The following is a 59,468-nucleotide window of genomic DNA, read 5'->3' on the forward strand; positions in this document are numbered from 1 at the left end:
TGTTTTTTCATTAAAAGGAGTTAGTATATATAGATTTCAGAATCTTTTTGTTTGCCTGCTGTTTTCTTTTTTTTTTCTATGCAGTTCACTTCTGATTTTATCAGGGCTATTTGTTATTACTGAAAATATAAAATTAGCTATCATAAACATAAAAGCAATTGACTTCTATCATTTTATCTAGTTTTGAAGAATACCCTAATGAAGCTGCTTAAAGCAAACTATGTGTCATTCAAAGTGGCATGTAAAAGTAGAGATCTTTTTCACCACTACTTTTTTTTTTTTTTAATATCACTACATCATAGAATTACGCTTTCATTAATATGTATTGTAGGAAAAAGTGGAGAAATTGAAATGCTTTAAATCTATTTTATACAAGCTTCCCATCTGTCATATTGTTTACACTACAGCCTGTATATAGAATCACAGAATCGTAGAATTAAGGTTGGAAAAGACCTCCAAGACCACCTGGTCCAGCTGTCCCACAACCACCAATATTAACCACTAAACCATGTCCCTAAGTAGCACATCCAGCCTTTCCTTAAACACCCTCAGAGACGGTGACTCCACCACCTCCCTGGGCAACCCATTCCAATGGTAAGAAGGAACACTTTTTTCTTTTTTTTAAATTCTAAGTTCCAAAATTCTAAAGCTAATAGAATATTCTATTTTCTACAATGCATCAAAAGCATAAGCGCTTCAATTGTAAAAACAGTTCTGTCTCTTATCGATTTCCTAGAAGTTGGAAAATGGATAGATAGATGATAGATAGATAGATAGATAGATAGATAGATAGATAGATAGATAGATGATAGTATGATTAGGATGATTTATTTTATGTAAAATAATATAAGATCTCAATCCAGAATTGGAATTGAGAGATCTCAAATTCTAAAACACTTTTCCTAACTATATAAACTAACTATAACTATATAAACTAGAGAGAAGCTGCTTATTGTCTTTATCCATCTTACTTTACACAAAAGAAAGGCTAACAAAAAAGTTAGGAGTTAAATGCATATTTACTTCAGATGGGCAGCAAAGGTCCCTAAAAACCTGACAGCAATGTGTTGACTGTACAATGTGTTGAGGCAGTGGGAAGGGTGTCGTAGTTTTGTGTGGTACTATAATGACATTATCTAGCAGATAGTTTGTATTATTTCAATACTTTTATATAATAACTATATATTTTCATGACAAATGCCTTTCACTGGTCTCATGTAATTTCTTTTGATATCCTTGAGTTACTACTGTGAATCCATTAAGTTAAACTGATTTATGTCTATATTACGTCTATAAATCCAAACAGAACCCAGTTTTCTCTTCCCTTGAGATTTAACTAATTCTTCAGTTTTGATTTAGTTGGGGGATGAAGAAGAGGAATATTAAAATGAATCTCACTTTTCTTACAATTCCTTTTTTTTTTTTTTTATCTTAAAGAATTAAATCTTCTTAAATCTATTCTATTTATCTATTTCTATATCTGTAGAATTTTCCCTGTTTGGTGTCTTAGAAATTGTAAGACTTTAATTCATAAAGTTCAGAAAATACTTTTGCACCTTTTGTGTCACAGAAAATGGAAAGTCCTGAAGCAAAATTCTGAGCTGACAAAATCGCAGTGATTTAACAGTTAAGATAGAGGCTTGCATCACATACGCATATGGTATATAGATGTGAGAATCTTGGTGGGAAGGAATGTAAACATAATATGAAAGAACCTGCAAACAAATTGGTAAGATAACGTCACATTTTGAAGCAGATCTGTTTCTTATTGGGTGCATGAAAGACACAGACTTTTCTCATGGCATAGAATAGTGGAGGTTGGAAGGAGCCTTTCGAGATCACCTGGTCCAACCCCCCTCCTCAAGCAGGGCCACCTAGAACAGGTTGCTCAGGCTCATGTTCAGATGTCTTTTGAATATCTCCAAGAGAGAAACTCCACAGCCTCTCTGGGCAACCTGTGCCAGTATATAGTAACCATCACAGTATAGAAGTATTGCTTGTGTTCAGACATCACCTCCTGTGTTCCTCTTATCTGGTTCCTGGGCACCACTGAAAAAAGCCTGTCTCTGTCCTCTTTGCACCCTTGCTTTAAAGATTGTTACAGTTTCAAAGTCCACCACCAGCTTTCTCCAGGCTGAAGTCTCTTTCAGCTTTTCCTTTGGGGAGAGGTGTTCCCTTCCCTTCATCATCTTGGTGGCCCTTTGGTGGGCTCCCCAGTATGCCCATGTGTCTCTCATTTTAGGGAGTGCAGAACTGGACACAGTACTCCAAGTGTGGACTCAACAGTGCTGAGTAGAAGGTACTCTACTCAACCTGCTGGCAACACTTGTGGTGCAGTCCAATGTCTTGGCTTCTAGTTAAAGTTTGAAAGTCATTCCAGTAATAGTGAAGAGTCATACATTTCAAGGTACTTATCCTTAAATGTAGGACACCAGTGGATCTCTGGGCTTTAGTTTGGCACTATTGGTACCTAAATAAGGAGACACACTCACTGAACTTGCCTTTCAACTCCTTCTCACATGAGCCCAGTAAAATACATATGATTTCTCCAGCAATGTGCTCCAATGCGAAGTCAAATAGGTCAGTTTAAAACACAGATAGTTTGCATGTTTAAATGTAGGTGAAAACTCACACTGCCTTCTCTCATCTGAGGCAGGCGCTTGGTATCTTCAATCTGCAAGTCTGCCAGTTAGGTTGCTTCCCTTTCTTTCTACTCTAATCCTGTCCTTTTGTGGTATCAAAAGCAAACCTGGAGCAGAGAATCAGATGAGCTTTCACTGAAGCAGGCACTGACACTGCTAAGCTCAGTGTCAAACAGCCATACTCTGAGTTATACAGCTGGTACCTGTTTCAGACATTGTAGAGCAGCTCCAGTGCCTTTCTTTTCTGACTATGCTGTACAGAGACATAAATTACATCCGCACATCCTCATCTTGATAGGTAGCCTTCCCTCCCCCTCCCTTTATTTATTTTAACTGTACTTTTATTTGATCGATTTGATTAATCACAGAAATATTAAATATTTTCAACAGTGTAGAGAACTTCAAGAACATACTGATACAATTGCAAATTGCAAGAGATACCACCTGCAAGCAATGTTTTCAAACAGTGTTACAAGCTGTTAGCCTTTTGCTCTAGACAGCAGAAGTATAACCTCAAAAATAATAATAACCAAAACTCTAAGTACAGAAACTGTACTGTTCTGGTTTGTGACAGAGAAATTCTGTACCCAGACAGAAGTTGATAAAGTGAGTCAAGCACGTGGTTACTTTGCAGACATCAGTCACCATGGAAAAAAATAAGTTTATAATTTCTTACTAACCAACTAAGCAGACACTCTGCTTTTTTTGCAGAACATTTTGAAACTATGTTTTCTGTGTTTTGACAATGTTTGCAGACTAATCCAAGGTATCTAAAAGTCAGCCAAATAGCAAACAGCAAGCATGTGTGAATTTCTCATGTATTTGTTTAGGACTCCAGGATTCAGCTAAATTGTCTCAGATACTGTTGCCATATCTGAACAACACGTGAGGAAAGATAGGTAAGAAAATGGTGCTATTTAAAATGTTTTCAAGGCCTGTTTTCAATGCTACTATTTAAAATGTTCCAAGGTAAAGGAATGTAGAGGATTCACTGGTGTCAATGATTTTATTATTTTAGAGACGTCTGGATTTTTTTTTTTTTCATGTATTACTTCAAATATTTTCATTCAAAATGCTAAAATCTGAACAATTGTTTTACAGCTGTTTAGATGTGTGTTTAGCTATGCATTTTTTTTTCTAGTAGAATTTTCTAAAGCATTCAAGTACCCAATTTTCCATGGTATCAGTAGGAATTTTGATGAGATGCAGGATCATTTGAAGCTATCAGAGGTTTCCTACATACTTTCACACAGAAAAATATTTTTTTAAAGTTCTAGCAATATTCAGTGGGAAATAGTCTTCTTATCAGGAACTAACTTAATGAAAGAGCAAAAAGTTTCAAATCACCCTGTCCAGAGAACTAGAAGGTAAGATTTTAAAGTTATTTAAGGCCTGCACTCTTTTAAAATTTTAATCCTGGTTGTCTTTGTGCAAGATTCTAGACCTTTCACACATCTACTTTTACTTATAAAATATATTGCTATACATGAAAACAAGGAAATAACCTATAATTATTTGTATTATTTAAATGAAAGATTCTCAATGAATACAACGTAAAATTCTGCAGATTTTTTACCAATAATGATTCAGTTTTTAGTCTGGGGTACAAAAATTTTGCAAGCATCTTTTCAATGGTTAATCTCCAAGAACAGGTCAGTGCTGTAAATAAAAGCAAACTACTATATAACCAGTTATACAGTCATCTGCTTAGATATAACATCAAACACGTATAAGATTTTAATTGCATGGATTAAATGATAGGTAATGATATTGTCATGGTTCAAACTTGAGTGCAGCAATCTGAAAAATGTCTGTGCAACTAGCAGAAAATAAGAGTATTCACAAAGAACTGTATGAATGTAAAGGATGGATTATTTCTGGGCTGGTAAAGGAATAGTTTGTGTTGTAATTTTTATTTATTATAATAGAAGCTTAGTAGTGTGAATGTCAATAATTAATAAGTACTGCATATTGCCATAAAAAGATTGGCTTAGAGATCTCGTAAATGATTTGTTTTAGAGCTTAATCGCGTAAAAATTGCAGACATTATTCAAAAACAAATTGAATCACTATAAAACATTGTTGCAAGGACAAGGGTAGCTACATGACAGAACTAAAGGCTACTCTGAAGCTGCCAACATTACTGTCTGAAGAATCTGCCAAGGAGGCAGGTGCTGCTGACAGAAAATAATGTTCCCCTGCCTGGCATTTCGTTATACCAATGGTCAAACTTAAGACAAACATAAGTGAAACTGTGTTTCCCATGCAATGCTATTTCTCTTCTATGAAAGGTGAGTACAGTTGTGTTTTCCTAGTTCTGTCTTAGAAAATTTCTCAGTATATAGATACCTTTAAAGAATGGCTGCCTGAGAGAGAGCAGTTTTAGCAGAATCTTCTTAACTTTCAAGTCAGCAAGTCAGAACTAATAATTTCATATTTGTATTTTTTATATTCAGAAAGTTATTTTGCAAGAATTGGGTTATGCTGGGTAAACTTTGCTACAGTCAAAACAACTTAGAGCAGAAAGCTCTATTTGCTTTCCCTGTAACACTTCACATCATGGGAAACCTGAGTTGGAAACAAGAGTACAAACCCTAGGCCTATTACACAAAATCCCATTTGAGAATAGACCACGCATCATCTCACTGTACTGGAAGTTTAGGCTGCTTATCAGCCAATGGGCAGCTGGTGCAAATCTTACAACTTTTTGAAGATGGAAAGGGTAAGACTTCAGTGTATGAACCAAGAGACTGCTCTATCTTGAATACACAGGAGGCATGTTGATTAGTGAGAGAAAATTGATTAGACAGAACCCCAGAAGTACAGCTGTAAAGCTATAGTAGGTTGCCTTTCAGTTTGTCTTATAACCGAAGAGTAAAAGCCTGTAAAGAATTTAAGATGAATACAATAGCTTAGGCCTTGTGTAGACAAAAGTCGGTTGTTTATGGTTTTGGTTGAACTATGAGTTTGTTGAGGAATCCAGGGGAAAGGGCAGGGGCAGTAAAATGTCAAATGAAATGCAATGTCTGTTTTTCACATAAGGAAAGTAATCCTAGTTATCCAAAGATTATGATGAGTTCAAACATCTTGGAGGCATTGCAGATTTTTTCTGAAAATATCACCTAAGTGACAATCACTTCTCAAAAAGTCAAACCGGACATAAGGAATTATAAAGAAAAACAAATAACAAAACAGAAAATGCCATTATGGCACTGTGGGAAAAAAAAAAAAAAAGGAAGAAAAAAAAGAAAAAAAACACATTCTTTAGCACTATCTGTGGCTCATGTCTTCCCATCTTAACATTCATGTAACAGAACCAAAAAGAAAGAAAAAAAAAAAAAAGGAAAACAAAGAGAATGATCAAAGATATAAAAAGAAAGATATAAAGAGGCTGCTATAGAAGGACAGATAATATATATATATTAGAAAACAAACAAACAAACAAAAAAAACACTTCCTGGGGAAGACAAGTTAGTTACAGGTTTCTAAAATCACAGATGGCATTACAAAGGTGAACAAGGAGGTGAAATCAAGGAGATGAATCAAGGAGGCTTCAATTATGTTGACCATCATGACACATGAGGTGATTCCTATGGGCAAGTCTTGAGGTGAGACAAGAGTTGACTTGGGAATAGACTATGCTAAGTGGGTTGCTCTGTAAACCCACTAGGGCTCTGCACAGTCATTTTACTATTTATTTGAGTATTAAAATGAGGAGACAGCTGGTGATATCTCAAGACAGCTGTTCTCTTCTCTCTCCCTGCTGCCAGGACAGGTGGTCTCTAGGAATTATCTTGTTTGTTAATAAACATATAATAAAATTGCATCCGCTTGGTTAAATTTGGCAAAAAACTAATACTTCTGTCTGTCTTCATCAAGCCCCTGCCATTCATAACGCTGCAATAAGTGGGGACTGAATTGGCGGGTGACTGGTTTGGTACTTCTTCAAAACAGAACAGGTATAATGGACCAAATCCTGATAATGGCTGAGTCTAATTGAGTTTCTACACTCTGCAAGGAACTGTAGAGATTTGGGGATTAGCTCTTTTTCTGCTTCCTTTTTTGCAGTGTCATGTAGGTGGTAATTTCAAGCCACCTTGTCCAAGCCAATTTAGAATCAGGAAATTGCAGCCATTCCCAGCCAGAAAGAGTTTCTCAGTATCCTAGATTTTCTCTGTTACAAATATAATAACAATTCTCTAGTACTCTTCACAAACATTTGTTCAACTTCTCTTTAGAAAATAAAATGAGGCTACAGAGTCCTATTTATATATGTATTTATTTTAAGTCAAAACCATTGCAATATGCACTTTATTTCTTCCTTCCAAATAACAGTTAAATTGTTTAGCACAGTTCCTTTCATAACCTCTCTCTGATGGCTTCCTTTTATATGCTTATGAAAGTTAAATCTAATTAGAATATCTGTAGAACTGTTTGGCATATGTCTCATAAAATTATTTACCCCCTGCCCTCTTCCATACTTAATACTTCCTAATTAACTCTGAAAAGAAAATGAAAAGGAATTGACAAACATATCAGCTTTCACCCAGACAAACACAGCAGAGGTCTCCACAGAGTATGATTAAAAAACAGTCACAGAGAATGAATCAATTAGTTTATCAAAAAGAGAAAATGTATTTTTTTATGACTTGAATGCAGGTCTTCAGGTTCTAAGATTTTTATTTTATTTTTTTTCCTGCTTATATATAGCCCAGGTAGTAGGTCAGTTTAGTTCAAACCCTCTATACTTTCCATTAAAGATTATGCTTGCACTTTTAAATTATTGTCTTTATATAATCAAGACAGATTGCAGGCAGCTTAAGCAGAACATATTTCTCCTAGTTTACAGGAATTAACATGAACCAGTGAACAAAGGAGTTAAAATGAGATACTGATTACATGAATAACTATTAGCATTTAAGCTTTGCAAATGCTGAAATTTGATAAGTTTATATTTTTAAGCAGCCACATAATTAGCACTTTGCTGCTTATGATCACGGAACTGAGAACATGATCCCTGAAATTCTGGTGTCATTGTTAAAACTGATTTTCCTCTTGCAGATTGCATGATGTTAGTGGCACTGACCACATTTTATATTTGTATAATGGCTTATGGTTCTGGTTAACAATTGAAGTGGTTGTGGTAAATTAGCTTTGTCTAACAGCCAAACTCCCACCCAGCTGCTCACTTACTCTTCTTAACTTAGTGGGACGGGGGAGAAAATAGGAAAAAACAGTAATGAGAAAGCTCATAGGTTGAAGATCAGATCTCACCTTATAAAGATCCCATTAATGCTCATCTATTAAATTTTTCTATTTTGTTTGCTACAGAAGTCTTTGTGATACATGAATTCCTGAAAAAGGAAGGGAAGGCAGGAGGTCAGGAAGACAGCAAGGGAGAAAGGAAGGAAGAGAAAGAGAAAGAACAAGAAGGAAGGAAGGAAAAGGTACTGATGTGTAAACACTGAGTAAATTGAATTCTTCAGCACCTCAAATTCATAGCATTAGGATCTTTGCATATATAACAGGAAAAAAAGAATAGAGTACTGTTTCTTGAAATTTCAAGTGAACAAAACAATTATAAATTAATCTACAGTTCTGGTATGTATTCTGAGGTATTTCTCACCTTTCTCTCTCTCTCTTTTTTTTTTTTTAGCTGTTCTGTAGACAACCCAACTCAAAAATTTGAAACAAAACTCCTAATTTTGGCCTTGTGAAGGTAGAATTCCTTCAATATTTTCCATATAATTCCATACACACTACAAGATAACTATCCTCATGATCTTTTTGAAAGAAGTTCATTTTTATTTTTATTCTTTTCACATTTGTTTTAAAATTACTTTTAAATAGCAATTTTTATGCATTCTTTAGCATGAAGCTAAAATAGCCACTATGTCATATTTGGGAACATTTGTAGCCAGAATGTTTTGCAGTCTACACAGGACAACACTCTTTCCTGAAATTCTTTGAAACCTTGCATTAAGGCAGATGAAGCAGAAACACAATTCTGTAGGATATGTTAATTCTGTGTTAATAATGAAAAATATATTTTCTGATTGTTTTTTGATACCATTCTAAAATTTAGTTCTTTATAATTATAATATCTGCTCTCTTACTGCTACTCGAAAGAGTGTTTCCAGCTACACAAAAAGCCATGCCTATCTAACTGATTATGTAGCGATGAAGTGAAACTGATAGTACATATGCTCTTAAATGCAAGAAGCAGGCTAAAATAAATAAATAAATAAATCATTCAATACATGTAAACTATTTTACACATATTGATATTTCACAGTTTAGTTTTTAATTCAATGGATCCTTTGAGATGTTTCTATTTGGCTCTCCGTCTCATCCTTGTGAACATGATGTTGGTTACAGTTATTGATCGTTATGTAAAAATTGTGTTCCTATCAACTTTATCAATCATTTTCTTTAATGTCAATACCATGATATCCTCTTTATATCAGCAGTGAAACTAGCTCAAATATGACAAAAATAATCTAAAAAATGAAATAATAATAAAAAGCAATGAACTGACACTATTAGAGGATAAGGTAAAACAGATTATTTTTCTAAATCAAACATGTTTGTCTCTTATATTTAACTTCCCCCGTTTCTGCTTAGAAGATTTTTTTTCCTTTTTTTTTTTCTTTTTCTTTTTCTTTTTCTTTGTTTTCCATCTCAAGATTCTGATTATTTGTAATGAAGTTCATATTAAAACTATCATTTGGTAACAAATTCTTAAATATCTAAAAAAACCCTGAGTTTTGAAAAAGGTTCAAACTGATATATATGACTAGGTGTTATATCAAGATAAGTGTCAGGGAATATCAATTCTGTCCTCACAGGCATTGATAATTCTTCCAATTCAATGCTTTTCTAGCTATCCTAAAATTGTTAAATGTGTCCTACTTTCATTATTATCCTGCAGTGATAATGTTTATTATTATCCATGCAATGATAATATTCATGTGAAAAAGAAGTGGTAATGATGAGGGCAGAATGAACAGGAAGAAGGGGATGTCCAGGTCTTCGAATACCTAAACTGCCACTCTAACAGTAGTTGTACACTTCATATTATCACTCTGGATAGGCAAATGTTGGGGACTGGCTCGCTGCGCGTAATCACATTGATATCATGCAGCTGCAAGATAAGGAAATGGCGGATTACCGCACCCAGCTGGTCTAGAGAAACAAGAGCAAAGACACGTACGCAAGGCTTGTCTGGGAACTCTTGTGAGAAATCCCAGGCAATTAGAAACAATGATAGTAGAGGGCAGACTGCCCTGGGAGTTATAGTTAGATTAGAAATGGGAACTAGCGGATAGAAGAATGCGGAACTAACAGATAGGGCAGTAGATGATGCTTACCAATAAGGAGCTTGGCTTTTGCAATATGTATGAGCTAATTATTCTGTACACGATAAAAGACAATTGAGCTATCCATTAAAGCTGAAGCATACTTAACACTCATATTGAGCGTTTGTGTCTTCCCTCCGTCGACAACAAATGGCGCCCGAACAGGCCTTGCTGGACGAGAACCCTGAACGAGTAAGCCGGTATTAGGCGACGGAGTACAAGGGGAAAGCCGGTTCTGACTACGTAACCCGGAATCCGCGGAACATAAGATTGGGGCGAGCAGAAGGCGACTCGGGAAGAGCGCCCGGGACGAACCCATAGCGGGTCCCGCCGGAACGCCGCGCATGGAAGCTTTCTACGGGGGCAACGGCACCGTGAGTAAGCATGGAGAAACAAGCGGCAATTAATTTACTTAAGTGCTTTTTAGAAAAGCGTAAGACACGCTTTGCACGGGGGCAACGGCACCGTGAGTAAGCATGGAGAAACAGGCGGCAACTGATTTACTTAAGTGCTTTTTAGAAAAGCGTAAGACGCCAGATATAGATTGTCATAAAGAATTACAGGGGTTAGTGGCCTATGGGGTGGCGAAGGGCTGCTTTGTTAACCCTGACACATTGTTTGAGGAGGATGAGTGGCGTAAGTTTGGTGATATATTGTTTGAGGAACTGATTAGTGAGAATAAGACGGCTAAGAAGCTGGCAAAACCATGGCGGGCTGTTACGAACGCTTTAACGATATATCGGGTGGAGCAGAAAGTGGCAGCCGCTGCGACACAACGGCTGCGCAAAACGATGCGGGCAGATGAAGAGACCAATCCGTACCCCCTCCCTCCATCAGTCCGGCAATTCACTATGAAAGCCCCCGGGGGAGGGGAGGAGGGAGCACAACCCAGTGCGCCTCCTCTACCCCCGGCCCCCGGGGGAGGGGAGGAGGGAGCACAACCCAGTGCGCCTCCTCTACCCCTGGAAACTCCCGAGGGAGAGGCGGCAGGCGAGGGGAGACATAAGAATCCATTTTTGAAAGATATGCGACTTGAATCAGGGGGGTCGGAGAGAGCAGGACTCTGGGTGAAAATAGCAGGGGAGGCGTTACGTGAAGGTGATGTGGGGGCAGCGACAGAGCTTGTAGGCGCCTTCCCCGTGGTGTATTCTCCACCAAACGCCCAGGGCCAGATAACTGTTACTATGACAAATCTGGACTGGAAAATACTGACCCAATTGCGTGCCACGGTAAATGAGTCAGGAATACGTGGGGAGCCAACGAAACAGATGTTAGACTATCTGTGGTCCACTAACGTGTTGCTCCCCGGCGACATTCGTAATATCATGAAACTAATACTGACGCAGCATCAGATCCTGCTGTTTAATGCCCATTGGCAATCAGCTTGTCAGGAGGAAGTTGCGGTGCAACGTCAGCCCGGAGATCCATTATACGGGGTCACGCTGCATGAGCTTTTGGGGGTAGGGGAAAGTATTACTCAGGGACTGCAGGCTAGTCAGTCGCAGGTATTCGCCGCCCTTGCCCCCCTGCAAAGTGGAAAAGGACCTCACTCGTCGAGAAGACCTGCACTACGCTGCTATCGGTGTGGCATCGCGGGTCATATGAGGAGGCAGTGCGGGACAGCGAACGTGTGGTGCCCTCATTGCCAATCCAACTCGCACAACGAGACCGTCTGCCGGCGGAAGACCCAGGGAAACGGGAAGACCAGCGGGAACCGCCGCCCCGCGATGACACAAAAAGCGGCTTTTCCCTCAACAGCGGCGGCAGCTGCGGAGACTCCAACCGAGACGAATCCTTTCACCTCCAACCAGCCACCAGAGGGAGCCTGGGGATTGGACTTGGCAACCGCAGTAAATGTGACTTTGATGGACAATAAGCCTGTTGGGGTGAAAACAGGCGTTATGGGACCTGTAAAAATTAATAATGAGCCTGTTGGAGCACTTCTGATTGGAAGGTCATCGGCGACATTAAATGGGGCTTTAGTGTTAACAGGACTTATTGATAAGGACTTTACTGGGGAAATACTAATTATGGTATCGGCCATGTTCCCTCCTTTGCATATACCAAAGGGAACCCGATTGGCTCAATTGGTGCCTCTTCCACACTTGACAGAAAAGGTTCCCCCGCTGCATAGTCAACCGCGACAATCGAGAGCATCTGGATCAACAGGAGGAATGGCAATGTCAACAATAGGGTTGAAACAGAGGCCCCGGAAAGCGGTTGACGTGGCATATGGGGGCATTGCTTGGACTTTCCCAATCCCCATCAGGTGGAAGATGGAACAACCTGTATGGGTTGAGCAATGGCCACTAAAAAGGGAAAGTCTAGTCCAGGCACATGCCCTGGTAAAGGAACAGTACTCTCAAGGACACTTGAAACTATCTGTTAGCCCATGGAACACCCCTATTTTTATAATAAAGAAGAAGTCGGGGAAGTATAGGCTGTTACATGATCTCCGAGCCGTCGACAAATAGGGTTTTTCTAGCAACAGTAATAGCATGTGTAAGGTGTAATTGCCCGGATAGCTCAGTCGGTAGAGCATCAGACTTTATAAAAAAAAAAAAAAAAAAAAAAAAAAAAAAACAAAGGGGTCAATGCCACACGTGCTCCTTATTGCAATGCATCTCTTTGCTGTCATTATACAAACTATAATAGCATCCTTCCTTGCGCCAGGAGCCGCTCTGCTCGGCTGTGGGATCGACTGTGGAACGGACGCCCCTAGGTGCACCCCGAGCATTTTTCCTCGGAGGGGTCTCCACTCTCAGCCGCTCACCACGGGAGCAGACAAGGACCTCCTGAAGCTGCACACAAATTATTTTAAGTGATGTTTTCTTGTGGTATGAATGAGAAGTGCAAGAGGCCTCTCTGCATGATTGTGTGATTGTGTGATTGTGCTGTGCGAGTAAGAAGCAGTATCGCTGCGAAGCAACATTCCTAGCGCTTAGTGGCTTGTTGACTGATGTAGATTCTAGTAGGCACACTACTTTACAATCGTAGTTCTGCATGAGATTTTTTGACCCTGTTGCTTATTGTACCTTGCTTATTGCAGTGTCTGCGGTGATTGATAGAAAAAATCTATAGAAAGCGTTTGGTTGATTGAAAATAAAAAAGGGGGAATTGTGGGAAAGGAATTCACAGGTGGCTTCGTGCTGTTTCACACGTCCCTGAGTTACAGATAATGAGGAAAACAGTCGACAACACGGAGAAAATCATCCTTCTATATTACACTAGGTTCTTAAGGACAATTTCCTTTTTTCTGTGTAAATGAAAAGCACCAATTAAAATATAAGGTCTTGGTTACTTTTTAGAAGTGTTACACTAACAGAAAGCCTGGTCATATTTTTGTATTATCGGTGTTCATGGTTCTGTTATGGGGACAAGGGGTCTGTTAAAGTAGTGGAATACAGTTCTACACTCAATCTAAGTTTGATTTTTGTAACCTAAATTTAGATTGTAAGAGGCAATGTTGTAAAAACAGCGAGAGGTTATGTTTGTGTCTCTACTCCCTCAGGTCCAGTGTGGGTGCCTAGCCGATGCGTGAAGCCTGCACTCCAGGAAAATGGATCCAGACAACGAAATGCTGATTCTGACTCTGCATCTAGTGCTTCTGATCCACCTAGCACAAGGACTCACGCAGATTGAGCCCCACGACAATATATGGGTTACTTGGGCCAACTCCACCGGTCAGTCTGCATTCTGCCTGTCTCTTGCCAAAGCGACCGATCCCTTCCGCACCTGTTTGTTCGGGGTCCCAATAGGGGACAAGAACGAACTGAAACAACTGTTAGCGCCGTACACCGCAAGTACGGAGTTATTCCATCTATCATCTAATCTCTCCGATGCCGTCGTAGCGGCGCTAGTGGCTCTGAACACAAGCTTGCCGTGGGATCCCCAAGAACTGGATTTGTTGGGATCAGTGGCGGTAGGGAACACCAGTAATAACTGGACACAGACGTGCTTTATGTGGAATAAAGGAAAACAAAATATGACTCAATGGACTAATGTGACCTCTCACACAAGGGGGTTCGAAGCTAATAGCAGCTATTGCGGGTACAACGACACCACCAACACCACCATGGGGGCATACGGGAACGAGTCAAGCACATGGCCAAGGCAAACTGCTAAGGCCTTACCACCTGGTATATTCCTGATCTGTGGAGATCGAGCCTGGCAGGGGATTCCAGCAAATGCACACGGTGGGCCGTGCTATTTGGGACGCCTGACCCTGTTTGCCCCTGATCTACATAGTCAAGAGCTGCGAAACATCACTCGACAATGGAAACTCCGGACGAGGCGCAGTCTAAAAACCTTGGGGAGTGACTGCGATGACCAGGTCGAACTCTGGGGTCCTGCTGAAAGGTTTTTTTCGGCGGCACTTGTGCCTGGAGTGGCTGTGGCTCATGCTATGGCTAGTCTTGGGAAACTAGCTTGTTGGGCTGTAAAACAAGCAAATGTGACTACGCAGGTACTCACAGAAATGGCCCAGGACCTGGATAGCTTGCGACACGCTGTGTTACAGAACAGAGCGGCGATTGATTTTCTACTGCTGGCACAGGGCCACGGGTGTGAAGAGCTCGAAGGAATGTGCTGTTTTAATCTCTCAGACCATGGCGAATCAATCCACAAGCAGCTGAAATGGCTGAGAGACCACACCAAGAAGATAGTGGTCCAAGATAATTGGCTTGATAGACTGTTTGCAAATTGGTTTGGGAACATGGGGGGTTGGATATTGGGTCTGATAAAAGAAGGGTTACGCTTACTGCTAATAATTGTCCTAATTATAATAGCGGCGCGAGTAGTATTTAGTTGCCTAATAAAACGGCTCGAGCAGTTAACTAGTAAGGTTTTTCTAGCACAAAATAAAAACGGGGGAATTGTTGGGGACTGGCTCGCTGCGCGTAATCACATTGATATCATGCAGCTGCAAGATAAGGAAATGGCGGATTACCGCACCCAGCTGGTCTAGAGAAACAAGAGCAAAGACACGTACGCAAGGCTTGTCTGGGAACTCTTGTGAGAAATCCCAGGCAATTAGAAACAATGATAGTAGAGGGCAGACTGCCCTGGGAGTTATAGTTAGATTAGAAATGGGAACTAGCGGATAGAAGAATGCGGAACTAACAGATAGGGCAGTAGATGATGCTTACCAATAAGGAGCTTGGCTTTTGCAATATGTATGAGCTAATTATTCTGTACACGATAAAAGACAATTGAGCTATCCATTAAAGCTGAAGCATACTTAACACTCATATTGAGCGTTTGTGTCTTCCCTCCGTCGACAACAGGCAAATGGTTTAAAATCTTGGGTACATTACTTTAAAGGTAAACAAGCTGACACTGAAAAGCAGAAACAGGAAAGCCAAGGGCAAGCAAAAAAAGATATAGAGAGTAATGGAAAAGTAAGGAAGCAGAATTAGTTCTGGGAAGAAAATATTAAAAACACTAATAAAAACACAATAAAAAGTACTGGTCTTTGTGGATGTCTACTTTAGTTTTGTTAAAGCAAGCCGTATGCGTGCAATGGATGTTGAAAGCTAGCCCAATCCACGATATCACTTCCCTTTAGGTAATGTCTGTTTGTAGCTCTTATAAGATGACAACAAAAACATATAATAACTAAATTCCTCATGGCATCTATTCCAATTAGACACATGTTGCAGTTGGTTAATGGGCCTATAGTGATGCTCCTTAGACTTTGTGTATATTGAAGTGAAAGAGAACATAAAGACCTAGGGAAGTTCTACGGGGAACTTCTTTCAGCTGGCTTCTCATGATGTAAGATTTGTAGATTAAAACTGAGTTCCTACTAAACAGTCTTTACCTACAATAACATCATCATAAGATTCACATATATTTTTCTGGACAAAAAAAAAAAAAAGTGTAAGATGAATTTCAAGTAACCTTGAAGTAGGCTTTAATTTATATGTTCTGCTAATTCAGAAAAGCTAATTAATTTGGTTCTGCTTTTTTGATTCAGTTTGCTTGAATTTAATGCTTATGTTTGGTAAGCAGACGGATAAAGAGATAAATGGGTCACTGTATTTATGACTGCTCATTATTTCTTTTAATATCCATGTTGATTAGTGTAAATTCTGATTACAATTAAAATGCTTTTATGCCATCTTAGCAGTAATTGACTGAAACAGGCATTTTGTACTTTGATTCTACTTGTTAAGTAATTGAAAATCACAAACCATTTCTTGACAATTCTTTTAATCAGTAAGTTCTTTTTCAAGTGTTTAGAAATAGTTAAAGAACAAGCTCATTCTCAGATGTGAAAATTCTTGTAAATTTTTCAACGTTCTTTTCTCTCTTACTTTCTTTCCACTTCCATTAGTTTTGCATAAGGTAAAATTCAAAAGAGAAAACATAACATTCTCAATTCTATGCCAACTCTGTCCAAAGCCTAGCCTAGAGTAAACTGGCCTCTTTGCAGGTATAAATTGCATTGATATCAACACCTGCCTTTCTGCAGTTGTGTTGTAATGCATTGAAAAATGCTCCTGATTTGCACTTGTATCTAGCAGATTCTGTTCAAAATATGTACACGGTTATTTTCATAGAGTCATAGATTTATATTTTCTCAAGTTGTTTCCCACTCTCATACTTTTCATTCACAGACTTTTGTGTTTTCCTCAACACCATCTTTCCCCAAACCTCAAAAATGGATCCAGATTCTAGTTAAGTACAGGTGAGAGTCTTAGAATTAAGTTCTTGTTAATTTGATTGTTGTTTTTTTTTGTTTGTTTGTTTGTTTTTTTCATCAGGTAATGATAGTTGGAATTCATAGCAGAGTCCAGGGTTTTGTATTCATAAAAAATTAGTTATTGACCATAATGATTTTTTCCTTCCCATAATCATTCTGTATCAAGACAATTTAGTTTTCTTATCTGCTGAGTTGGCATAATCTTACAAATCATGGAGTCTGTATTCCATCTTTGTCAACTCCATGATCAAAGTTTCAGATCCCACACAACATGAAGAAATATGTCTGCAACAGACAGGCCATGACTCACATTCTAAGGACCAGACTTTTGAGGACAAAGCAAATATGTTTGGGCTGTTCTCATTTTGCCATTCCTAGTCTTCTGTGGACAGAAATAGAAGAGCATGTATAATTACCCAACCTGCCACCTGATACTGCTGATCAGTATACCTTCTTTGACAAGGGAGATGTTCACATGATATCATAATAGTATTTAATTATTTCACCTACTATCATACTTCTTCATTGCTACATTTTCCTCTCATTGATTTTAACATTATTTATAAAACTAGCTAAATTTTGTACAGTGAATTCAACAAAATTATATTTCTGATATCATTATGAAACAGGTTATTAAGTCAATTATCCATTTTGAGTTATATTTTGAGATCAAATTTCTACTCATATTATTTATTTTCTGTAGGTAATTCTCAGACCACACCATTCAAAACAGAAAAAACTATTTTTTTAAAAAAACTTCCAATATCAATTTTATTCACTTGAATTAAAGAACATAATATGTGAAAACATTGTACTTTTCTGTTTCTGATATTCCACCCAAGGACAGAGATCATTTTTCATATAGTAAAACACTTCTGCTTTCAGCAACAGGACTTTCCTATATTGTTTTCAGAAGCCAAATTTCTACTATTGTTTTAGGTAGTCTTCAGTATGGGTAACATTTTCTTAGACTTTTGTCAGTCCTAAGGCCAAAAATAAATAGTTTCTAAGACATCGTGTTTGAATAAAGTCAAGTATTTTCATACAGGTTTTGTTTACACAGGGATTTTCAAGATACATAAGCTTGATGAAGAAAGTATGGCCATTACAGGTATGTTTAAAAACCTTGCATTATTGAAGTTAATGATGGGATGAGGTAGCCAGCAGCAGCTCATGTCAGTGAGGCAATCAAATGGAAACTAAATACTTGATAAAATACTCTTTGATGCATCCTGTCGATGAACATTATACAGTTTCTAAAAATTTTAATTCACTGTACAACTTGTTATTCTGTTTTATTTTTACAGCTTATATGTAAAAAATAACAGTTAATGGGTAATATGCTATTTCAAAGGTAGATGAACAGAAGCGGCAAAAGGAAATGCTGGATTTTGACTATTCAAGAAGTGTAAGTACTGATAAAGTATGGATTAGGTAAGTGCTCAGTGACAGACTAAAAATTGACTGAACTGCTGGGCTCAAAAGACCGACCAGGAGCATGAAGTCCAGCTGTAGGCCAGTCACTCCTGGTGTGTCCTGGGTCTCATACGAGGACCAATTCTGTTTAAACTCTTAGACACTGGAACACAGTACACCCTCATCGAGCTTGCAGCCGATACAAAACTGAGAGGAATGGCTGAAAGACAAGATAGGTATGATAGGTATTATTCATTTTTTAGATATTCCTTCTGATTAGAAAATAGTTCTGAAAAATATTTAGTTATATTAGACATAAAGATGACTACTTAGGACTTTATTAAGATGCTGAGAACATTTCTCTTAAGTGGACATGTTGATAATACTTCCCTGAAACTAAATCTGTTTGTGGTAGATATCTACTATTTGTGGTAGATATCTTTTGATTTTGCTATGACATTATAATCTTCTGAAAGTATAATACTATATTGTTTATTATTGTTATTTTTTCACATTAAGGAGTAAAAAGTGTGATACATGAACAGAAACTTTCACACATACAATTATGGGTGTATGTGTGTGTACAGAAGACCTGCAGAGCTCTTGAAAGACTAAAGCTTCTCAAGGTTTTGGAAGAATAATAGATAAATTGCTCCCTTTAAATATTTCCTGCTACTGGAAAATACTTATTCAAGTATGAATAACTGTAAGATAATATAATAGCCCATTAAATATTATTTTTGAACCCTTTTTTTGTTTGTTTTGTAACTGTGTACAGTAAGATGACAAAGTACCAATATAAATATTTTAATGAATTTAGGAATCAGAAGGAAAAATAAAGAATTATAAATACTTTCATGAGATTTCCCAGCGTTGTAGAAAAGGTAATTTAAGTAGCTGCTGTCTGGAGGTTAAAAAATTTGGCTTCCTATGCTTCCATTGTTAGTGGAATAACCCATCCAGAATTCAGAAGTCAATCAGAACTCACAAGAAAATAAACTTCATACATCTTCCGTATTATACACTGACGATCAGAATGAATTCTAAACATTTAAACAAACTTGAATATATACTGGTTCTGAGGTAAAACAAAAATGGTCCTTAAAGATACCATTAATCTAAATGGTAGGAACATTTGCTTAAGCCAAGATGAGAAGATCGTTAACAGAGTTCAGCAGCAAGGGAGAAGAAATTCAATCAGTTCTGTCTTCACCAGTAGATATTAAAAAGAATAAATTAAATGTTAACCACTTGATCACATAGGTGTTCTGTGTAGTAAAGCAGATTATTCATCTTCTGACAAAATTTCCTTTGGAATTCTGTGAATGATATGTTCATGCATGTGCAAAGAATTTTGTGCCCTTTCTTAGCTTGGACAGGTACAATAAACATAAAATATGGGAGGAAAATATACAAAATAATAAAAATAAATTTACAGAAAATATTAAAAAATGATTTTTTAGAATTTTTAGTTGTCTTAAATAAATAGTTGTGACTATAGGAAATATTTGCTAAACAGTAAATAGAGTGCACTAAAATAATCTATAAGAAACACATGAACGTGCTGCTTAAAATCGCTTATGTGGCTGAACACCAAAATCAACAAAAATAATAATTAAATTATAAAATCTCTGAAATGTTTTGGCCTATTTTTGGTAAAATAGAAAATATTCTGATCTCATCAGATTTTTTTTTCCAAATCCATATTACATTCAGTAGTTAAAAAGCAATTCAACAAGAAGAGGTGAAGAAGAAAAATCAGTTATTTCTATTTTATATATATTTAACTCTTAAGACACCTATGTAGTAATCAGAGTTTTCTTCTATAGTCTAGCAGTAAGAAGCCTATGAGCTCCATTAACTTGCTTCATCACTAACTGTGACTATAGTCTTCCTAAATTAAAAGGGAAGTATTTATTTTATTTGGCTAAATAAGCATGACAGATTTTTTACAGTTTAATTTAAGAAGTTAGAATGAATGAAGATTATAGTCAGTAAAGCACCAAGAGTGTAAGTCTCTGTTTTCTACTACTTTGAACTACATTTAGATTGCTTTTCCTCTCCTCCATCAGCTTACTAGAAGATGTAAAATCACATAGTTTGCTCATTTTCCTTATGTTGCTGAGATTGGATTGTTGAAACTAGCTCACAATGACTTTGTTTCTCAAAATGTTTAAGCAGATATTAACCTGTCTTAAATTTTCTTATATAAATATACCAGAGGTAACAGTCTCTGATATCAAACTTTTGTTTGTTTGATTGATTGTTTAACTTTAATTGTTTGATTATTTAAACTGGAGGGGACCATTTATTCCAAACCTATCTCTAAGCATAACCAGCTTCTGAGTTGGATCCAAGCTGCTGTTGAATCTTGAAGCTCATGACCTTGTCCGATTAAGTTCTGAATATATCAAGGAACAAAGTTTGCACAATATGTCTCAGCTTCAACAATGGTTGACAACCCCTCACTGTGATTTTTTTTTTTCTTCTGTATTTGATTGTGATTTCCCCCCCAAAAATTGTTCATTACCTTCTTCTGGGACCTTCCTGGAAGAGTTTGTCTCTATCTTATTTATAACCACTCATTAGGTAGCTAAGACAGCAATCAGATCCCCATTAGGTTTTCATAGAATCTTCACAGGATCACAGAATGGCTTGCATTGGAAGGGACCTTAAAGATCATATATTTCCAACTCCCCTGCCATAGGTAGGGATGCCACTCACTAGATCAGATTGCTCAGGGACTCATCTAACTTGGTCTTAAACACCTCCAGGGATGGGGCATTGACAACCTCTCTGGGCAACCTGTTCCAGTGCCTCACCACCCTCTGAGTGAAGAATTTCCTCCTAACATCTAATCTAAATCTCCCTCTTCCAGTTTAAAACCATTCCCCCTTGTCCTGTCATTGTCTGCCTGAATAAAAAGTTGCCCTTGCTCTTTTTCATAAGCCCTCTTTAAGAACTGAAAAGCCATAATGAGGGCACGCTGGAGCCTTCTCTTCTTCAGTGTGAACAGCCCCAGCTCTCTCATCCTTTCTTCATAGGAGAGGTTATCCAGCCTTCTGAACATCTTCGTGGCCCTCCTCTGGATCCATTCTAACAGATCCACATCCTTCTTGTTCTGGAAGTCCCAGACCTGGACGCAGTACTCCAAGTGGGGACTCACAAGCCCCCCACTTACAAGTAAAGGGTGACAATCACCTCCCTCGACCTGCTGGCCACTCCTCTGTTGATGCAGCCCAGGATGCAGTTGGCCTTCTGGGCTGCAGGTATACACTGCTGGCTCATGTTGAGCTTTTCATCCACCAGAACCCCCAAGTCCTTCTCCATAGGGCTGCTCTCAATAAATTCTTCTCCCAGTCCGTACTCATGTCCAGGATTGACCCAGCCCTGGTTCTGTACCTTGCACTTTGACTTGCTGAACCTCATTAGGTTCACGTGGGCCCAATTCTCAAGCTTTTCCAGGTCCCTTGATGGCATCCTTTCCATTCAGCTTGGTGTCATCTGCAAATTTGCTGAGGGTGCTCTTGATTCCACTGTCTATGTCACTGATAAAGATATTAAACTGTACCAGTCCCAGGACAGACTCCTGAGGGATACCACTCATCACCAGCCTCCACCTGGACATAAACTCATTGACCACCACTCTCTGGGTGTGACCTTCAAGCCAACTCCTTACCCACTGAATGGTCCACCCATCAAACCCTTATCTTTCCAATTTGGAGACCAGGATGTCATGTGGGACCTTGTCAAAGGCTTTACAGAAGTCTAGAAGTTTCATGGCTTTTAACCAATATGTCTGAAAACTACGAAATAGGCAGCAGACACGCCTCGCTCTGGTCATGACACACCTGGGATGCATGCTTGGCAGTGTTTCCATTTTCTCCTGAGTTAGATGTAGCCTTGGTATTCTGTCTGATTTTTAATTTGTAGAGGAAAAATACTGTACAGGTATTAGTAGATGAAGACAAGAAATTCTTCAGGCCAGCTGCTCAGTTTGCAGCGAATGCATGTTCACTTTTGCATATTGACTTAAGATTCCTGCAACTTTGATTTATGTTAAGACTTAAAATGGTTTTCTATTGGGGGGAAAATAAGGAAAGAAATCTATCTAGACATTAAATAAACGTGATTTTAAAGTATTTGATCATGAAAAGAATGTTTCAGGAAGAAAATTTTTGTTCCTTGCATTTATTTCATTGTATAATCTTTGTGGCTCCCTTGTATATTTCTTAATACTTTCAAAATGATGCAAATATAGCAAAATTTAGCCTAGCAGATACGACTTTTTGCCATTTCTAATAAAAGATTGCACTGATCTACAGTACAGAGTTTTGGGGCATACTCTGTCATGAGCTGGGCTGGGCTTATTTAAGCAGCTGCCTTATGCTGCCGTAAGCAAACCAAATGTTTGCTGCCTCCCCTGCCTGAGCTTGAGGTCTGACAGTGCCTCTGTGTGAAGGGTCTGGCTGGGATTCACTGCCCAACAAAGAGCTGAGTCTGGGAGAGGCTGTGGGGCTACATTTGTCCCTCAAGTGGGAGCAGTCAGAAGGCAGCAGTCAGAGGTAAGGAAGCATTCAAAGATACATCAAAGTGCACCACTACACCACTGGGGAAGAAACAACCCCCATGAACACAACACTTCTCTAGAAAACACCTCAGAACATAATATGACTTGTCAGAAGCCATATCAATTCCATTCATCTTGAGAAGGGACTTAGAAACCAGAGGGATATGGAAGGGAACAGCAGTAAGTACTAGGAAGGTTATTTTTGTACTACAGTTTTAAGAGTATTATTAATTATGTTTTCCTGTATTAATCAGATAATCAGGACTATTGTACTCTTAGAATATTGATTACACCAACACTAAATCTTAGCTCCACATCTGGTATGCTCCCTTTCCCCATAACAAGATTTTGAATGTAACAAGTTTAAAAGTAGTTTTTGAAGTCAATATATGACATACATATAAAAGTAAATATATATACTGTTCTTAGGAGACCAGGCTTTGGCCTCTTCGGGGACATGCTTGGTAGAATACCACAAGATAAAGCCCTGGAGGGAAGAAGGGCCCAAGAAAGATAGTTAATATTCAAAGATAACTTCTTCCAAGCTCAGGAGCAATGCATCCCAACAAAGAGGAAGTCAGGCAAAAATGTCAGGAGGCCTGCATGGATGAAAAAGGAGCTCCTGGCCAAAATCAAGTAGAAAAAGGAGGCCTAAAGAGAGTGGAAGCAAGGACAGGTAGCCTGGGAGGGATACAAAGATATTGTCCAAGCAGACAGGGATCAGGTTAGGAAAGCTAAAGCCCTGAAAGGATTAAATCTATTCAGGGACATCAATATATAGGGAGACATTCAGGGCAACAATAAATGCTTCTATAAGTGTGTCACTGATAAAAGGAAGAATGGGTTGAATGAATGGGGATTTGAGTAACCTGGTCTAGTGGAAGGCATCCCTGCCCATGGCAGGGGGTTTGGATCTGGATGATCCTTATGATCCCCACCAACCTAAACCATTCTAGGATTCCATGACTGATTCTGTGATTCTGTGTGTAAATATATATATAAATGTAAATATATATACATACACATACACAGATATAGATACATGTATTTGTATGTGTATATCCACATATATACATAAGGATATGTAAGTTTAAAAGATATTCAAATTGGTCACAGCTCTCCTGCCTGTCCTTAAAAAAATAAATAAATAAATAAATAAATAAATGAAAAGATATTCACTTATAAGCAGAATTTAGCTAACTATGCTCTTTATTCTAAATGGAGAGTGGTAAAATATAGTAGGTTATAGTAGGTGGAAGGAAAATAGTTTTAATCAAAAAGCCTGAATCTGTTCTCAGACCTGCTTGTAAAGCCCCATTAAAGTCAGGGGTGTTTCACCAGTGAAACAGGGGATAGAACTTGGCCTCTGAAGCTGTGTAATTAATATTGATAATAGCAACACCTTAGCTAAAATGCATTTTAGTTCTCATGAAAGCTGTTAACTGTCTTGAAGACTTCAAAACTGCCTCTTGCTGCTGATCAGGATAGCTTGGGAGCCAATATCAGGAAAAGCTTCCCAATTTGATCCTATCATTCTGCCTGAATACTGGTGTGCTGGGACTGCTTCTGAAGGTGAAGGCATAGCTCAGTCTTTAAACCAGGGCAGGTTTAATTATTTATTACAGTTACTGAATTATTCATTTCTGTTCACAAATAAGCTTTGATTTTTATAAATTTATTTGGCATACTTTACTGTTTGATATGTTTGGCCAAACAAAGTCTAACTTTTGGGTGTCTCACTAAAGGCTCAATCCTGCAACGCACTGTCTTGTCATCGTGTAGCTAAATCACATGGCATTTCTGTCTCTGAATTATTGACTGATGGCTTTAGGAGAGTGGTGAATGACAAGTAAGAAACAGGACAGAGCATTTGATTTGTTTTGCTAACAGAGTTTCACACATAAATACAGATCATCCTTGAGGACTGCTATCTCCTTGATATTTATGATCATGGAAATAAAACCTTTTTTTTTCTTTTTTTTTTCTTTTCTCTTTTTTTTTTTTTTTTATCCAAGATTCACATCATTGCATTTTTTATATGTTAAAAACACTTAGTAAAAGGTATGACAGAGACTAGAGGTGGCATAAGGCAGAGGACAGAGGTAAGGAGGGAGATATCCTAATAGCCAAAAATTGGTGGTTGATGTAAGTAGATCTGAAGTCTAAGTTCCATGCTATTGTGTCTTCATTATGCCCATCTTGACAACAGAAGGGCAGCACTAAGTTCTGTCTAAAAGCTCTCTAACAGTGAAACAACTACCTTTCATAAGGCTGCAAAGATGTTCAAACATTTATTCAGGAAATGGAAACTTCCTACAGGAAGAGACATTTGAATATGTGTGGAGTAATTGCCTACGCTGACTAGGAAAATTAAACTAATATTCCCATTTTAAAGAAAATGTATAGCACTGAAGAAGCTTTCAGGGTGGACTGTAGCTGCATTACCTAAGCATTCCCTAGGCTTCCAAACTTAGATGCTATTGCACTAGGGGAACCTGGTGTGCTGACTCTAAGGAACAGTATAGAGCGTAGAGAGGAGTGGAGTGGAGACACTGTGGCTAGTCTCTGTGATCAGATGGGGACTCGATTGTTCTTGGGCACACAAAGACCGATAAGATGCACATTTGCTACCCTGAGCCAACGACCTGTCATGTTTTTGACAAAATGCTGTACTCTAGTGAACTTTTGCTCATTATAATATCATTATAATACCAAAACAAACATCCATCCCAAAAGCTACCCACCCCCGAGGTGCGTCCACCCCTCACTGAGCACGCACTCTGAGCCTATACCTTTAAACGGAGACAGGAAAACTTTTCACCAATCATAACCAAGATATGTTTGACTAGAGTCTCTCAAGCTCCACTGAAAAGATAGAAAATAATATAAATTGGCTTAAGAGAAAGGGCATGTTAGGGAAGATACCATCATAAAGGATACCTTCCGATATCTGGGATCAGTCGACGGGCTGAGCCTCTTCCCACTCCCCCCCCCCCTTCCCCCCCCCCCCCCCCCCCCACTGGGACACCGTAGGGTAAGATTTGAACACTTGGTTATATCAGGTGTCTCTGTGGAATCTATAGAGTCTTTGTGCCTTTTAATGTGTTAATAGCCAGACTGTGTACCTGTTTATTTCATGCATGCTAGCTTGCTTTTGCAGGCAGTGAATTTATTGCCAGCAATCCAAAGAACCTGTGTACCTGTTACTGTAATAAATTGCACTTAATTGCATTGTTCCTAGCTGTGATAATTCTCATTGAACACGACTAGAGTGAGTGTGTGCTGCATTGTTGGTGAATCTGTGACCGTGACAGTTCAGTACCCTGAATCCAACCAGACCCATATCAGTTAATACATTATTGGTGAATCAGTGACCGTGATAATTCAGTACCCTGAATCTGACCAGACCCACAACGGTTAATTGGCTACATCCTTTAACACAACAATATGTATTGTTTTATTAATATATACATATATATTATTTGTTTTTCCCTTTCAAATTCAAACTGAAGGAAAATGAGTGATAAATCTCTAGCATTGAAGAACATGGAATGTAACCATAATGGTAATGGAGAAACAATGTGGAGGTGTGCCTATCATGTGAGCAAAGAACCTTCTGCAAGGACAGTTAATTGCCTCCTTGTTATGATATACCATTCTTTCTAAAGCAAATGATATAAATCACTAGTAAGGATTATTATAGCTTTAGTAAACTGTAAGAGGTGAAGTGGATGTAAAACATAAGATATCAAACATATCATTTTTTGAACCCTGGAATTTAAAAGTTTGGATTGGGAATCTGTAGAGGTCCCCATCGACTGGAAGCTGGCAAATGCAGTCCCAATTTTCAAGAAGGGTAAGAAAGAAGACCCTAGTAGTTACAGGCCTGTCAGTCTCTCTTTGGTGCCTGGCAAAATTACGGAGAAAAATATTCTGGGAGTTACTGAAAAACACGTAAAAGATAATACAATCATTGGTCATAGCTAACATGGGTTCTTGAGGGGAAGGTCCTGTTTAACACACTTAATTTCCTTTTATGACAAGTTCACCCCCCTAGTTGACCAAGGGAAGCCATTTGATGTTGTCTTTTTGGATTTTAGCAAAGCTGTTGATACTGTTTCTCACAGTATTCTACTGGACAAAATGTCTAGTATACAGCTAAACAAGTATATAGTACAATGGATGAAAAATTGGATCACAGGTTGGGCTCAAAGGGTGATAATAAAGGGAGTTACATCAGGCTGACAGCTACTCAACAGTGGGGCTCCCCAGGGCTCTTTTTTAGGGCCAGTTCTCTAATGTTTTCATATAAATGACTTGAATGCAGGACTTGAAGGTGTACTAAGTAAGTTTGTGGATGACACTAAATTAGGAGGATATGTTGACTTCATTGAGAGACCTTGCACAGAGATCCTGAGAAATTAAAGGGCTGGGCAATCATTGACTAAGAAATTTAACAAGAGCAAGTACTGGATTCTACAACCGAGATGGGGTAATTCTGTATATATGTACAGATTGTGGTACAAGAGCAGTCCTGTGGAAGTGGATCTGGGGGTTTTAGCTGATGGCAAGATGAATACGAGCCAGCAGTGTGCCCTGGCAGCCAAAAGGACCAACCATATCCTGAGGTGTGTTAAGCACAGTATAGCTAGCCAGTCAAGGGAAGTGATTGTCCCACTCTGCTCTCTGCTGCTGTGGCTTCATCTCAAGTATTGTGTGCATGATATAAGAAAGGCATAAAACTATTAGAAAGTGTCCAAAGTAGGGCTACAAAGATGGTGAAAGGTCTAGAAGGAAAGACATATGTGGAGCAGCTGAGGTCACTTCGTTCAGTTTGGAGAAGAGAAGGCTGAGGGGTGACCTCATTGCAGTCTACAGCTTCCTCAAGAAGATGAATGAAGGGGGAGTCACTGATCTCTTCTTTCTGATGACCAGTGACATGACATAAAACTGTATTCAGGTGAGGTTCAGGTTCAATATCAGGAAAAGGTTCTTCTCTGAGAGAGTGGTCAGGCACTAGAAAAACTTTCCAGTCTCTCCAGGGTAATGGTCATGGAACTTTCCTGAGTTCAATAAATATTTGGATAATGGTCTTAGACAAAGGATTTGATTTTTGGGTGGTCCTTTTTGGAGCCAAAAGTTGGATTAAATGATCCTGGTGTGTTCCTTCCAACTCAGAATATTCTATCATCCTTAACTGAATATATATGCATCATGTATATGAAATTCTAACCTTAATCAAAGATTAAACCTATTTCCAAGACAGTAGGACTCTTCATTAACCTGTTATACAAGAAAAGAACAGACATATACCAAGCAAACAGGGATGGCTACAAACTTAGCACAGTACTGTGTGGAAAGATTGGTTTGAAACATGAAAGCAACAAGTTTAATTACCTTCAGCATAGCAGCACATAAATAAAAGTGAATTACTTCTCTGTGTGTGTCATGGTTTTGGCTAAGACAGAGTTTATTTTCTTCAAAGAGTCTCATATGATGCTGTGTTTTGGATTTCAGATGAAAACAGTGATGATAACACACCAATGTTTTTAGCTGTTGGAGACCAGTGCCTACACAGTGTTAAGGACTTTTCTACTTAATAGTAGACAGTGTGAAGTTTATAGCTGAGATGGGGATTTCATTTAGAATATATCTGTCAAAAGACTTTTCTATCAAAGATCTACCAGATCTTTACTAGGTAAAGCAAAAGCTGCACATATAAGCAAAACAAAACAAGGAATTCATCCACTACTTCCCATCACCAGGCATGTGTTCAGCCAATTCCAGGGAAGCAGGGCTCATCACACGTAATGGTTTCCTCAGAAGACAAATGCCATCATTCCAAATGTCTCCCCTTTCCTCCTTCTTTATCCTAGGTTTATTGCTGAGCATGATGTCATATGGTATGGAATATCTCTTTGGTCAGTCTGGGTCAGTTGTCCTGACTGTGTAGGTCAGCATGAGAAGCAGAAAAGTCCATAGCTCTGTGTGAGAATGACTCTCAACAACTGAAAATATCAATGTGTTATTCTCCTGGTTTCAGCTAGGGTAGAGTTAATTTTCCTCCTAGTGTCTGTGAAATATCTTGTTGGTCAGTCTGGGTCAGCTGTCTTGCCTCTGTCCCCTCCCAGCTTCTCGTGCACTCCCAGCTTCCTTGCTGGCAGGGCAGCATGGGAAGTAGAAAAGTCCTTAACTCTGTGTAAACTCCTGTACCACCAATACAATATTTTATTACAGAAAAGTTTTAATGAAAACAACTTAGGATCCAACTGTAACTAGCACCATGATGAATAACTTACCTTTGAGGAAGGATGCCTCCTCTAAAAAAGTCAATTAGAACCTAGGGAGACAATTTAAGTAGTTCACTTTTTATTGAACCTGAAGTTTTCTTGGAAGTTACCATTCATATGTCCATCTGTGATGATGCTATGGGACACTCATGGAGTTGGCAACTGTAATTTGCGGAGAGAGATTCTAAGGAGAAGAAAAGATTTCTGTTTTCACAGGTGCTTCAGGAATGTAGTAGATAATGTTTTTCAACAGATACTTTACTCATCTTGAGATACTTCAATTACATAGTGAATCAGTGAGTTCTCAGATTATATTAGATAGCTGTATTCATTGACCCACTAAAATTCCATTGGAAGTAGCAGGTTGGATGGGGAGCATTAAGACGATCTTTTTTCCTGGGACTATCTTTCTCATATAGCTAATGACTGTGTTTGAAAGATTTATTTATTATTCTTATTAATAATAATCATAAGAGGGTAGATATTTATTTTCAAGAATATGACAATTAAGTTTGTTATCAATTATAACAAGCTTACAAAAAAATGGGAATTAGAAGATATAGATACACTGATTTTCAGTGGCAGATTAGTTTTCTGTGTTCAAGGGTCTATTTAATTACAGTGTTAAACATGACTGTTTCATTGATCTGAGCACTTCAGGTTTTAATGAAGAAGAACATGGGTAGCAGAAAGTGAGTATTTATTGACATATATTTGTTCCTTTCCCCACTCATTGTTATGTTTATATGTGCATTATCTGTATTATTCTGAAATTTCAAGGTATTTTGATAAAGAATACCCACTGTCATTATAAAGAATAAAGTGAAATCACATAGTAGAGGCTTAGCTTCCACCACTTCCTCACACAGATAGCCTCATAAAAATCACCGGAGATAATTGTCAGAATAAGTGATTGAATAAATTAGAAGTCCATTGTCTGGCCTTCTATCACTCATAGACCATATCTATGTTTTAAATCCATGATAAATTTTCAGTTCCATATCTAAAGCAGCTTTTTTGTTTGTTTGTTTGTTTTATCATCAGACAACCTTATGGCAAAAATTATTTACCTGAATGGTGCTGAAAAAAAAAATAATCCACTTTTAATTTCTTTCTCTTCCTTTAGTCTCTCACTGGTCTTGTTATGTCTCCAGTTATAAGGAAGCCTGCTCTGGCAGGAATAAGTAATCAATAAGAATTAATGATCGAAAGTACTGCTATGATATTAAGCAGCTTATTAGGCTGCAAAGAAAGATGTGAGAAAGTAAATTTCTTCCTTATTAGGAAAGCTATCTATTATTAACTCATAGATTTTCAGTGAGGATGTCAGTAATACTGTACTCTTGCATCCAAATAAATTTGGAAAAACAAAAACAAACAACAACAGAAAAAAAAAAAACAACAACAAAGAAACAAACAAAAAAAACCTTGCCACTAAATATGTTTGAAGTCTGGAAAAACAAATTCCTGTCACCTTCCATTATATCATAGCATCTCTGAAGTTATGTTTGCATTGGAAAAAGCAAACAAACAAACAAAAAAAACATTGTGAAGAAACACTCATCCAAACTGGTAAAACTGTAGTACAGATCAAAATAATTCCACAGAAATACAACACTGTATGATTAAACAGGTGCAATCACATCGATAGAACTACACCTGTGCAAATATACACTGTTTTAGTATTAGTTTGCTCAGAGCAGGTATATCAAACTTGAATCCATTCAGATGCCAGTTCAGAGATTAACCTCTCTTCCTTGTCTCTTTATTCCAGTATAGGTATGACAGGAGTCCTGAGATGTCCCGTATTTACACATGGCTTAACAAAACAGGACTTTTTCTTGGCTTTTAGTCACTAAGTAGGGAACAAAGAATGCTCCCACACTGGTATGTAAGCTAATTTGTACTGGTAAAAGAGATGTTTGACCTCCAAATGTCATTCAAAAGACAGTGTCTTCCATCTCTAGGAAAATATTTGATTCGGTCTTTCAGAAATCCTGCAAAATATCATTCTCTGTAATTCATTCTTACAGGACTATAAAGTACCAAAGTACAGTGCTCCATTCTTACAATCTCTGATATTTTCTTTAATACAATAAAGTGATGTTTCATGAAATATTTTGAGAAATTTACTGACCTATATGTTACTGAAACTTTTCACTTGTTGCATTTTTACTTTGTTTCTAAGAACATTTACCAGCCTAATGGATATTTGTTCCTTTGGAGTTGATCCACTCCTACTGTTTCTTGAAAGTCGTAATCCTGTGTTTGTAACATTGCAATAATTTATTGGGGAGATTATTATGATTTTTCAAACAGTTGATTCTAACTTCAGATGGGAAATAAATCATAGACAAATTCCTAAGGGGTGGGGGGTGGAGAGGGAAGATACTGCTGGGGAAGAGACTGTTTTCTGCAAAAGATCTGATAGAATCTGGGAGAGAAAGGTAGATTATTAATACATTTTGTTATGAAAATGGAACTTATTCTAATTAGAAGGTGTTTCTTTGCCTCAGATTTTCCTTGAAAAGCTATGTGCCTGCTTATCATTTTGAAATTGCTTTATGGCCAAGGACAGATTCTAGTATTCCAATACTGTTCCCTTCTTTTTAGGTGAGGGTACTTAAGGTGTATAACTTTACTCATTACAAGTAAAAGTAGTAAAATATAATGTTGGACAAATCAGCAGTGTGAAAGAACATCATGCTTCACATATTTAAATAAGTTTTTGGACTCCTTTTAGTGATTAGTGATCACTGCTCATTCTCAAATGTTGGAAAGAAATGAATACTTGGAAAATATTCACAAAAGCTAATGTTATTGTCCAGTGACTCTAAAGTCAATTCCCTGTAGTAAGTAATTACTCTGTATTTCTAGTTAGAGATATGTTCCTAAAGGAAGTGTCTCAGAGCTGACATCTAAATTGATCTGAATCAAACCCTAGAGGGAATGTCTATACAAGTAGTTCAAGAGATTAGACTAAAGGTAGACATTATATTATTTCTCTTTATAAAGGAGAATTTAAAGCACTAAGTATTTTAAGCACCAAACACTTTCAATTTCCTTTTCTTTTTTTTTTTTTTTTTTAGTATTGTTTGGTCTCATATTGGTGCATGAGAAACAAGATTAAAATACTAAAGAATATGAAATCAGATCTTCACCAAAGTTCTTATCTCCTAATTTATATATAAATCAAAGTACACTTGCCTCAAAGATTTCTGTATGATATATCTTTGAATCAAAGAAATACCTACATGTATTTCAAGCTCTGGGTCATAATGAAATGTCTTTTATTTGTCTCTAATTTTAAGTATATGTCTGTCTAAAATATAAGCTCTCTTTCAAGTTGTTACCAGAGTTCACAGAATCACAGAATCACAGAATCGTCTAGGTTGGAAGAGACCTCCAAGATCATCTAGTCCAACCTCCATCCTAACACTAACAAGACCTCCACTAAACCATATCACTAAGGGCTACATCTAAACGTCTTTTAAAGACCTCCAGGGATGGCGACTCAACCACCTCCCTGGGCAGTCCATTCCAATGCCTAACAACCCTTTCAGTAAAGAAGTTCTTCCTAACATCCAACCTAAACCTCCCCTGGCACAACTTTAGCCCATTCCCCCTTGTCCTGTCACCAGGCATGTGGGAGAATAGACCAACCCCCACCTCTCTACAGCCTCCTTTAAGGTACCTGTAGAGAGCGATGAGGTCTCCCCTGAGCCTCCTCTTCTCCAGGCTAAACAACCCCAGCTCCCTCAGCTGCTCCTCGTAAGACTTGTTCTCCAGACCCCTCACCAGCTCCGTTGCCCTTCTCTGGACTCTCTTGAGCACCTCCATGTCCTTCTTGTAGCAAGGGGCCCAAAACTGAACACAGTACTCGAGGTGCGGCCTCACCAGAGCCGAGTACAGAGGGACAATCACCTTCCTAGACCTGCTGGCCACCCTGCTTCTTATGCAAGCCAGGATGCTGTTGGCCTTCTTGGCCACCTGAGCACACTGCTGGCTCATATTCAGCTGCCTATCAACCAGTATTCCCAGGTCCTTCTCTGCCAGGCAACTTTCCAACCACTCATCTCCCAGCCTGTAGCGCTGCTTGGGGTTGTTGTGCCCCAGATGCAGGACCCGGCACTTGGCCTTGTTGAACTTCATACAGTCGGCCTCAGCCCATCGGTCCAGCCTATCCAGATCCTCCTGCAGATTCTTCCTTCCCTCGAGCAGATCGACGCACGCACCTAACTTGGTGTCATCTGCAAACTTACTGAGGGTGCACTTGATCCCCTCATCCAGGTCATCGATAAAGATATTAAAGAGGACTGGCCCCAGCACTGAGCCCTGGGGGACTCCACTAGTAACCGGCCTCCAACTGGATTTGGCTCCATTCACCACAACTCTTTGGGCCCGGCCATCCAGCCAGTTTTTAACCCAACAAAGCGTACGCCAGTCCAAGCCACGAGCAGCCAGTTTCTTGAGGAGAATGTTGTGGGAAACGGTGTCAAAAGCCTTACTGAAGTCAAGGTAGATCACATCCACAGCCTTCCCCTCATCCACCAAGCGCGTCACTTGGTCATAGAAGGAGATCAGGTTTGTCAAGCAGGACCTAAAGTTGATGCTAATTACTAGAAAAAAAACAAACAAACAAACAAACAAACAAACAAAAAAAACTGTGGATGTTGTTATTTTGGACAACTACAATGTCAATTTTTTACAGGATTCTGGCACAATTGATGCAAAATAGAACCTCCCTGAAGCTGAGACCATTGCTTCAGAATCTCCTTTTTCAGAAAAATAAAAAAGAGACCCTTGTAGACATTATTTGAAACAAGAGTCCTGAATGTGCTGCTGCTGGCATTTGAATGTTCCTAAATCTGTAGCTATTGCTCTGAGCAATGTGAAATGCCATATGTGCCGGTTAATTTAGAATCCAACAATGACATTTTACATGTTAACTTTGACAGCTGATTGATTTTGACAACAGGCATGAAGGTGGTAGAAGATACCAGAACATCTGCAATGACTAATAACTCATTCCGCCACTCATAGTAAAGCAGTGCTTGGTAAAAAAGAAACACCTTTTCCTACTCTGCAATTAGAGCCCAAGCTGAAGTATTTTATTAGAGTGCAGTGGGAGTAACTAGGTAAAATAGATTGGTACAATAAGATCTGAAAGAATGATATCTTGGAAGGTTTCATAATACCCTTTTCTAAAGTAAGGTCTAGTTCTTTCAGTAATAAGTTAAGCAGAAACCTGCTACTTGTTATTTTTAAGTTCCTAAGAAACTTTCATATTACATATAAAATATAATACTATCAGTATTTTTACCAAAAAGCTCTGTGAGTTCTTTACATGGAGAAGACAGGCATATTTAACTATTAAACATAGATACAAACATAACATTCATTCAGATAAATTTCTGTAATAAAATATATAACAGGATGCATATATAACATCTATGCATATATATGCACTTACTATAAACACAACCATACACTTGCCCAGAAATATGTATAAGATATAAGTGCATGCATATACATACAAAGAGAATTCAGATAGACCTTTTGGATTTAGTGTAATTTATTTTTAACTTTTCTGCTAACAGGATCAAAAAACAAGTTAAAAACAACCTATTGGTCTATTAGTTTCTAGCTCTTCTGATGCTTTGTCTTGTTAATTAACATTAATATTTGTTTTTCTATGGGAATTTTTTCTTTGTGATACATTTTCTTTGTGACATGTATAAAATTAGAAGAGATGTTACAACTCAGAAATACAGTGCTATGGATTAAAATAAAGAGTGCCTAATAAACTATTGATCTATGAAGTTATTTAGACCTGGAGGCAATTTTGTTTATATTGTCTACAAAGCAAATTATTCTGATTCATATAGTTTTAGAAGAATTTCACATACTGTACCCATGTGACATGGATTCAGAATAAATTGCCAGTTTATAGAAAATCCCAAAGCATAGAAAACTTTTCAAAAAATGTTCAATAAAAATGGCTCTGAGTACCATGTATCCTCTTTTCATAGCTCCTTTCCTATATGATGTGAAATAACACAAAACTTAGGTCTTTTGCAGAAAGGAGGTTTAATCCTCAAAAATATTTGGTTGAAGTGTAGAGATTAAGGAAATATTCTTAATATTTACACTAGCAGTACATTTTATGAATGCAAAAGAATTTTAGTATTTGTGTTTCAGTTATATTTATAAGCATTTGGCCTTCTGTTGATTAAAACAAAATCAAATTGAAGTCTAGCATAAAGCTGTTAATTTTCTTACTTTTAAACTAAAGCACTGTTGTCTATATTTATGCCTTAAAGGTTTCCCTAATGCATACTACAGAGAGGAAATAAGGTAAAGAATGAACTAAAGAAAAGTTTATAATATCAGATAATGATAGGACAGGGAGAAAATGTTTTTAATTAAAAGAGGGGAGATTTAGATTAGAGGTTAGGAGGAAATTCTTCACTCAGAGGGTGGTGAGGCATTGGAACAGGTTGCCCAGAAAAGCTGCGGATTCCCTGTCCCTCCAGGTGTTCAAGAGCAGGTTGGATAGGGCCCTGGGCAACCTGGTCTATGGAAGGTGTCCCTGCCTATGGCAGGGTGTTGCAACTAGATCATCTTTAAGGTCCCTTCCAACACAGGCCATTCTATGATTCTATGATTATTTCAAGTGTGGTTTTTCAAGGCAGAAAGCAGAATAGATTTTTAACTAATGAAAACTGGGAATATTTTAAATATCTGATTCTCTGCTGCTTCAAGCCCATAGTTTATGCTTTTCTTAAATGAACAAAATAAATTAATTCAAAAACAAGCAAACAAACAAACATACAAAACTCTCATTTTTTCTATGAAAGCTGAAAGTTTAATATAGTGACTTCCTTCATAATAGGAAGTGGTAAGGTTGATAAATGTAGAATAGTTTGTAACAGTATTTGGTATTTGGCCCCATATTTTGAGTTTGACTTTGGATTTTAAATTAAATTGAAGTAGTAATTTAAACGATGCAGAAGAGATTTGCAGACCAAAGCATTAATTATCAACCACAATATATTCTGAGATTGGCAAAGCTATCAGCCGTCCTTTTTGCAAAGTATTTTATTAATTCTAATTATTATTCAGTCAGGCACTTTCAGGTTGCTCTATCATGAGTGTATCCTTTGACCTAGGACATGACAGCTAAATCTGCAAGTAAGTATTAGGGAACATGTGCACTTACAGCTTGGCTGAGATATGCAGCTGCCAGTGCATGACTCTGAAAGCTTAATCAGGTTCAGCAAATCTCTTTCATTCAATTATGGGTCAGTATGTGCTATTATTTCTGGCTTCATAAAACATGCACTAACACTAGTACAGCAGTGGACATAAGCACAGAGGGATGCATGTTCTACTTCCTAAGCTGTGTGGTAGAGCAGACTACCACTGTGTGGTTGTTAGCGTGGCATTGACAGATGTAAGGTGCCATTCAGCAATCTATTTGTTAATGGACTCATCCACAAAAATAAAAATAAAAAAAAAAAACAACAAGATATTATCTGGCATTACAAAAAATATCTACATGCAACTGTGATCAGGGATTGCAGAAAGGAACTGCTTTGAGGAAAAAGTAAACAAACTGTTATCACCAGTGACAGGACCCACTGGAACGGTGTTAAGCTGAGGCAGGGGAAGTTTAGGCTGGACATCAGGAAGAGGTTCTTCACTGAAAGGGTGGTTGCACACTGGAACAGGCTCCCCAGTGAAGTAGTCACTGCACCAAGTCTGTCTGAATTTAAGAAGAGATTGGACTGTGCACTTAATCACATGGTCTAAACTTTTGGGCAGACCTGTGTGGTGCCAGGAGTTGGACTTGATGATCCTTATGGGTCCCTTCCAACTTGGGATATTCTATGATTCTATGATTCTATGAAATCATGACAAAACAGAAATGGATAAGAATATAGAACTTCAGTTACTCTGTAACATCAAAAATTTTAAAAATAAGCAGAGTAGACTAATCAGAATGAAATCTGCTCATGAATGCATTTGACACCTGAAAAAATGACTTAAGAAAGAGAAGTGGGAGTAAAGCTCAGGTAGTGGACTAGACCTACTTATCAATTTCTTTTAGAGGGAGTAAAGGAATGATGAAGAACATAAAAAAAAGTCAGCATTGTAGACAGTGTTAAAGGTCATTCTGAAGGTACTAGAATGAGTAGCATATCTGCATATCTTCAGTCATAAAGGGAGATTGTATTCTTGCTTCACACATGCTTTGCATAGGGTAACTTTCATACCAGCTTCTTAGTAGAATGTCAGGCATCTTCAGACATACCATTATGTTTACTGCTATTATTATCAGTATGTTTTAAATCTTCACAAACTATAGTAAATAAGCCTCTCTTTAGGTACTTAAAAGTAACAAACATTATAAATCTTAGAAGCTTCAGCCTTTTGTGTAAAACATTACTCTTTCCTATTTTAAAACAAAACAAAAAAAAAATCAATAACCTCTGGTTTCGTGATAGACTCTCAAAATTTCACAGTATTTGATAACAATATAAGGGGATAGACTATGGTTTCCTAATACACCTTCAAAACCTTCAAAGATTTAGGCCACTGCATTTATCTCTTTGGATTAGGAGAGAAAATTGTCATTTCTGCAGGTCATAATTTTTCAGTTTTGTTTCAAAGAATATGGCACTTGGAAAATAAGGAGGTGATTGGTGACAGCCAACAGGAATTCACTCAGGGCAGATCATGCCTGACACATCTGGTCACCTTCTTCAACAGGGTTACAGCATTGGTGGATAGGGGAAGAGCAACTGACATCATCTGCCTGGACTTGTACAAAGCATTTGACGCTGCCCCACATGACACTCTTGTCTCTAAATTGGAGAGACATGGATTTGACCGATAGACCATGTGGTGGGTAAGGAATTAGCTGGATGGTCACACTCAAAGAGTTGTGGTCAACAGCTCCATGGCCAAGTGGAGATCAGTAATGAGTGGTGTTCCTCAGCAGTCAGTACTGGGACCAGCGCTGTTTAATGTCTTTGCCAGTTACATAGACAGTGGGATGGAGTACTTCCTCAGCGAGTTTACCGATGACACCACGCTGTGTGGTGCGGTCAAGTCACTGGAGAGAAGGGATTCTATCCAGAGGGACCTGAACAGGCTTGAAAAGTGGTCTGGTGTGAACCTCATGAAGTTCAACAAGGCCAAGTGCAAGGTCCTGCATCTGGGTTAGGGCAATGCTAAGCAAAAATACAGGGCGGAGAATGGATTGAGAGCAGCTCTGAGGAGAAGGACCTGAGGAGAAGGTGTTGGTTGATGAGAAGCTCAACATGAGCCGGCAATGAGTGCCTGCAGCCCAGAAAGCCAACCATATCCTGGGCTTCATCAAGAGAAGAATGGCCAGCAGGTCAAGGGAAGTGATTCTCCCCCTCTATTCAGCTCTCATGAGACCCCATCTGGAGCAGTGCATTGAGCTCTGGGAGGGCCACAACAATGATCAAGGGTCTGGAACACCTCTCCCGTGCAGACAGGCTGTGGGAGTTGGGGTTGTTCAGCCTGGAGAAGAAATGGCTCCAGGAAGACCTTATAGTGTCCTTCTAGTACCTAAAGTGAGACTACAAGATATCTGGGAAGGGGTTCTTTATCAGAGAGTCTACACTGATAGGACAAGGGCTAACAGCTTTAAACTAAAAAAGGTGAGATTTAGATTAGTTATAAGGAAAAAAATATTTACTCAGAGAGCGGTGAGGCACTGGAACAGGTTTCCCAGAGAAGGTGTGGATGTCCCATCTCTGAAAACGTTCAAAGCCAGGTTGGATGGGGCACTGAGCAACCTGGTCTAGTGGGAGATGTCCCTGCCCATGGCAGTGGGATGGAACTAGATGATTTTTAAGGTCCCTTCCAACCCAAACCATTCTATTATCCTATGATTATTCTACAAAAAGCTAATGGGGATTTAATTAACTACACAAGTTACCCTGTGATTCTATGAACAGTGCTTGTAGGACACAGTGCATCATTGTTTTCATTCTCAATACTTTTATATTATTATCATGAGACAATGAGATGTCTTCCAGAATATCAGCCCATGTTCCTATAGTGAATGTGGTTCTAAATATTGTATAAATATCAGGCCATGAAGTTTACACAGTTTATCCTGATAAAGTACAAAGGCTCTGCTATATTAATCTTTTTTTTTTTTTCCTTACAACAAAAGTGGTGCATACAATACAGAGAGTCTACTTCTGCAAATTATTCAAGTAGCACACACTTCCAAATTTTAAGTATATACCTTACGCATAAACTACAGCATCATTAATTTAATTGATTACAGTGGAAATGAACTGAGAAAAATCATCATTTCAAACTGTAATATAAGTAATTTTCCTGTCACATGCCAGGATTAAAATTTTAGACCCATTACATGCATATATATGACTAAAAAAGAGTGCTTTTTTTTCCTTTTCCTTTTTATTTTTTTTTCCTTTTCCTTTTTTTTTTTTTCCCTTACAGAGTTGCTATGTCTCTGTACAAATTATTTTGAATATTCTAATAAATACCTCCATGTTATTTCATTCACTAAAGAAGGAGAATGAGCTGACTATACTAATATGCTTAAAAAAAAAAAAAAAGAGGAAAACTTGTACATACACCAGAATTTTGAAAAACAAGGAACTTCCAGCTTTTTAAAAATAAAATTGAAATTATAGTGATGACATCTTTTTTACCTAAGAATTTTATAAATTATCATGACTTAAATGGATAAAGTCAGGAAATATGTAATAAGGAAACAAATCATGTTCAGATTTTCAAACTGTAGGAGTCTAGTCACTACATAGGTGTTTAATTTTCATTCAGATCAGTGCTGAAATTTACAAGAACTTTAATTTTAGCAGTTCAATATAAAGTCCTATGTGAATGAGGAGATACTTTTTGCATGAAGTGAGACTTCTGTGTTTCACAGGACATTCATCTCAAAAGTAGCCATATTTGTACCTCATTCTGCAACATTCTCCTAGAAGCTACAGGATTTGGCTTGCACACAGGATTCTCCAGCAGCCCTTTTGTCAGAAACTGAAATGAAACAATGGTTTCCTTAGCAAGGTAGTGAAATTTAAAAAACAAAGTGTTGTGTTTCAACAAGCTATTGTTGAGCATATGGTGCAACCTGCTAAAACAAGAATTGATTCATCCACAAGGGCAAGACGCTTCCGTGGGAGTGGGCTTGTGAGTACAGGAAGCACTACTTTCCTTCTGGAAAACATGGTATCTGTGTAGAATGATTGGGATGCCTCTAGCAAGATGTATAGGTGCTCCATACTTTGCCACACTTGCAGTTTCAGTTCTGAGTAAATGTTCTATTTTGAAAGCTAAGAATCTAGAACAGCCAAACCCTAAGGCTTTCTTTAAATTACATACTGTCTTTGGGTTAGTCCTTGATGCTGTTAACTCTCTCTGCTTCTTCTTGTGTGAGACTGCAGGCTAAACTAGAAATGACTATCACGCTATTTAAGGAATTCAGCTAACTGTTTTGTTTGAAAGTGGTTCATCCAGAATGAAGAATGAAGAAAAAAAAAAAAAAAAACTCTCCTATTTCATTTGTTATTGACCTTACCTACTTTTTTGTTTCAAAAAGCATTAAGGAGAACTGAGAAGACCTGACAGAAACATAATGGAGTAAAGGCTCCCTGAAAAAAGGGCATGAAAACAAGAAGATTGGAGGTGATCCCAAAGGCTACACTAATAAATAAAATAAAATAATAAAATAAAAATTAAAGGGAAAAAAAAGTCTTCAGTATAGTATTTTGATGCTCAAACTTCCCTCTCAGATGCAACGTAACTGTGGAAGCTTCCAAAATTCCTGAAAGAGCTGCAGACTCCCATGCAGCTGATCTTCCAATGTTGGTACATGCAAGTAGATATCTGAAGGGGTAAGGAAGAGAAGCAGAGGTACACAAAATTTATATCTACTCATGGAAAAACAAATCCTAAGATGTCATGAAGGTTGTATGCCTGACAATGAGAAAAGTGCACAGTCATTTCAGCTCAATTTCTAATACAGACCTGTCATTCAAAATGACCATATTTGATATCATCTGACAGTTTTTATTAGCAATTTGATTCTTACCCTTAAAAGTGATCACTCCAGCTCACAATTCAGTCTTATTGGAAAGAAAATCTCCAGAGCTCTGACTGAGTTTGTCTGAGCTTTTATTGTTCCAGGGACATCCAAGGAGATGCACTTCAAGGTTGTAAATACAGACACATATATTGAAAGATCTACAGAGAGTATTAGAATGTATACAAGATATAAATTATGATATACAGGATAGAAATTCAAATGATATAAAATCAAAATATCAAATAATATGAACAGAATACGCATTGAAATGATCTCAGTTGTGTTTTGCTGGTTAATAAAATAGTTTCTATGTCATTATTTTTGATTTGTCTCTACTTTATGGTGTTAGATAAATTGATTCTTTTTCAGGTACATGATACTGTGACGTATTAAACCTGTTTTTGACATTTCTAGAAAAGATAATGAAAATTTATAGATGGGAAATATTGTATATTTCATGCCTATTTAGAGTGATACAGCACGTGCGAAATTGTTGTTCTACTACATTCACCTTTCATTTCATGTGTTACAAATATTACAGGAGGCAGATATTTTCACATATTAATTAGCAATTAAAACCCATATAAATAAAGTCAATTCATAAAGACATGTCTTATTAAAATGCAAAGTATTATTCCAGATGACTTTTAAATAAGAAATGAACAGAAATGCTGAAGACTGGCTACTAGCCATGCAAGAACATCTTCAAAAACAATTTGTTGAATATTAATGAACTGAAAATGTCATTTCTGGTCCAATTACTGCAAGTAATTAGTTTTTTTTTTTTTTTAATTATGGAGGAAGTAGAATTTTAATAAGGTCAATTTTACAATTAGAGTTTTGAAAAAATCCTAATGCATTGTTATCATCTTATATAAAAAATGGAATCTAGTCAAAAATACCTGTTGAATTTAATGTAAATAAAGAAAAAAATAATTGACTAATTCAGTAGGAATTAGAATTTTAATAAGATAGAGTTTGTTTTTAAAGTTAAAAAATATTTTATTTAAGCAGGTATTAGTTACAGTAACAAAAATCCTGATGCCATCGCATGCAATTTTTTTTTTTCCTGGAACAATTAATAAAATGAAACTACTGTTTCTTCTGGAATATTTACTAAGTAGCTGTTAAGTCTACTGAACTCATAATAATTACCTCCCAACTTGAACAGAAATACTGCTTTACACTAGCATGTGTTCTAGCTTCAGTGCTGGTCAGTTCTTTGCTATAAAAATAAACAAGTCAGTCAGTACTGTATTATATCTGGAGACATTAAAAGTTAAGGGTTAATACTTCTGTGCATCTGGTTGTTTAATGTTTAGGTTCGAGAAAAGAATCTCCATACTGAGTTCTTTGATGTAACTTTAAAGTTGGTTAGAATTAAATTATTTTTCCCCTTTAATGCAGTGTGAATTTCATTGAACAGTTTTCCACTTTAATCTTACAGATAAACAATCCCAGATGTAGCTAGCATTGCCATTACAAGCTAAATTTTCCTAACCATGTACATTTTCAGTCATAAGTTAGGAAATCCAAATCAACTATTATGCAAATAGACATGCAAGTCCTCCTTCCCTGGCCTTCCCTGGCCTTCCCTTCCCTGGCCTTCCCTTCCCTGGCCTTCCCTTCCCTGGCCTTCTCTTCCCTGGCCTTCCCTGGCCTTCCCTTCCCTGGTCTTCCCTTCCCTGGCCTTCCCTGGCCTTCCCTTCCCTGGCCTTCCCTTCCCTGGCCTTCCCTGGCCTTCCCTTCCCTGGCCTTCCCTGGCCTTCCCTTCCCTGGCCTTCCCTTCCCTGGCCTTCCCTTCCCTGGCCTTCCCTGGCCTTCCCTGGCCTTCCCTGGCCTTCCCTTCCCTTCCCTGGCCTTCCCTTCCCTTCCCTGGCCTTCCCTTCCCTGGCCTTCCCTGGCCTTCCCTTCCCTTCCCTGGCCTTCCCTTCCCTGGCCTTCCCTGGCCTTCCCTTCCCTGGCCTTCCCTTCCCTTCCCTTCCCTTCCCTTCCCTGGCCTTCCCTTCCCTTCCCTTCCCTGGCCTTCCCTTCCCTTCCCTGGCCTTCCCTTCCCTTCCCTGGCCTTCCCTTCCCTTCCCTGGCCTTCCCTTCCCTTCCCTGGCCTTCCCTTCCCTGGCCTTCCCTTCCCTGGCCTTCCCTTCCCTGGCCTTCCCTTCCCTGGCCTTCCCTTCCCTGGCCTTCCCTTCCCTGGCCTTCCCTTCCCTGGCCTTCCCTTCCCTGGCCTTCCCTTCCCTTCCCTTCTTCCCTTCCCTTCCCTTCCCTTCCCTTCCCTTCCCTTCCCTTCCCTTCCCTTCCCTTCCCTTCCCTTCCCTTCCCTTCCCTTCCCTTCCCTTCCCTTCCCTTCCCTTCCCTTCCCTTCCCTTCCCTTCCCTTCCCTTCCCTTCCCTTCCCTTCCCTTCCCTTCCCTTCCCTTCCCTTCCCTTCCCTTCCCTTCCCTTCCCTTCCCTTCCCTTCCCTTCCCTTCCCTTCCCTTCCCTTCCCTTCCCTTCCCTTCCCTTCCCTTCCCTTCCCTTCCCTTCCCTTCCCTTCCCTTCCCTTCCCTTCCCTTCCCTTCCATCAGATTTGCCTTATACTTCTGTGACTGGAGGAGTCTATGCAGTATGGGTGTATTGGCCCCAAAACTCTTATTTTTCATGTTCAAATATTTGCATATTTGAATTCTGACAACTTCCTTATAGTTTTGTAAGACATTTCTTAAGATACTTAACCTGCTGATATATTTATTCTTGGGAATGATTCACAATCAGACTTACAGGAACAGGTCCTTGCCAGAGAAGACAGCCCAAGAACATAACCAGTATTGTTCACCACCATAACCTCTAATAAAGCACCCAGCCCCGCGCACTGTCATGTAACCCTTCCCTTCCCTGCCCTGCTCTTCCATTTCCTACATTTCCTATTTCCTTTCCTATTTCCTTTCCTATTTATTTCCTTTCCATTTCATTTATTTTTATTTTTATTTTTATTTTTATTTTTATTTATTTTTATTTTTATTTTTATTTTTTCATTTTTTAGATACAGAATACTCTGTTTCTAAAGGCAGGAAAAAAAATCCTGTAATGGTCCACACATAAAAATCTTTGAAATCTGTATTTCTTTTTTTTTATGGAAGACAGTTAAAGCTTTCTAGAATGTAATACTGGAAGATATCCAAAGTATGATCTGCTTGAAATACTGATATATTGGTCTGATAAAAAGTAGAATAAGAGGAAAATTCTTCCAGCTGTTACATAGCAGTTTTTGTTGTTGTTTATTTTATTTTATATTTTATTATTTTTTAGTTAGTGTCTTAGAACTGAACAAGAACACATTATTTCTTCTTGCTTCCCCAGTAGATCTAGCAAACTATTTAGTTTGTTGTTTGTTTTCTTGGTTATTTCACAGTAAAAATTATGATTAGCATCTATTTATTTCAGAATTTCTTAAGTTTTCATGATGATGATAATCTCCAGTGATGTCTTCTAAAGTTTTTATAACCATCGCATATTTTGTATAGCCCTTACGTTTCCATTGTTAACTAAAATATTGAGTTTACCTGGTCCAAAACTGATAACTGTAGAAAGACCGCATTTTAGTTATTTGATTATGGGAATGTCATATAAGAAATTATCATAAGCTTTATTATCTGACAAAATATATTACATCCACCCTTTATTCTTCTTTCAGACAAAATAAAAGTTTTTCGATTTTGTATGACAATAGAGAAGTAAAAATATCTTTCTGAAATAAGCAACTGCTAGGTCATAAAATAACAGATCAATGTTTCTCTTTGATAAATAAAGTCAATGATTAAGAAACAAGTCTAAGAATCAGTAGCACGTAATCCCAGGATTATATGCAACATTTGATTTACAAAGATAGCATTTTAATTAAAGATATGTAAACAGTAAAGTAATCAAAATCCTTTCTTATTCTCTCCCTGTGTGTGCACATCTGATACCCACATTCAGTTTATCTGATCTGATGACTTCCTCATTAAAATGAGGATGAGGTGTTTTCTTAATTAATGTTTTTATGTCCTCTAACCATAAAAGTGAAAAAAAAGTAACAGCAACAGCATGTTACCACAGCTTGAACTTGTGCTTTAGCAGTTCACCTGGATTTAACAGACATTTCAGAAGCATAAATTTCTAATTTTGTACTTGATGTCCATCTAGATTTCCAAGTATCAAAACTTTTTATCACACTTTTTACTTCTCAGATGTTATTTGATACTGCAGATAAACTGTCCAACAGAGCTGAGGGTGCTTCCCTGATGAAGACTTAAAGAAAAGAGAAGAGTTTACAGTAGGTTTTTTGTGCCTTTGTAGCTCAGCGAAGCCATTCCTTATACAAAGTTCCAGGACCTACCTGACAGGTTTACTCTGGACTTGTCTTGTCCTGCTTGGAGATTTTTGTAGCTTGCAATAACAATCATTTAATGGTCAAGTGACTTGTCCAGTGACTTATCAAGTGACTTGTCAAGTCACTGTCTCCCATAAGATCCTCATAGACAAGCTCAGGAAGTGTGGCCTAGATGAGTGGTCAGTGAGGTGGATTGGTAATTGACTGGATAGCAGAGCTCAGAGGGTTATATTCAGTGGTGGATTCTAGCTGGAGGCCTGTAGCTAGTGGACCCCCAGGAGTCAGTACTGGGACCAACATTAATCAACTTACTCATCAACAACCTGGACGATGGAATGGAGTACACCCTCAGGAAGTTTGCTGATGACACAAAGCTCGGAGGAGTGGCTGATACCCCAGAGGGCTGTGCTGCCATTCAGAGGGACTCCAACAGGCTGGAGGGTTGGACTGAGAGGAACTTCACGAAGGTGAGGTTTATTTATCATCAATAAAGATATTAAAGAGATGGGCCTGAGGAGAATTAGGAGAAAAATAAATAATGCCAATGTTTTAGCTGTTGCTAACTGGTGCTTACACTAAGCCAAAGACTTTTCAGCTTTTCTTGCTGCTCTGCCAACAAGGAGGCTGGGGGTGCACAAAAAGCTGGGAGAGGACAGAACCAGGACAGCTGATCCAAACTACCCAAAGGGATAGTCCATAACATGTGACATCATGTGGGACAATAAAAACTGGAAGGGTTGGCTGAGGCAGCACTGCTACTTGGGGTCTGGCTGGGCATTGGTCATTGGACGGCAAACAATTGCATTGTGCATCACTTTCTTTCTTCTTCTTCTTCTTCTTCTTCTTCTTCTTCTTCTTCTTCTTCTTCTTCTTCTTCTTCTTCTTCTTCTTCTTCTTCTTCTTCTTCTTCTTCTTCTTCTTCTTCTTCTTCTTCTTCTTCTTCTTCTTCTTCTTCTTCTTCTTCTTCTTCTTCTTCTTCTTCTTCTTCTTCTTCTTCTTCTTCTTCTTCTTCTTCTTCTTCTTCTTCTTCTTCTTCTTCTTCTTCTTCTTCTCCTCTTCTTCTTCTTCTTCTTCTTCTTCTTCTTCTTCTTCTTCTTCTTCTTCTTCTTCTTCTTCTTCTTCTTCTTCTTCTTCTTCTTCTTTTTTCTTCTTCTTCTTCTTCTTCTTCTTCTTCTTCTTCTTTCTTCTTCTTCATCATTTATTTATCATTATTATTGTCATTAGTATTATTTCCCTTTCCATTTCTATCCTGTTACACTCTCTTTATTTCAACCTGTGAATTCTTACTTTACTTTTCCCCTCTGATTCTCTCCCCCATCCTACTCAGCATCAAGCTGAACCAGAGTCAGGAGTGAAGCAAGGTCTAATTACACAGTGGACTGTATTTGCACAAGAGCAGGCAGCAGTTTGAGAGTGTTTGGTTTTTCCCTGTTCAGCAGTCTGGGGTCCTCTGTCCAGCTTGAGGTTGCTTCTTTCCAACAGAAAATATATGTTGAAAAAAATGAGAGACCATATGGGATATGATGTATGAGGACATGTTGAGGGAACTAAGTTTGTTTAGCCTGGTGAAAAGGCTGATGTTCCACTACCTCTGTGAGGTCATAGAGAACGTGAAGCCAGACTCTACAGAAACAGACACACAGCAGAAGGTCAAGAGACCACCATCACAAGTTGCAACAAGGGAAGCTCAGGCTGTATATTACTAAGTTATCCTTCACATTTAGAGCAGTTAAGCACTGGAATAGGTTGCCCAGACAGAGTGTATACTATCTATCCTTAGAGAAATTCCAGTTTTCATGAGACAAGACCCTGAGCAACTTGATCTAAACATGAAGCTAATGCTGCTTTAAGCACAGGTTTGGCCTAAAAAAATTTCTATTGTAGTTTAACCCCGGTAGGTATCTCAGCACCACACAGCCACTTGTTCACTCTCCTCAGATGGGGATAGGAAAGAGAATCAGAAAGGTAAAAGCATGAGAAATCATGGGTTGAAATAAAGACAGTTTACTAGGTAAAGCAAAAGCTGTACATATAAGCAAAACAAAACAAGGAATTCATCCACTACTTCCCATTACCAGGCATGTGTTCAGCCAATTCCAGGGAAGCAGGGCTCATCACACGTAATGGTTTCCTCAGAAGACAAATGCCATCATTCCAAATGTCTCCCCTTTCCTCCTTCTTTATCCTAGGTTTATTGCTGAGCATGATGTCATATGGTATGGAATATCTCTTTGGTCAGTCTGGGTCAGTTGTCCTGACTGTGTAGGTCAGCATGAGAAGCAGAAAAGTCCATAGCTCTGTGTGAGAATGACTCTCAACAACTGAAAATATCAATGTGTTATTCTCCTGGTTTCAGCTAGGGTAGAGTTAATTTTCCTCCTAGTAGCTGGTAGGGTGCTATGTTTTGGATTTAGGATGAGAATAATGTTGATAACGCAACTGATGTTTTAATTGTTGCAGAGCAGTGCTTACACTAACCAAGGGCTTTTCAGCTTCTCGCTCTGTCCTGCCAGCAGGCAGGCTGGGGGTGCAGCGGGAGCTGGGAGGGGACAGACCCAGGACAGCTGACCCAAACTGGCTAGAGGAGTTTTCCATACTATCTGACGTCATGCTGAACAATATATAAGGGTGGCTGGCCTGAGTTGGGGGGACCGGCTGCTCGGGGATAGGCTGGGCATCGGTCAGGGGGTGGTGAGCAATTGCGTTGTGCATCACTTCTTTTGTACACATTAGTAGTAGTAGTACTATTATTATTATTATTATTTCTTTTTCCTTTCTTTTCTGTCCTAATAAACTGTCTCTATCTCAACCCACAGGCTTAATTTTCCTATTTCTCTCCCCCATCCCAGAGAGGTAGGGGGGAGGGTGAGCAAACGGCTGTGTGGTGTTTTGCTGCTGACCGGGTTAAACCACAACAGTTATAACCACTATTTTCATCTGAATCCTGAAACAAGCCTCTATGAATAAAATTAACTCTATCCCAGCCAAAACAATTATAACTTCGGATGTACCTTCCGACTTAAATATCTCTGTGATGCTGTGACAAACAATTTCTATAAAATTTGGTATTCAAAAACAGCATGACTTTTTAGAAAGTTTCATAAAAAAATAGAATACAGACAAATAAATAATATTAGAGCTGAGAATCATTTCAGTCCAATTAGATGAAATGGGAACAAAAAAGAAATATCATTTCAGTCCAATGAGATGAAATGGGGAGAAAAAAAAATACTAAGAAGAAAGGATTATAAAGGATTATAAAGACAGTTTACCTTAATAGTAGGTTTGCTAACGATAATGTTATCATATCTCTGCACCCTGTGCTGTAATTAGCTTTTTAATAAAAATATATAGAACTTGAGAAGGGGATGATAACAGTGCAGAGTTTTTGATTATAAGAGTTAAAGCACTTTTAAATAATCAGAGATTTTGTTTTCAAAACCCAGTGTTCTTCCTCATGATTTTACAATATATTACATTTTTATCCATTAGTATTTTTTGAGCTTATACATTAACAAATATAAGCCATGTATACACTTTTTTATGTCTGCACATAAGTAAACATGCACATATGTCATAATAACACATAACACAATTTTCATGAAAGGGATTTTTTTTGAAAATATGTTGTTTTAGTTTATGCTCATATGTCTATGACATAACTAGAGCATATGTCTATGATTGATACTAAATTTTATAGTTACATATATATAAAAAATGATAGGAAAAGAGACTGGATTATTTTTCTTAAGGAGATACAAGTTACAGGTTTTGGAAATACTGAATTAAAATTGAGGAAAAAACATAATTCTTTCTGCTTCAAAAGTATAGGCCTTTCTTAAATTTAAAGAGAAAGACACAAGTTCAATAAAAGGATATCTGTCATAACAGTCATCTGTAACATTATTATCATAGAATCATAGAATGGGTTGGAGGAGACTTCATAGATCATCTAGTCCATCTCCCACCCCCCCCACCCCCCCCACCCCCCCCCCGCCATGGACAGGGATGCCACCCACTAGATCAGGTTGCTCAGGGCCTCATCTAACCTGCTCTTGAACACCTCCAGGGATGGGACATCCACAACCTTTCTGGGCAACTGGTTCCAGTGTCTCACCACCCTCTGAGTGAAGAATTTTCTCCTAACCTCTAATCTAGTTCTCCGCTCTTTTAGTTTAAAACCATTCCCCCTTGTCCTGTCATTGTCCGACTGAGCAAAGAGTTGCTCTGCAACTTTTTTATAAGTCCCCTTCAATTACTGAAAGGTTGCAATGAGGTCCCCCTGGAGCCTTGTCTTCTGCAGCCCCAGCTCTCTCAGCCTTTCTTCATAGGAGAGGTGCTCCAGCCCCTTGATCATCTTTGTGGTCCTCCTCTGTACCTGCTCTAACAGGTCCACATCCTTCTTGTGCTGGGGGCCCCAGATTTGGACGCAGTACTCCAAGTGAGACCTCACAAAGGCAGAGCAGAGGAGGACAATCCCCTCCCTCGATCTGCTGGACACTGCTCCTTTGATGCAGCCCAGGATGCAGTTGGCCTTCTGGGCTGCAAGCACACACTGCTGGCTCACATTGAGCTTTTGATCCATCAGAAACCCCAAGTCCTTCTCTGCAGGGCTGCTCTCAACGAGTTCTTCTCCCAGTCTGTACTCATTTACAGGATTATGGATTATATATTATGGATAATACAATCTCGTTATCAAAATATTAGAATGCCAACCTTTCTCTAAATTAACTCACCCCAATATTAAATATCTTTAATTTGCCTATAGTATTTAGAGGTATTCTGGGTCATGTTCAAAATATGCTTTATTGTTCCCATCTCATGTTTAAATTATGGAGAACAATGATTAATTCTCTCTATCCCAAGCTTTCAGAACATTAGAATTATTGGCCATAATACAAATACCTATTATAGGCAACTAACTTGAGCTTTTCTAGTCTAGTTGACTTTCTAAAAATCTAAAAATTTACTTAAGAATTATTATTGATTATTAATTAATAAGAATTCAAATAATAAAGCTAGGTGTCCAAGAGGCAAAGGAGCACAAGGTCTTGCATACTACTAACAGAAAGATCTTCATGCAGCCAGTGTTTAAACTGCAACAGTCTAAAAATATTTGCACTTGTTTTTCAATTCAGTATTTAAAAAGTGGTTTTAATTTAATACAGAGATGTCGAGTTGACAAGATATCATGTAAAATGCATACAAAGAAACCTTTTTTTTTTTTTTTTCCTAAGAAAAAAAGCTTGACAGATGAGAGTTTTGGACACATTAATTAATTGTAGAGGCACTTACTCTTTAAAATGAGCTGTATATTTAGGAAAATAAAGCAAATTATCAGAATACTCCAACATTTTTATATTAAACACTTCTAAGTATCTATTGCTAACAGTCATTGGCACAATAATCTACTGATTTGTGATCCATGGCAACTTCCCACATGTTACCAAGTAATGAGTAATTTCCCTAGTAAATAAAGTGAACTAGTATGAGAACGTGTTATATTGCAGCTGTTCTATTTTCAAAGCACTATAATGTACAGATGATTGCCAAAACTAGCAGTTGCACTCCTGCTGGGTTAACCTATCTAATGAATGTGTATACCATTGTAGGTTTGCAATCAATTTATTACTTAGACTGCCAGATGAATAAAAGAGCCAGGGAAAATAAATTGTTCATCTTCTGGAGATGATGGAAAGGGTTAAATAAAGACCATTATGAAAACAAAACACAATAAAACAAATAAAACCTACCAACCAAATAAACAAAATGTTATAGATAAAATGAGTTTTCATAACTGAAAATCTTCTCAGTATTTTTTTTTTTTAGAAATGTGAAAACTATATAACTTGTTGCAATATTTATTCATAATTCAATAACTATGTAGTGCTATAGCAGTGGAGTTAAAGGGACAGATAGCAAAAAAAGGTTGTTTTATACATATAATATTGTTACATAATTGGCATAATCCACCAGCATGCCCCAAAGTTAGTATTTGTATAATAATCATGATCCTTAAAACGGAGCATGTATACATGCTAGTTCAAGCAATCACATACAAAACAAGGCGGCTAGTGTTATTTTGGTATTATTCTACTGTAGCCTCAAAAATGAGTGAAGTACATCAAAAAATTGGTGAAGTGAATCAGATATGCTAAAAAGCAAAATGCGCTCTGAAAAAAAATGAAGATATGCAATAACGTAGACACAAGAGAACTCCTCAGTAGGTTGTCTTGTCTCCCCTTCATCTTAAAATTCAGAAGGGAATGTACGTTCTTGTCTAGTATCTACCACACTCACAGATATTCTTGAGTTTCTCAAATGGCAATTGCATGTTAAACAAATTGAATCACGCATGTAGATCTCAACTAACCCTAATGGGAACTGAAAAACAGTTTGATCAACTAAATTACTGGAATTTGAGACCCTACCTCACTTTAATCACTACTACAGAAGGCCATAGGTCTTCTGTCAAACCTGTCAGCCTGATAAGTATTCTTATATAGGCTTTCTATGGATATGAAAACAATCTTGGCATGAAAAATTAATATAGAATTTATGTCTTATTTGGAATTAAACATTTGTGTGGCTCAGTTGTCTAAATGTAGACAAAAATAATTCTGAGATTTTGTCTTCTTGATCTAGTATGTTGATTTTGGTGCTGTATCTGTTGCTGTGGTGAAGAGAGTATTTTTAAACATGACAAACCATGCCAGAAACAGACATTAGCATAACTCGTGATGGTAGTGTTTCTGACAAAAGACTGGCACTATGATGCTTTGGAGAAAAAAAAAAAAAATGTTCTGGACAGAACATAAAACTCCTGGCAATCTTATTTACTTAGTCCAATCAGATATGGGATTTCTATACTGTTTGCAAATGTCAAAGTGTCTTTATTATAATGAACCAAATAATTTATATATGCCAAAAGCACTGAAATTTATGGCTGAACCTTCCTAGAAGACTTTGTGATGTGGGATTACTTTGTCTTTGGGGATATGCTGCTTTTTCCTTAAGCTATTCAGTATAAACTAATTAATAGTAATTAATACTGTTAAATTCTAGTGATAACTCTCCATTATTTCTTAGGGTCAAGATATATGAAGCACAGATAGTAGCTGTGTTAATTATATTGTTTCATGCTACCCTTGTAATTAAACTTAAAGCAGAGTCTGAAAATGTTTACAATGATTAAAATAATACTAGACCTAGAGTTTTTGATTGTGAAGATTTTCAGATGAAGCCTTATTTCTCTGAGATTTAATTATAATATGTATGCATATTCATATTTATCTATCTGCCTAAACATATTAATGCAAAAAAAGTCCATTGAGTACTATCTTCCTTATCAGGGCGCCTTTCTACAGAAAATGCTGCTACTAGTGGAACAAATGTAAGAGAGAAAGGATATTGCACAGTTATAAGCTTATCACTCTGCCTTGTACATAAAAACATATACTGTATACAGTAATAGAAAATATCACAATACAATTAATTTTGCAGTTTTCCACAAAGCATGACTCTGTGGGAAAAGAGGGAAGTAGGAGCTAATATATGACCTTGAAAAGGATTTCTGATTCACTGAAATAATGGCATGTCCCTTGATAAAATCTTTAGTCTGTTAAATTAATTGATACATTCTCACGTCTTTTATCCCTGAGGGAATACAGGTTCCTTGGGCACAAGGTGTCCTCACAGTGAAGGGACTGGATAAGTACCCAAAAAGGACAAAAAAAATGTATATTCTGAATAAGGAAAGAAAACTGGCATTGGGTTTCAAAATATATAAAATTTCAATAATCTTTGAATTTAGATATCTGAGTAAAAGATATACATTACAGTGTTTGCTTTTTTTTTCCTTTTTTTTTTTTTTTCCACAGCACATTCACTTATTTATTTATTTATTTAAATCTAGGTAAAGACAAACTACACCTCTTTTATTTAATTTTCTTGAATCTTGGAATGCGACTAAGAAAATGAAGAATTGGTTCAGACATTTCTTTCAGGAGAAAATCTTGTGTCATAAGAATTCCCCAGAAATTTTCCTTTTCAATTAGTAAAATGTGCAATTTTGCACAAAGGGGAAAGAGTAGGATATTTTAAGCACCACCACATTCTCAAGTTCATTTTTTATGGCATTATTTTTAATCTCTGTGAAGATTTAAATAGGCAGTAGTATTTCATGAATCTAATACACAGATTTCATAAATAAGAGGCTGTAAAAAAATAATAATTAAGGTGCATTTCTTCCCGGTTTGCTCCTTTCCTTCTTTCTTTTCTTTTCCTAGAAAATGTTGACAGCAGTATAAAACAAATAGCAGTAGGAACTGGAACCCTTTTCTTCAGTTACAACATGGAAATTCTCTTTAGCTTAGAAGAATGGAAAGAAATGTTAACTGAGCTTAAAAGCAGCCAATATCATTAGAGTTAAGTGTAACCTTAATAATAATTAATAATGAATGTTGGTATTTTGTTTTGTTTCATTACTACAATCTATGCTTTTAACTATATATAGATTTATTTTTTTTTTCAGAGCCTTATGAGGTGGGAAAGCTGACTCTAAGTAACCCAAAGGCATTCATTCTATTTTTCAAATAGTAACAACCATTGAAAGAAGAATGTTAGGATGACATTAACTGTCGAAGTTTATGCAAGGTTCCTAATTTATACTATAAAATCAAGCAAGATGAATCTTCTTAAGTGTTATCTAAATAATCTTTCAAAAAGTGTTAAATATTTTCTTATCACTTAAAATTACTATTTTTTTCTTATTTCTCTATGAGGAGATACCTCAGAGGCAAATAAACATTCACGTATTTATTTCAATAGATTAATAGCAAAACCAGAACAAAAGAAAAGTGAAAAACTAGAAGGCTAAAAGCATCTCCACAGAAAAGCAAGGGAAGACTGACCATCATGAAGGCAAAAAAAAGATGGAAAATATAGCAATTTAAAGGATAGAACTCAAAAATTGAGAATGTAAATTTGAGAATTGCTACTTTCTATCTCTCTTTTTTATTATTGTTATTTATTTCTGTGATTTTGTGCTCTTTTCATTAAATCTCAGTTTTGAACCTCTGAACATTAACCTTTTAATTTTATGTTTCACAATTCTGTATATTATTTTTACATAAAATTGATGCATATCCCAACTATTTTGGCAGAAGTAGCTGTTGAAGCATAGTTGCCATTATCGAATTGAAAGTCTTAAGTACCAAACAAATCTTACTGTCAGAGAATGGTTTAGTCTGTACTCCAGTTCATTAATAGCTTAACTAGCATGAGTAGTGTTTTAAGTTGACATACACCTGATGCAGAGCCAGGTAAATTGCAGTCTACTGTTAAAAGAATGTGTAAAAGTCTGTATTATTCATTTGGTGAAGGATAGCCAGTTCCTTTTCAAAATATCATGTTTTTGGTTGGTTGGTTGGTTTGTTGTTGTTGTTTTGTTTTGTTTTATTTCAGAGATGATATATTGCTATAATTTTTTTCATACAGTCATAGAATGGTTGGGGTTGGAAGGGGCCTTTAAAGATCATCTAGTTCCAACCCTCTTACCATGGACAAAGGATGCCACTCCATAGCTCAAGTTGCCCAAAATCAGCCTGAACTTGAACACTTCCAGGGATGTCTTCACAGCTTCTCTGGTCAACAAGTTCCATTGTCTCACCCCCCACTGAGTAAAGAATTTCTTCCTAATATCTAATCTAAATCTACCCTTATTTAGCTTAAAACTGTTATCCATTGTTTTATCACTACACAGCTTAGTGTAGTAAAGAGTCTTTTCATCTTTCTTTAATTACTAGAGGGACACCACAAGGTCCCATCAGAACTTTCTCTTCTCCAGGCTAAACAACCCCAACTCTCTCAACCTCTCTTCATAGGAGAGGTATTCCAGACCTCTTATAATTTTTGTGGCCCTCCTCTGGACCCACCCTAATAATTCCATGTCTCTCTTGTGCTTGGGCCCCAGACCTGGATGAGGTCTAATGAAAGTGGAGTAGAGGGGGAGAATCACCTCTCTCAACCTGTCGGAGTTCTCAGATTAGAATTTTTACAAAGAAGACAATATTGTTCTTTGTTTTTTCCACATTGAAATATTTCATTAAGGACAATGATGAAATGATGAGAATAAAAGGAATAATTGATCATAACAGTCACTACACTACTGATAAAATTCCATTGTTCTTATCAATATTTGCTGGTTGATAGATCTCATTGGGGTAAGGTGGTGAAAATACCAGTCAATTACAATCCTTAACTTATCTTCAGTACAGAAAAAAGAAAAAAAAGAAAAAAAAAAAGAAAAAAAATAATTGTTTTGAATGCTAACAGTTTCAGATACTGTTCAAGTTAATGTAAAATCATAGACAGAAAATGAATTTCACAATGAAGCATACCATAAGAGAGAATCCAATATACAGAGTAGATGGCAGCATTAACCTAGTTAACCAAAGTCTTGCTGAGTATCTAGGAGTAGCATCCTAGCTGTTCATTTTAACTGATTTATTCAATGCATGACCTTGTGTTACTCCAGTGATTAATTCTGAATTACCATTAACCTGTAAGTAAGTGTCATTGAATTGGACTACAGTCAGAATGATCTCAGTAATAGATGTCAAAGCTGCACTAACTTCATATTAAGGCTTTACCATCTGAGCACAGTAAGTGATAAGCTGATTTTAAAACCATTTAATTTAAAACCAATGTACTTATTAACTGAATTACCCACAAATATGACTAACAGAAGGAGTTTGTTCAAACATCAACTCAATGTAAAGTGTTTACCAGAGATATGACCATTGTTTTCCTTTCAAATTTTAAGCTGCCAAGTCCATTCAAAATGTGACTCCAATAATCTCAATGTGAAAATGCTCAGCAAGTTTGCTGATGTCAGTTTCCATGAAGGTTAGATAAGTCCTCATGACTAATCAATTTTAGGTGTAGAGCTTTGTGATATCATTTAGTGGAGGACTTGTTAGTGTTAGGTCAGAGGTTGGACTAGGTGATCTTGGAGGTCTCTTCCAACCTAGATGATTCTGTGATTCCGTGATTCTGTAATCACTAATATGGGAAAAATACTTTCAAACTTCAGTTCACTCACATTGGAAAAGTGACTGGAAATGGCTTTTTTTGGTCATCAACTTGCAGTCTTCAGACATAGGTTCATATGTAGTCTAAATTTTAAAATTATGTCAGTTGCCTATTCACAGCATGTCAATGTTGCAGACTTTCCTTTGATAGGAAATTTACTTTTTTTTCATGATCAAAATATAGTTCTTTCTTCTTCTGTCAGTGCTGTTCTTCATTCTAAATAATAAGTTTATCTTTGTATGTCCTTTCTGAAAGTCATAGCAGTAGCTTTTCAGAGCTGATTTTTTTTTGCTTGTTTGGTAAGATTTTTCTTATATGAAGGAAGCTCTTCGTTCTTATGGGACCTTTTCTGTGGATGTTGTGTAGTGTATTAGTTTCTACCTCACTCAGCAAAAGTAGACACAGTGTGTGATAATCAGCTTTAGAGACATCTGAAAGTTTATATGAAGGTGTCTTCAAGTGAATCAGAAACTAGCTCCCATTGTAGTCAAAGAAGTTGTAGTTAATGAAGTCAGTGGATTCTAAAATGTAATTGGCTCAAAAAAAGTAGACCATTGGTGTACAAAGCATTCACCTCAACATTAATGACTAGTGCCAGCTGAAGTGTACTAGAGCATGACAAATGACTTCTAACAGCTCTGGAAAGCACTAGGTATTTCGGGGGACTTATTTAATATTTGTGTGTCCATTGTTGAAGTATCAAAGCCACAATCCAACCAATTTGTGACATCTCAGATGTCAGTAGATACAACTGAATCATACCCATTTTCAGCTTAATTTGTTGTGCATTACACTAATCTTTGCATTACACTAAGTATATTAACTACTTCGTTATTGTCTATAGAATGAACTTGAACACTTAAACGGAAACTTTTATGTATCAGCACCTAAAGGTAGTCACTTTAGTCTGTGAGTTGAACCTTTCTACTATTATGAGCAGCATCCAGTAAATATTTCACCTAATATATCTTGACCTTGTATTTGACTCTTTCATTGCCTCAACATATTAACAATTCCTAAATATGTGATAAATGGAAATACCATTTTTTTTCTCCTTTGTCCTTAAAAAAGTACCTTACTAGTGCACTTGGTCTATCTTTACTAAAAATATGACTTTGTATTTTATGCAAGAGCATTTTATATATGTCTACTATGTAAGTATACAGGATGACTCAATTCTTTCACAATATTCCAACTCTTCTCTGTAATGATTGTTCAAAGATCCCTTTATTAGGCTTTTTTTTTTTTTTTTTTTTTTTAATCTGCTAATTAAAAGCATGAATGAGTTCAGTCCCCAGGACAAAGTCAGGTTAGTACATCATTACCTACTTCCTCCAAATGAATATATCTTTTTATAACAGCTGCAGAAGCTGTTGTCATGCTTTTTAGCTAGAGTGTACCTATATCCACAACTCATCCATCTTAGTTTCCTGTCTGGTATCATAACAAATACCCCACTGACGGCCAGATGGGTTTAGGCATGTTCCTCTGCCTAAAATTCTTTTATTGTGCCCTTTGCTATCTGTTACTTTGAAATTATTAATTAATTATGAAGGTCGGTTGCAGATTATTTCTCTCCTCATAAACATTAGTAGTAACCTTCTATGGAAGGCAGTAGAGGTACACCCTGACTTGAAGGGGAGAGCTATTTCAAAGTGATTTTGATAACATATTATTAATATTATTGTAATTAGTAGATTTTGTCAACAAATGGTCATGAGAGCATTATTTCTCTGTGTCTACATGCATGTGGGTCTTTCAGTATTATTAAACTGAGTGATTAAATACCTTCCTAAATTTTAATAAACTTTATGTTCTCACAAATACAAAGCTTCTCACTGAAGTTTTTCACAGAGGCTTTTGAAGAAGAAGAGGGGTTTAAAACAGCAACCCCAAAATTTCAGTTGCAAGATTTTAATAGAGGCCTTGAAAGTACAAGCACAAAATGATAATGGAGCCCTCAGGTCTATAAGGAAATCTATAAGAAAATACTAACAAATTTGAACATATAATTTTTTAACTATTTCCTTATTAAGGAAAAGATGAAGTTATATGGACCATAATTGTTAGTACCATTGTAACTGGATAAATATTATTACTCAGCTTAGTTTGTTAAGACTGACAATAAATACCAGCCTTCATGTACAAGGCATGTTTCTTTAGCCTACATGGATTGCGCCAGGTGTCTGGTCTGTTACCTCCTCATTAGGGACTGGCTGCAAAATCTGGATGAAACAGAGAGAACTGGACCTATGGAAGATTTTCCCAGGTTTTAGTATTAGACACAGACCATATTGCCAGCTATTGTGACAGCTTATATCAGGTGAAAATAGGTGAAAAAACAGGTGAAAATATTAATAAATCACATTACAGTAATATTCTAATTCTTTTTTGTCATGAAATGGTAATACACTATTCAAACAAGCTAGTAACCCATCTATTCTTCAGCTATACACTCATGAACAATTGTGATAAAATATTAAAGGGCTTTTTAAAAAAGTATTTTTTTTCTACGCGTTCATATAACTCATTCAATCATCTCTAAATTTGTCAGATAGACTGATCCATATTACATTTCTCAGGTTATATATCGCGTTTGCTGATCTTCAGAAGTATTTACTTATCCCCTTTTGCCTTCAGAAAGGCTCTTGGACAAGAACAGATAAGATTCCATAAAAAGTATGCATAGTTTCTATGCAAGAGGTTTTTATTTTCCTCATTTGGTTTTAATAGCATTTTATTATACTACTAAGTTAATATTGTTATTTTTATTTACATAGGTTTTTGTACCTTTTTAATTGTTATTATTATTTTATTTTTATTTTTATCTGAGTAGTTTAATTAATTTTGACTACCTATGCTTTGTCCTTTGGGCCAAACACAGGGGATGGGTGGATGATTCTTTAAAATTTCCAGATCTTTTT

General features: G+C 37.4%; 1 protein-coding gene across 1 annotated transcript; it reads left to right on the top strand.

Annotated features, from left to right (window-relative positions):
• The first annotated feature begins 9,740 nt into the window (after nucleotides 1–9,740).
• On the top strand, nucleotides 9,741–15,256 carry LOC308179295 (uncharacterized protein). Its single transcript, XM_080559238.1, has 2 exons — nucleotides 9,741–10,374; nucleotides 13,512–15,256. The coding sequence occupies exon 2, from the start codon at nucleotides 13,560–13,562 to the stop codon at nucleotides 14,964–14,966; it is 1,407 nt and encodes a 468-aa protein (XP_080415364.1). The 5' UTR covers nucleotides 9,741–10,374; nucleotides 13,512–13,559; the 3' UTR covers nucleotides 14,967–15,256.
• Nucleotides 15,257–59,468: the final 44,212 nt, after the last annotated feature.

The sequence above is a fragment of the Anser brachyrhynchus genome, assembly GCF_964034855.1.
Source record: "Anser brachyrhynchus genome assembly, chromosome: 1".
NCBI lineage: Eukaryota > Metazoa > Chordata > Aves > Anseriformes > Anatidae > Anser > Anser brachyrhynchus.

Bases quoted from the DNA above. Each gene is read 5' to 3' on its own strand.
- LOC308179295 (XM_080559238.1), top strand. From the start codon at position 13,560: ATGGATCCAGACAACGAAATGCTGATTCTGACTCTGCATCTAGTGCTT.